The following is a 72,089-nucleotide window of genomic DNA, read 5'->3' as shown; positions in this document are numbered from 1 at the left end:
CACATTAATAGACTGTAGAAGAAAAACCATATGATTCTCTCAATAGACGCAGAGAAAGCATTTGATAAAATACAACACCCTTTCATGATGAAAACCCTAAGCAAACTGGGTATGGAAGGAACATTCCTCAATACAATCAAAGCAATTTATGAAAAACCCACGGCCAACATCCTATTGAATGGGGAAAAGTTGGAAGCATTTCCACTGAGATCTGGTACCAGACAGGGATGCCCACTCTCACCACCGCTATTCAATATATTTCTGGAATGTTTAGCCAGAGCTATTAGGCAAGAAAAAGAAATTAAAGGGATACAAATTGGGAAGGAAGAACTCAAAGTATCCCTCTTTGCAGATGATATGATTTTTATTTAGGGGATCCAAAGAACTCTACTAAGAGACTATTGGAACTCATTGAAGAGTTCGGCAAAGTAGCAGGATATAAAATCAATGCACAAAAATCAACAGCCTTTGTATACACAGGCAATGCCACGGCGGAGGAAGAACTTTTAAGATCAATCCCATTCACAATAGCTACAAAATCAATCAAATACCTTGGAATAAACTTAACCAAGGACGTTAAAGATCTCTATGATGAAAATTACAAAACCTTAAAGAAAGAAATAGAAGAGGATGCCAAAAAAATGGAAAAATCTTCCATGCTCATGGATTGGAAGAATCAATATTATCAAAATATCCATTCTCTCAAAAGCAGTTTATGCACTCAATGCAATACCAATCAACATACCAAAGACATTCTTCTCTGATCTGGAAAAAATGATGCTGAAATTCATATGGAGACACAGGAGACCTTGAATAGCTAAAGCAATCTTGTACAACAAAAACAAAGCCAGAGGCATCACAATACCAGATTTCAGGACATACTACAGGGCAGTTTTACCAAAACAGCATGGTACTGGTACAGAAACAGATGGGTAGACCAATGGAACAGAATAGAAACACCAGAAATCAATCCAAACATCTATAGCCAACTTATATTTGATCAAGGATCTAAAACCAATCCCTGGAGTAAGGACAGTCTATTTAACAATTGGTGCTGGGAAAATTGGATTTCCATGTGCAGAATCATGAAGCAAGACCCCTACCTTTCACCTTACACAAAAATTCACTCAACATGGATTAAAGACTTAAATCTACGACCCGACACCATCAAATTATTAGAGATCATTGGAGAAACCCTGCAAGATATAGGTACTGGCAAAGACTTCTTGGAAAAGACCCCACAATCATAGGCAGTCAAAGCCAAAATTAACATTTGGGATTGCGTCAGATTTAGAAGTTTCTGTACTTCAAAAGAAACAGTCAGGAAAGTGAATAGACAACCAACAGAATGGGAAAAAAATATTTGCAAACTACACAACAGATAAAGGGTTGATAACCAGAATCTACAAAGAAATCAAGAAACTCCACAACATTAAAACAAACAACCCACTTAACAGATGGGCCAAGGACCTCAATAGACATTTTTCGAAAGAGGAAATCCAAATGGCCAACAGACACATGAAAAAATGTTCAAGATCACTAGCAATCAGAGAAATACAAATCAAAACCACAATCAGGTTTCACCTCACCCCGGTTAGAATGGCTCACATTCAGAAATCTACCAACAACAGATGCTGGAGAGGATTTGGGGAGAAAGGGACACTAACCCACTGTTGGTGGGAATGCAAACTGGTTAAGCCACTATGGAAGTCAGTCTGGAGATTCCTCAGAAACCTGAATATAACCCTACCATACAACCCAGCCATCCCACCACTTGGAATTTACCCAAAGGAAATTAATTTGGCAAACAAAAAAGCCATCTGCACATTAATGTTTATTGCAGCTCAATTCACAATAGCTAAGACCTGGAACCAACCCAAATGCGCATCAACAGTAGACTGGATAAAGAAATTATGGGACTTGTACTCTATAGAATACTATACAGCAGTCAAAAACAATGAAACCCGGTCATTTGCAACAAGATGGAGGAATCTGGAATCTTTATTTAAATCAGTGTATTTTTCACATCTTCACATCTAATATCTCCAACTGGTTCTTCTTTAAAAACAGCCATCCTTTTATCATGTTTGCAATATATTCCCCTAAGGGTATATATTTTGTTCAAAATTTCACTTGTCTGCAACATTAGCTCTGTTTTCTCTATTTTTTTTTCCTGATACTATCATCATACTCATTAAATATTCTGTAATTCCTTCTTTATTTCACTGTTATGTACTTGCTATTTCTTTACAGGTTCTTGTCCCTTAAATTTTAAGCTCTAATCTGGAAAGGGTGAAGTGCAACCCTGTGATTTTGTGGAAAGACAGCTCCATCTCTCGGTGGGTTGCCTACTGACACCCTCTGCCATTCCAGTTCTACTGTTTTCTTGACATAGTGACCCCATGACATCAGTTGCCCTGTCATTGTAGGCTTTTTTTCCAAACACACTCACCCTCTATGGCAATGTTGAAGAATACAGGGAGGAGTGCTCATGGATGGCTGGCACTGTGAATCATTTGGCTAATCCTCTGCCTGCAGTGCTGGCAACCTGGGTTCTAGTCCTGGTTGAGGCGCCGGGTACTAGTCCTGGTTGCTCCTCTTCCAGTCCAGCTCTCTGCTGTGGCCCAGGAGGGCAGTAGTGGATGGTCCAAGTGCTTGGATCCCTGCATCCGCATGGGAGACTGGGAGGAAGTACCCGGCTCCTGGCTTTGGATCAGTGCAGCGCCGGCCATAGCGGCCATTAGGGAAGGAAGACCTTTCTCTCTGTCTCTCTCTCACTGTCTATAACTCTCTGTCTCTTTCTTTCTCTCACTGTCTAACTCTGCCTGGCAAAAAGAAAAAAAAAAAAAAGAGCGCTCATGGTAAGACATTCAATTAGCACATACCTATTATCTACATTCCCTTTATTATACAAATGTCTGCAAGTGGTAACTATTATCTTTAGCACTTAGAACAGTGTCTGCCATAGAGTAGCCATTCCATAAACATCTTTTGGGTTGAAAAACACTGGAGTCAGCTACCTGTCCTGGCAGGGCCATTCCTGACGTGATGTAACTCATTCAATAGGTTTGATCACACAAATCTAATAGATGAGAGTAGGGATCTAACAGCATGTAGTTGTTTATTCCAGTCCTCTTCTTTTTAGGGATCTGGGAATTTCAAGTTCTCATTAGTGCCTGCTAGAGCTGCCCAGAACAACTTGAGAGAGGGAAGTAATAACCAGAACCGACCATCCCTACCCTCACGCTTTCACTTGTGTCAGCTACTCCTAAAAAGGACCCAGAGATTTTAGGCCTTCTAAAGTATTTTCACAGTTGTGTACTACTTAAGAGACACACTCTGTATTCACATAAACTATACATCTACTATCACTCCTATGTTTAATATGCAAGAATGAATTGTCAGCCAGTGATAAATTTTCCTTCTGAATGAAAAGCACAAACTTTAAAATCTACTCTTGATGTGAATTTAAGTAAAATTTGAATTAATTTCAAGGGAATACTAAGCAAGTTACTTCTAAGGTTATGGAGGTTGTATAAGGGAGAATGAGGCTATTTTAGAAAATATGAAGTTTTAGGCAAATTACTAATGCCTAATCATAGTACACAGTCAGCAAATATTTACTTGTGTGAGTGGAATGCATGAATGTTATTCTATCTACTATTATAATATTGGGCCTCATTGAAGTCTTTCTTCCTGCAGGATTGTGACAGGAACAAGTCAAGCAAGGAAGAGGAGCACAGAGAGGGGAAATGTAGGTGAGGACCAAATTTTCCAACCACCCAGTCTCATTAAAACCAACCTTGCCCACAGTAATTTAGAAAAAGCTAAGTGCTACCAGCTTGGACAGGCTGAATCAAAGTCGAGGGGAACTGGAATATTGGATCAATTTTTTTTAATTGACCACAAGCAGCACAAAACAAATATAAAGATCCCAGTCCTGACAACAGCAAACTACACAGCAGCCTGAGTAGCCTACAAGGGAGGAGCCATGATCACACACTCATAAACCCAGTTCTATGCCTGGAGGGTCCAACATCCATGATATTGTGATCCCTCCTGGTGAGAAACATGGATCAGGATGGGAAAATACTAAAACTAGATGTTGGAGGCCACTTAACCTCTACAGATTTCCCATGCATAGAATATGACAAATGAGCCGGCTCCACAGCTCAATAGGATAATCCTCCGCCTGCAGCGTCAGCACCCCGGGTTCTAGTCCTGGTCGGGGCACCAGATTCTGTCCCGGTTGCTCCTCTTCCAGTCCAGCTCTCTGCTGTGGCCCGGGAGTGCAGTGGAGGATGGCCCAGCTATTTGGGCCCTGCACCCGCATGGGAGACCAGGAGAAGCACCTGGCTCCTGGCTTCAGAGCAGAGCGGTGCGCCAGCCACAGTGCACCAGCCACAGTGGCAATTGGGGGGTGAACCAATGGAAAAGGAAGACCTTTCTCTCACTGTCCACTCTGCCTGTCCAAAAAAAAAAAAAAAAAAGAACATGACGAATGAATGACAAGGGAGAGTTGGAAGAAAACACCTTGGTGTTGTCAGTGTATGTAGAAATCATTCATCCTGAGGATATATAGAGCCAGATCTCTGATCTACCATACTAGTGTTCCCATTTCTAGGTGCCACATAATCCTTCCAAATGAAAATTATCTTAGACAATCTTAATACCTTCTAAACACATAAATATAAGCATTTCACCTTCAGGATATCATTTCATCCTGCAAAATCTTCTGTTTTTGTCCTGTGTGGATGAATGCATGCCTCCGATTGCCTGAATGCAATTTCTTCTTCTGTGACTTTGAGAGGTATAGGGTATCATACTAGCATGCTGAACAATGACAGATAAAGAACACCACATACAAGCAAGCTTTCACTGGCTAGAGTAGTAGGCTGAATGTCAGTAACATGGTTTCCTGACTACCTCTAGGACCTTGGGCAAGTTACCTTTTTGAATCTTAGCAAAATCATCAATAAAGGGAGGCAGGTGGATTAGGTAATTTATAAGGCCTCTTTCAATTCTGACACATATTTTGGTCTTTGGCAGTGACCCCACCATATAAACATTATCATTAAAAGACTAATTTAGAGAAGATGCAAAGGATTTCATGGCTGTTTGACACACTGGCAAGACTGGAACGTTGTACAGCTTCTGACGCTCCCTTTCAATTATTTTCCCTTTCTTAGGGACCGTGTGTTGCTCAGATACAAGTAGACATCTTCATATACTGGGCTAAAGCCAAATAAGTAACAGACATGTACACACATACACACACACACACACGGAGGGAGAGGGAGAGGGGGAAGGGGGTGGGGGAGGGAAGAAGGGAGGGAGAGAGATGAGAGAGAGATTCTCAGGAGTCTATTGCCTGAAGGAAACACTGAATCTGATCATTAACTTTTGCTACATAGCACCCAACCCTAGGCCATCTGTTAGGCACTAGGAAGTAATTCCATCTTAGACGGAAAACGGCTTGATCTGGAATAAGAGATATGGCTGGATAAAATCTTGGAAATGTATGTCCTTTAGCAGTTAAGATCATGCTTTGTTAAATGGATTCAGGGAAAAAGATCACTAACATCAACAACAAAGAAAAAAAATATTGAGACTAACCTAGGAAAGCTCCCCAGAAGTTATTCCAAACCCCCAGCGTGTCATGGAACATTCTGACTACATTAGGAGTACTTCATACTTCAGAGGAATTGTATTCCCAGTGTACTGTAGTCAGGGAAGCACTCTCCTCCCTCCTTTACACAGACGGCTAATTAATTTGTCAGTACTAAATTTAGTCAGAGTTAAAATAAGCTTAAATAGAATTAAAGAGACTTGGTTCTTGAGTAACATTTCCACCCCGTAGTTTGTGTTTGGAAGGCACATAATTTCATCACCACGCTGGTGTTTTGTTAAGTGAGGTGGAAAGCTGAGTCAGGTAGGAGCAGGCAGCTTTACTGATGGCTCCATGTAGCTCCCAAAGCTCAAGGAGAGAGCCAGAAGTAGCAAGGTAGTTCTGGCAAAAACACACTGGAACTTGAATGTCTCTTCTGATTTGTTGAGCTATAGTTTTCTTAGTGGAGAGGTTATTAAAATAAATACATAATAATTCCAGCCAGAGACTGTTTCAACTTGTGTGTTTCACAGTTGTGCCATGTGGGGAAGAATCTGGACACTGGAACCCAGTCTTTAATGAAGGTTCCTTTCTACACTAGTTTGTAAACTAAGGCAACTGACTAAACTTGTCCAAATGTCAATTTCTTCAATTGTAAAACATGGATAAGATGTATAATATACATCTTTCAGATGCTATAAGAATTAGAAATAATATTATTCAGTTGCTCTGCACCACATAGATGACTAATTCAAATTCCATCATTAATATCTCTCCAGTGCAATGGAAAGTATAAATCAAGATATTGTCAATTAACAGTCAAGAAGAGTTTGTTATTTAAACAAAAAATAATCCTGCTATAATTCATTTTGTAAAGGGAGTAGTTCTGTTGAAATGTGGCCAGTGGCTTATGTTCAAGTTCAGATTTTAAAAAATGAGGTTCTCTCAAAATGAGAGTATACATGAACTTTTAGCGTATGTTCCCAGCAAATAATATCCTGAGTCTTACTACACTGGAGACAACCTAACCTGCTTACAGGTCCTATAGCTTAGGATCATCTTTCAACACCGTTGTATTAAATGGCTTCTCCAAAGACAGAATTGCGCTAATGTTGGAGTACTGAAAAAAGTCTGGCATTATCTCCATTCCTGAAAATGACTTAGGAAAATGCCAGATCATCTGTGGTATCTTTTCTTAACACTTCTCTACTCAAATAAATGACTCTTCTGTCTGTTCTCAAAGCACTTTGCTCACACGACAATGTTCATCTATGTATGACAAATACCAAGAAGAGCCACTGTTTATTTAATACTTGTTCATGCTAGATGCTGTTCAAGTGCTTAACATACAATAGACCTTTCAATTACCTGTAGAAACCTAAGAGGTATGCACTGTTATTGTCCCCACTTTATAGATGATGAAAGTAAGTCACAGAGCAACTAAGCTACTTGTGCCAGGTTTTACAACTGCAAAGTAGTATAACCAAGTTATGAACACAGACACTTGGCTCTGCAGTTTGCATTGTTTGCCACCTAAAGCTGGGCTACTTATTTGTGAATCAATCCACTGCAACTCCCGGAGTTATTAGAGTGGACTCTGATGTTGGTTGAAACAAGATTTGGAAGAAAAGATGATCCTGATAAGACAGAAACAATCTTCAAAAGAAACAGAGTGGCCAGAGAGTCTTTTTTCCCCTTCAAGTTTTTTTAAGGGCTACACTGCAATTAAGAACATAATTCTAGAATGCCAATATGTTGATAAATTGCTTACCAGTGCTAAACAAACTTGCCAACAATTACATCTCCATATGTAATATATAAAAGAAAGCAGAACCAGCTAACATTGCTCTTATTCCAAAGGGAGGACCCACTGACTTGGAGGTAATTTAAGGCCTCTTGGAGGTTGGTTCCTGTTTAATTCTCCAGCCTTGCATGATCCTCTTTCCTTTCAAAGTCTATACTGCAAATATACTGAAACAGACTTAATTACTGAAAATGCTTTTGTCTTCTTCCATGCATGTCACGGTGCTGCCCCATCAAAGAAGTTCTCTGTATTTGCCTGGATAGTTAGTTGGTTTATTAATCTTTGTTGCATGTCAATGAGGTCCTTGAGGACAGAGATTATAGCTGATCAGTTCCCTCAAACTTTTGTGCGTGGAGGATTTAGGTTAACAGCATAAACCTGGAAATTGGAACCTCAGTTACATTCCATACAGGCCATGAAGTTTTGGCAAGCTATTTAAGCTCTTGAAACTTCACTATTTTTGTTTAGATAATGGAAATAATACCAGCACCTAACTCCTAAATAGTAAGCATCACTAACTCCTTTATAATGATCATCAGATAAGATAATACAATTAAAGCTCTGGAGTACTGAGCCAACTGTACAGGTTAGATTTAGTAATAGGTTCTGTTAGTATTGACTTTCTAAGAAAGTCTATAAACTCATTCCAAATAGTTGGAAACGATGAGCAAAAGTGATGGTCACCTTGGACTTAGAGAGCCCTGGACATTATTATTCTTAGATGTCAGTTCTAATCACCAACTTCAACACAATGATCATACAGCCCTTGATGGGGGACATTCAGAGGGACCCACATTTAAACTCTGCTGCTCTTATTCATTATTTTTCTGGCCCAAGTGCTTTCTCCCCTGAACTCTGGGTTTCAAATATCACATCAGCATTTTCTCTGCTGACAGCACTGCAAGTTCAGGAATACTGCTCCTTGGGGTATCGTTGGCAGCTTCTGGTAAACAGTGCTCAGTGTGTTTGCTTTAGTTCTGCAAAGGCAGCAGGGAGGAGTTGGGTTTGAGGCCCTGGAGGGCTTCATGGAGAGAAGCACTAAATGAGGGCACAGGTGGGCCTCATGCTTTCTCTGACAAGTTGTTTGCCACCCTATATGAGAGTTGTACAAAGTTTTTTTTTTCTTCCTCTTTGATTGATGACTCTTTCCTACCTTACTCTTCTATATCATCACAGTCACTGATAAGCAGAGCCCTTTGGATTCCCTCCCAACTGCTAAGGGAATTTGCAGGGAAAGGGCAGGTCTACCTCAGGTATATGTTTGCATATTCCATGTCTCACTCCTCCAAACTGACCTTAAATAAGCCATCACTTTATGACTCCAATTCTGGCTTCACTGAGCCTTGGTAGCTTGTGTGTTCACTGGGTATTTTCCTCCTAGGTACTATAATTACTTACTTGAGACAGACTTTCAAATAAAGAAGAAACGAAATAGCGCTGGGCCAGAGGCTAAGAAACTAAAGCTCACTTGAGTTCTAATTTTATGCTTCTATAGTGACCTTGAACAAATCACTCTACTTCTAAGGCTCTCAGCTTATTCATCTAAAATCAGCAAATTGGAATAATTTCTGTCTGGAAATTTGCTTTGAAAATTTACAATGGTAAAAATCTAAAGCCCTTAATGGGCCTGATAGGTGGAAACCCATAAGATCCTTTCATCAGCCATTTAGCATTTCTGAAGAACTGAATTAATGTCAAGGTTCCTTGTAAGGCTGAATGAGTCAGATGATGTCTGTTGCTACTTAGCTTTGCCACTACTTAACCAGGCTAAGAGGGCAGAACACCTCCAGTGGAGTTTTTCTAATTTTTCTATTGAAGTAACTCCAACAGATCGTATACTTCAGAGTCAGGGATGTGGATCAAATTAGCATGCTGCAAGACGGGAAGTCTGTTCATGTCACACATTTTATATGTAGGTTCAGAAAATTCTATATTTCACTTGAAGTTTTTAAGGAAAAATAATACTTTAAATAATTTAATGTGAACAGAAATTGATGGTCTAACAATGTGGGTGCCCAGGGTACCTTTCTAGGATATGTGTCCTTCAGTTTGGAAGCATAGATTTACCAGTAATACTAACTTATGGGGTAGACTATGCACTGGGCTCTGTTCCAACTGCTCTGCAAGCAGCAACTTCCTTTCAATGACCAGAAATTTTACAATTGATATCCTAGGAAATCAGAGGATAGTATTACCTCAATGTCTATCTTCTTATTCATAATGTAGGAAAGATAATAACAATACCATAACCCTTGAGTACAATGTAAGGACTAGATGATATATAGGTAATTAATTTAAAAACTTGTAACTCTGCAAACAAGGTAGTTACCTAATGGGAACCTAAACCAGGAAACTTCCTAGAACATCCAAAGACAGAAGCTATCATTACATTCAGCCAGTTTGCCAAGAGATCTGAGCTTGGATAAATTCTGACAAACACAAAAGTCCCTTGGGGTTGTAAAGGGGCTTATGGGTGTGCTAAATCCTGGGAAATAATGTGTTTTAAGAAACAAAGACCAAAACATAACTGTCCCAGAAAATACATTTTTTCCAAATTATACTTGGAAAAGGTCAGTGAGTAGGACTATCAGGAAATTCACTAATTTTCAAGTGTGTTCTTCATGTCCATTATCAGAGATTTCATAGTGAATACTTTCCACTGTCCAAGAAGGGAACTGCACCCACAAGTGCCAGCTTAGTAAAGCTTTTTATTCTTCTCCTTTCTGAACAATGACTTTCCTTCCTTTTGTACAAAAATTGTCACTGCTTTTCACTTTTTCATATCAATTGATTTGATCTTTTTTGCTGTGATGCCCATCGTGAATTCAGACAAGAATCTTACATATCCATTGTGAAAATGCAATAGAAAAATGGCAATTTAATGGACATTAAGCATCACAATGGAGAAAATTTGGAAGCTTACCCACTATGATCCAGAGGCAGACAAGGATGCCTACTCTCATCATTGCTATTCAATATAGTTCTGGAAGTTTTAGCCAGAGGAATGAATGAATGAATCAATGACTGAATAAATAGAATACAAATTGGAAAAGTGGAGCTCAAATTATCCTTGTTTGCAAATTACATGATTTACATGACGCTACGTACAGGGGAACCAGAAGTCTCCACTAAATGACTGTGGAACTCGTAAGTTACATAAAGTTTCAGGACATAAAACCAAAACACAAAAACCAATAGCCTTTGTATATATTGACAATGACATGTTTGAGAAGAAACATACAAGATGAGTCTCATTCACAAGAGCCAAAAACTATTGAATACCTTGGAATAAATTTAACCAAGAAGGCAAAAGATTTCTATGATAAAAATTATAAAACGTTAAGGAAAGAAATACAATAGCACACAACCAAATGGAAAAATCTTCACTGCTCATAGATTGCAAGAATTAATATAATCAAAATAGCCATACTAGCCAAAGCAATTTACAGTTTCAATGTGATTCCAATCAAAATATGAGAGCCATCCATCTAAGATCTAGAAAAAAAAAATGCCAAAATTCATATGGAAACACAAGAGATCACAAATGGCTAAAACAATCTTAAACAACAAAAACAAAGTCAGAGGCATCACAAGACACACTACAGGGCAGTTATAATCAAACCAGCCTGATACTGGAGCAAAAATAGGCATACAGACCAATGGAACATAATGGAAACCTCAGAAATCAATCCACACATCTACAACCAACTAATCTTTGGCAAAAGAGTCAAAATCAATCCCTGGAGCAAGGAGTTTCTTCAACAAAATGTGCTGGGAAAATTGGATCTATGCATGTAGAAGTATGAAGGAAGAGCCCTAACTTACATTTTAGACAAAAAAAAAATCAACTCAAAATGGGTCAAGAATCTAAATATATGCCCTGATACCATCGAATTATTAAAGGAGAAAACTGGGGAAACTGCAAGGCATTGGCATAGGCAAAGACTTCTTGGAAAAGGCTCCAGAAGTACAGGCAATAAAAGCAAAAATAGACAAATGAGATAACATCAAGCTAAGAAGCATCTGCACTCCAAAGGAAGCACTCAACAAAGTGAATCAGCAATGGATAGAATGGCAGAAAATGTATGCAAATTATGCAACTGATAAAGGATTAATATTTAGAATCTAGGGGCTGGCACTTTGGCAAAGTAGGCTAAGCCTCCACCTGTGGTGCCAGCATCCCATATGGATGTCAGTTCACATCCCAGCTGCAGTTCTCCTGATCCAGCTTTCTGCTTATGGCCTGGGAAGGCAGTGGAAGATGGCCCAAGTAATTGGGCACCCATACCCACTTAGGGGACTCAGAAGAAACTCCTGGTTACAGGCTTTGGTTTGGTTCAGCACCAGCCATTGCAGTCATCTAGGGAGTGAACCAGTAGATGGAAGACCTTTCTCTCTCTCTCTCCCCCTCTCTCTCTGTCTATAACTCTACATCTCAAGTAAATATACCTTAAAAAAATCCAGAATCAATAAAGAGCTCAAGAAACACAATGACAACAAAACAATCCAGTTAAGAAATGAGCAAAGGATTTGAACAGCATTTTTCAAAAGATAAAATTCTAATGGCCAACAGACACATGAAAAATTGCTCAGGATCACTAGCCATCAGGCAAATGCAAATTAAAACCAAAACTCTGGCTTCACCTCAACCCAGTTAAAATGGCTCTCATATAGAAATAAAAAATAAATAAATGCTGGCAAGGATATATAGAAAATGTACCCTACTACACAGTTGGTAGGAATGTAAACTAGTACTGCCCTTGTGGAAGACAGTAAGAGATACCTCAGAAAGCTAAAAACAGATCTACCATATGAACCAGCAATCCTACTCTTGGAAATTTACATAAAGGAAATGAAATCAGCATATGAAAGTGTGGGTGATACTGTACCTAGTGGGGAGTCCACATGCCCTGCCCATGCAGGAGGTTGAGAGGATGTGACACACCATACCTCCCAGTAAGGACCTCACAACCTGACTATTGGCTGGTGGTGGAAGCCTCAGGCACCTTTCCCCACCCTCACTCCCTGTTAAAAGTCCCTGTAATTGCCATCAGGTAATTAACTCCCATATGCAGCCCAGGTCCATATGGACCACCTGGGGAGCCATCCTGGCTACTTGAACTTCAAGCTGATTGGAGGGACATACTGGCACCAATGTTGGTTCTGTGCTATAGTCAATGTCCCCCGTGAATTAGTTACATCCCTTTTACCTGCCCTTTAAAGATGTACATGGCCATGAATAAATCCAGACGTGTTCATTGAAGCCTGTCCCTGGTTTTTCTTTGTGGGAATGGGAACCACCAGCTTTCTCTTCCTTGATGATGTGGCTTTGTAGGACAAGCCACATGAAAGAATTATCTGTACCCCATATTTATTGCAGCTCAATTACAATAGCTAAGATATGGAATCAACCCAGATTTCCATCACATGATGACTGGATATAGAAAATGTGAGATTTTTATACATATATATATATATATGTGTGTGTGTGTGTGTGTGTGTGTGTGTGTGCATGTATATACTATGTACTACTACTCAGCCAAAGAAAAGCATGGAATCCTGTCTTTCACAACAAAGTGGTTGCAACTGGAACCCATTATACTTAGTGAAATAAGCCAGTCCCCAAATGACAAATGCCATATATTTTCTCTGATTTGTGATAACTAATAGAGTAGAAAAAAGTAATGTATGTAAGTTCTATTAACATTTTGAGATTTGATTCTTGTTTATAGCCATTGTCTCTACTGTTGAAGAACAGTGTTGCTTTTTTTTCTTCTTACTGATTATTGAATTGCTTACTTAGTGTAAGGTTAATCTTTTGAGTATAAAATAAACTGGAAGCATGTTATTGTAAACATTAAAATAACAACAAATGAAGGAGAAAGGAGGATATGGGCAACAGGTAACATAGGGTGGGAAGTATCACTATGCTCCTATATCTGTATATATGAAATAAGAGATTCATTTACCTTAAACATATAATCAGACAAAAAGGCTTAGCATTATAAGTTCTCAATAAATATTAACTTAAAAGAGGACAGCAACACAGAAAGAGGGTCCTACTGGTAAATATATATTAAAAGAACAATTACTTACAAAGACTTAATTTGATATCTGAAGGATATTTCTGAAACATTGAGAGACCAGGAAGCAGTCAGCTGGGCTTCACTCTTTAGACTGCAGTAAAGATATAGCTCAAAGACCTAGCATAGCAACAGAGACCACCTGGATGGTATTTTGACTCTTGATCTTCTGCATTTTGGAACTTATTTTGTTACTTTTAATAAACATGACACATTGATAGGGTTGATATAAAGAAATAAATGAAGGGTAGATGATCTCATACCATCATTCTGATAGTAATCAATTTTCAACATTTTAAAATTAGTCTTTATCAGTGTATAATGTGACTAATGAATATCTTGGAATGTTTTTAAATTACTGTTATCTGTGTATACATATGGATATGTCATATGTATATATGTACATTGTATATATACATATGTATAACTTTATTTATAATATGTAATTTCCAAAATAGTCATCCTACTGGCTCTTGCATTTATTCAAACAATGTAAATGTTGCTCATAAGCTTTTGTTATTTTTGCTTAAGAAGAATCATACAATTAATTAGCCTTGTAAATATACTTGAGCCTTTCAAATATGCTTTTAGTCAAACAAATAGAGAAGGCATTGGAGACTAATGAATCGCTGGCTGATTCTCCCACTCTCATTTCATTAGAAACTTCTGCAGGACTCGGAGGTCAAAGAGGACAATATGAAAACGCTGCATACAGACAGAATGTGTGTTTGGAAATGTAGTAGGGAAATTTTACTCTCTCCTTGACTGTCTGCTTTTTTCCCTAAACTATGCTTTGTTTTCATTTGTATTATCTAATTTACTATGTTAGAAATCTTCTCATGTTTGTATACACTCCATTTACATTCAATGAGGATTAAATATTTTGTTCTGTTAAATAGCTTAACAATAATACTTCTCACTAGATCAGCTATAATAAAGGTATTAAAATATAATGTCATTATCAGAAATAAGACAAAAATTCCATAATATAACTTAATATTCAGTTTATATGCATATATCCCCAATTATTTTAGAAGGTCTATCATGACCCCTTTCTCTCTTTCTCTTCTATTTAACCAAGATACTAGTAAGGCTAAGTTCACTTGTTTTTATGGCTCTTTAAACTTTTAATAAAACAATATTTTTTCCAGTATTCACTGTTTTGAAAAATTGACGTGAGTGTTGTTATAGGTGTCTAACATGAAATATTTATTTGATTATTTTTCCTTGATTTGTTTTAATTGGTTCTTATTCTGCATATATTTTCTGTTAAGCAGACATTAGCATTAAAGCCTTAGTTGAATATAGGTTAATCATTGGAAGCAAAGATATGTAACAAGAGCTATTGGCTACCAAAATGAAATCATAACAGCAGGCTTAAAAGGTTGTATAACAGGGTGTCCCACCATTGCTGCCACCAAATTCAATCACTTGTTAAAATATGACCATTAGGCCTCTGAATGTCGAGGTGTATTTCCCTTTTTCCAATTGCAACTTGTCTCTAGGGTTATTCTTTGGCAAACTGTGAAAAAGTCTGTTTCCAACAAATATTCATCTAATGGTTTCAGCATTGACATATGACCTTTGTTTGAATTCTCAGCCTTTCCACTGGAATTTCCAAAGTATAGCCAAATTTTATTATTTTTGTGTTAATATGTATCTTTTTGTTTTATTTTTATTTGCATTACTATAAAGGGAACAGATTTCATAGGTACAGTTCCAAGAAGACAAGCATACATCCTTCTCTCCCATCTTCCTCCTTCCAACCTTTCCCCTTTTCTCCTTTTCTTCAACTCTAGCAAAGACAATTCTAATCCACTCTATAATCACAAGGTTAATTCACCACTAATCATAATATTTAAGAGGTAAAAAGCGGGAAAACCACAGTTTCACAAGGGCTACAAACAAGTCATATTACAAGATGTCCATTCCATCCTTTATATTTTCTTTGAATTCTATAATAACTGCCACATTTAAGAGAAAAAATGATATTTTTCTTTTGGGGACTGGCTTATTTCTCTAAGCACAATGGTTCCCGGTTGCACCCATTTTGTTGCAAAAGACAGAATTTCATTCTTTTAGATGACTGAATAGTATTCCATGGTGTATATTCATATGTATATTAGTGAGCAGTCATCTAAAAGAAGATCCACCTTTGATTCCTCTCCATTGCATGTTGAATCACTACAATTACATAGATTTTACTCATTCAAATGTTACAATAATTACACTTTATCCTTCACTGTGATGCTCTCTATTTTCCCAGTTTGATCTGTGTAAGGGTGCTGCACCTAGTTCTAATGTCTTTTTGATATAACTACTTAAGCACTTCTTTGATTTCTGGTATATTTATTGGTCTCAGTTAGCATTGTGTTTTCTTCTAGACTAGTGGCTTTTAAAGCATGTTCACAAGTTTGGTGGCATTAGTCCCATCAAATGGAACAGTTCTAGCCCTCTTCCTGTTGGCTATGAGTTGACCTTGGCGATTCTTTTTTTTTTTTTTAAACAAATAGAGAACAGAATGATGCTGTGTGATTTCCAGGAGCTGATCATTAAAAGAGGTCCCTGGCTTTTTCTTCCTTGAGATGTATGCCTTCATAGTCCTGAGTCAACAAATGAGAAGTCTGATTATCCTGAAGCCACCAAGGTGTGAGAACCACATGGAAAGGAAAGAGAACCCTTGCTCTCCTGGAGCCTGATACTTAGATCTTTATAGCATTGCTTGCAGGCATGTGAGTGAGCATTTACCTGACCCTAGCTTCCAGGCTGTGAGTTGTCCCAGCTGATATTGAGTGAAACACCAATGAGTTGCTCCTGCAAAGTTCGGGAAAACTGCAGATTTGTGAGCATTATCAGTGTTTTTGTTTTGTAAACCAATACTAACTTTTGCATAGTTTATTATACAGCATAAACTAGAACAATCTGCAGTCAACTTTCTAAGGAACTCTGTTTTCTTTTAGTTGAAATGGTATTAGAAATAAGATTTGGGTGTGATTCTCCCACTGCCTCCGGGTACTTATGCTTCCAAACCTTTTCAGAGAGCGGAGTGCAGAAATCTACTTAGAAAATGAGTTTTCTTTTATATTTCTAGTTACATTTACTTATGAAAGGGTTAAAACTACTTACGTTTCATTTCCACACGTTTTTAACACCAAAAATGTTTGTTCATAATAATATACTTATTTGCTTCATCCAAGAATGACACAACTTAGTATACAATGTAGTAACACTGACACTGAAAACACATTACTACTGTTGTTATTAATAATACATTTATTGAGTTCATTAAAGATTTCTATGTAATTTATCTGCTTTTAGAACACCCTGTTAATGATGGACAATCACAGTACAAAGTTGATTTTTTTTTCTGAAACAAGAGTGGGAAACCTCTTTTCTCCCAAGAGTCATTTGGATATTTATCACAAGGTTAAATTCATAAAGAGTTATCAAACATCAGCATTCAAAATACCGATAACCATTGGGAAGGTGTTGCAACCCAGAGAGTTAAGCCACTGCTAAGGACACCCATGTCCAACATCAGAATGCCAGTTGGTGTCCCAGTTACTCCACTTCCAATCCAACTTCCTGCTAATGTTTGTTGGCAGGCAGAAGATAACATCTACGTGCTTGGGTCCCTAATATTCATGTGCTGGGTTCAGCCTGGCCTAGCCTTGCCTGTTGTGTGCTTTTAGGAAATGAACCAGCAGATGCAAGATCAATCCTTCTCTCTTTTTCTCTCTCTCTGTCTCTCTGCCTTCCTCCCCTTCTCCATCTGTCACCCTACCTTTCAAGTAGATGAATGTAAGTAAATATACATTTTTCAAAATACCAAAAACCCAACAGAAAAATGAGCAAAATACATCAATAGACTATTCACATGTGAAGAAGCACAAAGTGTATGAGCATTTAAGGTAGCAATTATAACAATATGAAACATAAAAAACAGCCATTAATTTCCAAGTGCTCATGTTGTGTCAAGTACATACTATCCTAAGTGCTTTATATGTTAATTTACTTAAATCTCACAGAAAGCCCTTGAGTTTGATATTATCATCATCCCCACTTTACCAATAAAGGATGTAACAGACGAAATGAGATTATTATAAATGAACATAGATGTGTAAACTGATTAGTCATTTCTGAGGTTAACATTTTTCATCAACCATACATTTGTCTAATAACAGAGTGTGTTCCCAAATCGTGAGGCCTCTAATATCATAAAATGGGGAGAAAGTATGAATTGTTTCCACCTCCTAATAGAAACCTGTTAAATCCACTTACTACTTTTAAATATTAGGAATTTTTAAGAATTTCTCAGAAATACAGAATATCACATATGCTCAAATATGTAGGTACAAAAGTTTTCATGATAGCATTTCCTAACAGTAAAATCCTATAACAATTTAAATGTATACCAGTAGTGGCCTAGTTAAATAAACCTACATATAATGAAAAATGATATCCATATTAAATATGAGGCCCATATCTATGTAATGACCATGGAAAGATTGTAAAGATTTTTAAGGAACAAAGGCAATGTTCATATTCATGAGAATAGTCTTCGCTCACTTGGATTGTTAGAATAAGGCACCGTGTTGCATATGTACACGAAGTTTCTGGAAGGTTATAAGAAATTTAACATTTGTCTCTGGAGAAGGAAGGAAAGTCTGAGGTGAAAGAGGCATTTGTTCTTCCTTATGCAGGGAATTTTTGCCGTATGCAAACAATACTTTTGAGATTTAAAAAGAAAATACTGGAAGAAAATGGAGATGGAGAGACTGATCTGAAACAAAGCCAACCTCAGGACAGATAATTAGTCACCCACGGGGCTGCATTGAAGGGAATCACTTTTTTTTTTTTTAACAGGCAGAGTGGACAGTGAGAGAGAGAGAGAGAAGGGAATCACACATTTAACAATGTTGTTGTGTTGTGTCTTAAAGCTTGACGCACCTTAAATTCTGAGGCTCTCTATTAACCTTTCATTTGCCAGTTCTCATGAGAACTTTCCCTAAAGGAAAGGTAACAGTGTATCTTACATTTGGCTTTACTTGATAGAGAAATCTGGAATTGTGAGGCAAGTCACAGAATGAATCTCAGTAATTGGAGCTATGGGGGTACTGTTTATAAGTTTGAGAAATGCTTGGGAACCTCACAGATGTTTTTGCAGACAAAGAAGCCTTCTCAGTAGGCAGGAGTCCACTACAGTGGGTTCACTTGCTAAAGCTTCCTCTCAGATATAAATGAACATAAAAAGGAGTTTTTACACAATTTCCCTGGAGACCAAGCTTGTTAAAATTGTTGTTCCCTAACCAAATGTATTTTAGAAGAACTGAAAGACTCATTCCACAGTTATCTCTCAGCCCTTGGGAGAACTCAGTCTCCCACTGAGTTTTGAGCAACTTGTGGGATATATTAGCAGATGCTATCATGGGTCAGTCCTAGACCCATTGCTGCTTAATGTCCTCCATAAGAGGACAGGCTCATCTACAGCACAGATGGTACCAAGTTGTTAGATACAACACAGCAGATTGGAGACAAGAACAGAATTCAGATTGTTAGTAAACTGGAAAGGTGAGGAAAAAAATAAGCAGAGGAAGGAAGGTAAATACTAGAGCTACTGAAGACATGGGCAAAGTAATGGTCAAACTCTGGATGAAGCACAATTTATTATGGTCAAGATTTCACCAGAAACCACATTCTGTGACATGGAAGAAAACTATTCTACCAAGAGCTTGTCAGGTATCACAGTGAGGTCTGTTTTTATGTCTGGGTTGTAATATGTGCTTGGCAGGGTTTAAAAAACTCAGAAATGATGACTTGACATGGCTGAAAACTATGACCTTGGTAGCCATGCATTCCCTAACAACAGGGGAACGTCCTGAGCAAGACATCATTTGCAGATGTCATTATTATGTGAACACTACAGAGTGCACTTACAGAAATCTAGATGGTATAGGTTGATCACTCTATGTGATCTCTTGACGCAATCAAGAAAAGAAGGCAGGGTAAACATGAGATGTATGAGGATGTTGCTGTAAATATCACATGCACTTTGAAACACAATTAAATGTTTCTAAAAATAAGAGTATACTTTAAAATTATGACAAAAAGTATAATGCACATAAGAAAATAACATTTATTGTTATTATCAAATATTACATGTTGTACATATATATGAGAATATTTCAGAAGTTCATGAAAAATGGCATTAAAAGCTAAGTTTATTTTGGTGTGAAAAATTTTGAAGCCAATGCACAATTTTTTTTTTATAATACACATTTCCCATGAACTTTTTAAAGACTCCTCTTATATAAAGCATATGAAAATGCATTTCTGAAATTGCCTAGTAAGTTTGGGTGAATTAGTACATCACAAAGACAGAACTTAACATATTGGGAGAGAAAAATCTTCTAAAGGATGGAGCCAGTTAAGAAAAATGAAATCAGTGAGAGACTCTCGAGGAATGCAATTTCTTGCCATAGCCAAATCCCCAAATGATCTTATTCTTGTTTAGCTTTGCAGCCACACCTTACGTATTTCTTTTACTGAATGATTACTATGCAGTAAGTACAATCAAATTTCTTTTCCAAAATGAACTTGATGGTCTGTGGCATATCAAGAATTGTTTTGTTTGTTTGTTTGTTTTAAAAATCACTGTTTGGCTTGACATGCCATGTTTTATGTTTGCTTGTTCAGTAACTTTATCTATCCCTGTTACTTGGTCTAAGAGCAAGTACATTTTACATTCTGAAGAGGAGAATGAAGTTGGAGTTTAGCATATCAAACCCAGTTGGTAAAAGGATAGGCAGGTTGGTAATGACAATTAGAAAAAAGACACTGAGTATGTGTGAAGTGTGTATTATACATTGTTTAATTCTTACTTTACCCATGGGATTTGGTATTAACCCCATTTTACAAAATAGGAAAGAGAAAGTAAGCAATTTTTCCTAGATCAAACAGCTAGCACTCAATTGGAATACTCACAAACAATGAGGTAGCATGAATTGGAACTCACCCATGGAAATACCGGGGCTAAAGCTCAGGAGATTCAGCTATTGGAAATGACCATTCAAAGCAAGAATTAGCTGCTAAAAGCATATGCCCAATCCTTCGAGTGTTGGAGAACAAGTGAGAATCACAAGTAACTGGGAAAAAAATATGCCAGGCACTATAAATTTGTGCAAATGAATTCACAGCTGATACTTGCAATAGAATTATAGTACCTGCATGGGTCCTTTTAAATAACATCTCCAGATAGCATTTTCATTCTATGTTTGTGATAATTAGCCATTTTGAAAGGTAGTGTTGGTGGAGATAATTACACAACCACACATATATTTATAGTTCCCTATACAATCACAGGTGAGCAGAACACTTCACTTTTCAATTAATGACTGTTTAAATGGTAGCCTGAACCACTGGATCAACTCTCTTGTTGAGATAATATACCTTTGCAAAATAACTGCAGGAGTGCAGAGAAATGCCCCTGGAAAGTGTGCAATAATGCCTAATAGCAGGAAACTTGGTTCACAATAATGTGACCTAGGGTTGATACGCATAAGCACAGGAGGTCTTCTTTCTTGTTGCAATAGAGGGCTCTATAATCAACAAATATTTTTTGAGAATTGTGCTACATATTGAATGTTAGTGGGGATACAATGATGAAAAAACACACATTATCCACACATTATATATATCTGGAAATCTCAAACTCTAGGGTAAGAAAAGTATAATACAAAGTGATAAATACACACCCAGCATCCTCCCAGAGCAATCACTATGAATTGAGGCTAACATGGGAAGGAGCCCACAGACTGGGAAGAAAGAGATAAACAAAGTTAATCGAGGATGGAAAGTATGGAGAATATTTAGGTCATGGTGACCAGGCAAGTCTGATTCAAAGGAAGGACTCACAGTAGACAACAAAAGAACTTGCAGCTTGAGTGTTAACGTGGGTCTATGTTGAAAGTCTGGCCTCAATTCATTGAATACATTTATACAAAGATGTGACATAATAAAGCATTTTAGGAAGATGGTGGGGTTCTGAGCACACAAAATAGTTTATTCCTTTAGTTTTTTTTTTCCTCTTCCAATCTGGAAAAACAATGTACCTGAAATCTACGTCCCAATGAAATGATCCATTTTTGTTTTCTATATTTTCAGATTCCTTCCATACCTCAAATGATTATTCATAATCCAAGGAAAAATGAATTTATTAAGTAAGCTGTAATTATCACATTATTCTCCACTTCATATCCAGTGGTTTTTTTTGTTTGTTTGTTTTTGTTTTTTTGTTTTTTGTTTTTTGTTTTTTTGACAGGCAGAGTTAGACAGTGAGAGAGAAAGAGAGAGAAAGAGAGAAAGGTCTTCCTTTTCTGTTGGTTCACCCCCCAAATGGCCGCTACGGCCGGTGTGCTGTGCTGATCTGAAGCCAGGAGCCAGGTGTTCCTGGTCTCCCATGCGGGTGCAGGGCCCAAGCACTTGGGCCATCCTCCACTGTACTCCTGGGCCACAGCAGAGAGCTGGGCTGGAAGAGGAGCAACCGGGACAGAATCCGGCGCCCCAACCAGGACTAGAACCTGGCACCCGTATGGGATGCCGGCACTGCAGGCAGAGGATTAGCCTAGTGAGTCATGGCACCGGCCCACATTTAGTTTTAATTTCAAATCAAATCCATTTTTGCAACAAAAACTGGCCCATCTACTAGTTTTATATTTTTTTCATCTAAAACAACAAGTGAAGATATTAATTCTCTTGGTAAATTCTCTTGTTTAATTTTTTAAACAACTGTAGGCCATGTAACTCATAACAGCTTTGTTAGACCTCCAGGAATGAATTCCAACCACCCATTTATTCAGGTTGAATACCTATGAAAAATGATTTTCTTCTACAACAATTATTGTTGAAATTGGATAGGAGGGGCCGGCGCCGTGGCTCAATAGGCTAATCCTCCGCCTTGCGGTGCCAGCACACAGGGTTCTAGTCCCGGTCGGGGCATCGGGTTCTGTCCCAGTTGCTCCTCTTCCAGGCCAGCTCTCTGCTGTGGCCAGGGAGTGCAGTGGAGGATGGCCCAGGTCCTTGGGCCCTGCACCCCATGGGAGACCAGGATAAGCACCTGGCTCCTGCCATCGGATCAGCGTGGTGCGCTGGCCTCAGCACGCCAGCCACAGCGGCCATTGGAGGGTGAACCAACGGCAAAAGGAAGACCTTTCTCTCTGTCTCACTGTCCACTCTGCCTGTCAATAAGTAAATAAATAAAATTAAAAAAAGAAATTGGATAGGAGGGAACTGATTTTAAGTAACAAGTTGATTAGTGTGAAGATGTATCTAAAACATATAGCCAGTGTTGGCTCAGAATAAGAGACTATGGACACAACCCTGACCATCTGTCTCATTCGTAGGCTGTATCTCACAGATTCCTTGGATGATAGATATACCTCTGATCCAGTTTGGAAGCCGGATAATCTGAAAAGCTAAATCACCAGCATCCACTGGAAGTGTAGTACTAGCCTCCTGATCCAGAGACAGAAATTCCCAAAAGGACTCTGAGTGACCCCATGTGGATGGTCTTACAGGATGTGAAACCCAATGTCTTGCTGGACCGCTTTAGATCACCAATAAAAACGTAAGGATATAATCAAAAGAGAGAATCTCACATTGAAATTTTTTTTAGGAATAAGAAAATCTTAAACAGCTCTGAACTTTGTAATCAGTATTTTTTTTTGTTTCTATTATTGTTTTGGAAAAAGGAATATACTAATAAACAGGGAGAATCAGGAGCTAGGACAAGCAGTCCAGCCACACAGTGTGGGTGATTCTCCCACACCAAGAAACATCTTACAGGTGGCACCTCGAGGCTGAGTGCTAAGTCCAAAAGGCGCTGTCTCTGTGTGACAGAAGTCCCTGAGAGTAACTCTGGGCCAAGGTTTACAAAGACCATCAACAAGGCAGAAATATTGAGGACCCAAAGGCAAAAACCCAGAAAAAAATGTTAGGAAGCAATTTACTTAGAAGCATGGATAGAGAAACCAGAAGACTGCAGAGAGAACTGATAGCGGTAGGCTATAGACAGCAATAGAACCAGCTGAATCATAAGGATGGCAAGAGAGGGCTCAAAAGAAAAATTCTCTGAGAGCATCATGTTACATCTTATTCACCCAACAACCTCCAATCCTTTATCTTTCATTGTCTCTCTTCAACATGCCTTTTAACATTCCTAAGCCCGTTCTGTTGTGAATTTTCACAATCAAGTTCCAATTTTAAGTCTTAAAAACAAATGGTGATTTTACAAAAAAAGAACTTGTCTTCCTATAGTCAATTGAGAATAGAAATACACTGTGTACATAGCAAGCTATTCTCCAAATGCTATATAAAATCAGGCACCTAAAAATACATTCTATCATTTTCAAGCATGTCAAGTGGTTATAACATGTCAGATTGTTACTTTGAAAATGATTGTGATATCAAAAATGAAAGATTAGGATTCCAGGTGGAAAAGAGGCAGTGATGGCCAGGGGAGATTTTGATCTATAAAAGATAGTATCTCCATATTAATAGCCTCAAGAGAGAAAAGCCAGAGAGAAAAGCCATGGGCAAAAAAAACCCACTTGATATGGAACAGATTTTGATCTGAACTAAAAGGCTTTTCAGCGTTTTAGATGTCAAATCAACATATCTTTAACCCTGAAAATGTAGGAACAGACTGTAATTGATTAATTCAACCATTTCAAATGGCAAACATCCCTAGGAGAACTTTTCTCATAGGGCAAAGAGAAACAGGCAGCCATAAAGTCTTATTTCTAGAAGTACATAATGAAGAAAAGAGAATCGAAAATTAAGACAGAACATGCCAGCAATCCAACTCACCAAATGCTGTCAGCATCCCTCATCCCAGCAAGAAAAAAAAATAAAGGGATCCTGGTAAGCAAAAAGAGGAAAATGCTTGTGAGTCAGAATGCACTGTCTTTGAGATTTAAGGGGAACATTCTCCCTGGGGCATGGTCATTGCTCCTCTTAATGTGGACTAAAGATAGTCAAGGGGAATAACCCACCTGCTTTATATATTTCTGTGCCAAAGTCTGGCTTATTTAAGACACAATGGTTTTTGTTGATTGCTTTGTTGTTATTTTTGTTTCTGGTTTTTAGGGTTTTTTTTAGTTTTTTTTTTTTAATATTTATTCATTTATTTGGAAGGTAGGACTATACAGAAAAAGCCAGAGACAGAGAGCAAGATCTTCCATCCAATGGTTCACTCCACAGATGGGAGCAACAGCCATGGCTGAGCCAGGCCAAAGCCAGGAGCTTCATCCTCATGGGTGGCAGGGACCCCAAACACTTGGGCCATCTTTCAATACTTTTCTCAGGCCATCATCAGGGAGCTGGAATGGAAGTGGAGTAGCTGGGGCATGAACTGACACCTATATGGGATGTGCAGGGGGTGGTTTTACCCTGTATGCTGCAATGTCAGCCTGATTTTTACTTTTAATTCTAGGAAATCAAGTGTAAACATAGTTATAGGACTTCCAGGTATGGTACTTTGTATTCATTTAAACATGTCAGCCAACAGCTTATGGATAAGTCAAGATGAGCTACAAAGGGGAAATTTATTAGTTCAAGAAGGGACAACTTTAGATGATAGTGTAGTTTCTGCTGTTAATTTCTGATTCTGGGTGGCTGAGACAATTTACACAACTCTCTATTCTTATCTATCTCCTAGACTGCAAAGGAGGAATAATTTTCCTAGCCCCAACCTTATAACCATACAATATGACTTAATAAGATAATGGTTCTTAAGGGATTTCAATAACCTGAAAGAGAGAAGCAATAAAACATATCTTATTATCATCAACATATGCATTTTAGAATAATTATTTTAATGGCTCAATTTTCTCCCATAATAATGAGGATTACAGTCTTGGCTAATTTAACTGGGGAGTGTCTTTCATGCTTCAGTTACTATACATAAGAATCAAATAAAAGACATTTTTCCTTTCTTCCTTTTTCTCTCTCCTTAGCTTCTTCTCCTTCCTTCCTTTAATTGTTAAGGCTATTTTTGTCATTTGTTCCCTCTCTTGAGGAAAGGGCATTTTTGCCTCCTGTAACCATGTACCTGCTGAAGTAACTTCATACAAAATTTTGCGTCTTAAGCTCCTGTGTTTCGCCCCTATGCAGACCTCCACTGCTTGCTCTCAGTGGCTCCAAGACGCTGCTGTGATGCGGCCTCTTCCCTCACCCTGCTCTCATGTGCTGTCTGTGCTGGTGAACATACATTCAGAACAGCATCTGTGGAGCTTATTTTTATCCAGCTTGGCTTTGAAGGAAGGAAAAAGAACACAGCCGTGGAAAACAGAGGGTCTAGCTGTGCCATTGAAAGAGCCAGAACTTTGAAGTACTGAAAATAATAATATGTTTTTATGTGTGATTTTCAGAAAGTGGTGAAAAACTCTCCCAAGAATTTTGGAATATTCGAAGGCAAAATGATTGCTGACATGATAAGGAGTCCAGTACAAATTGTGGCATCCACACAGTTCTTTATCATGGTGGAGTTGATACCGATGTTCTGGAAATAATCCAGCCTAAAAGAAATGGGTTTATTGGAGTCAAGATGTTCTGTGGTTGATGAATTCTTGGCCTACGACAGGAAGGCACTAAAGGATTAGTAGCAGTGAGCTCCAGTTATTCCTTGCTGCTGACTTTGTCTATTCTTGGACATTTTGTTCAGCAAACACTTAGTGAGCACATCTTATGTGCCAGACAAAATCCTAGGAACCCAAAGAACAGCAGAAGATTTCCTTTCCCTGTTCCAGTCACTGGATAAAATTCTTATTCATATACTTTTTTAAAGATATCTTATTAATTTAGTAAATATTATGTGAGGCTTATATAAAAGAACTCTGATGGACAGTCTTAGTGGACAAATATAATGTTTCTTCAAAACATGGCAAAGAAGTAAAGTATGCATTCATAAAACTACAGTGTAGAATTAATGTAAGTGGTACATGGGAAATACCAAATAGTAATTCAATGGTAGTTCCAGAGAATGAAGAGATAGTTTGCAGCTAAGAAAGAATGCCCCATGAAATAGGTATGTTTTGTCTCTCCATTGAAATACAGACATATGATTTAATCTAAGAGAGAGAAAGGCAGTGTAGAGAAAAGACCCACAAAGAGAAATTCATGACAAATACATAGACAAGAATGTATAATACAGAATTCAGCAATAATATATGGGCAGCTTGTATTGTCTTATGTGTTTCATAATGGGAACAATGGAGAAGTCTGAAAATAATGCATTGTTTTAAATAATGAATCTCAACACAGTTTAACGGAAACAAATGGGGCCACATATGCTAGATTGACTCTTCTCAATTCTTGAGTGTCTCCTCGGATACCTTGTTTGGTTCTAGTTGTTCTGTTATTCTCCTTTTTGTTCCATAATATTTTGTAAATGAAAAATGACTAGTGATACATTTACTTTTTTATTTTCTATTGTCTTCCTCTTCCTTATACGTTAAAATCCATAGGGACAGAAATATAATCTTTTGTTGATCATTATGTAACAAGCACATAACATGTAGGGAACACTTAACAAATGTGCCTTGATATTTACTAAAAAAATTCTTCCAAGTGATATTTTCAGAACTTTTTCATGATGATCAGGTAGCCTAAGTCTCTGCAGGGGCAGAAATTTTGGTCGTATACAGATGAATATACACATGATCAAGGAGGAGAGCCGAGATAGGAACAGATCAGCGGGTTTTGGAAAAGGAGAATCAATCAAAATTATATTTGGAGAGCAAATAAATGAGAATAAGGATATCTCAGACTTCATATTTGAGGGTTTAGGAAGATAGAGATCTCACTGGGGAAGAATGGAGAAAGTCAGAACAGGAGATTATTTGGGGAGTAACACAGTAAGTGTGTAAGACATACTGAGTGTTAGATGCCAAGAGAATACACAGGGGACATACTCAGCAGGAGCAGGAAACTCCAGACTGAGGCTGTGACGTTGGGCAGGTCTGGAGATACAGATCAGAGGTCATCTGATCTGAGACTGTGTAGCCTAATGAATGATATCACCAAGAGTGAGAAAAAGAGAACTGAGCAGAGAGTAGCAGCCAAGACAATGAGGAATGTCTACACTGAAAAACTGGGAAGAAGGATAAGAGCAACAAAAGGGACAGAGCTCACAAACTCCAAGAATTATAATAATCTGGGCCCATTTTAGTCATCTACACTTTATAATAACTTACATGATAATAGTATCTAAAACCCCACCTGTCGGGCCCTGATGGCTACTCTTTACTTTTATTCACATTTTAGAGATACCAACTGCAAAGCCCAAACATCTGCATCATGGTAGCTGAACCAACAGTTGGTTTGGGGACTTTTGGATTCTCCATAACCATTGTTGGCCTTCCAAAGTCATTCTGTGAGAAATACATAATCTCAATAAAACTCTAAGTTTGTTGTGTAACTGCAACTCCCAAGAGGAACAAAAATAAAATTGCCTTGAGTATCAGTCTCACAACTTGATTACCCTTTCTGTTGAGCCTGTTGGTGGACAGTCTGCAGTCACACTGGAGTACAGTGAGGTGTAGTCTTAGCTAAAGAGGCCCAGTGGGCTATGAGAAGAAGGAGCAATCCCTGTGTAATGATCTGTGCACTTTGCAGTTGACAGGGTAAGTTGGCCTTATTGACCATCTTCCCTCAGAGATTGACTAAAATCAACTTGATGAGCATGCACATGTCTTTTAATTGAGCTCTTACTAGTAAGATAGCGTCTTGTGGACAAGAGGTTAGAGCAAAGGTCGCCTGTGGCCCATTCTCACTAACTTCTCAGATGAGTCAGTTATTTTGGTTACTCCTTACTTCCTCTACCTATAATAATGAACTCCCAGGATAGGGGCACTTATAAGTCACTTAAGTTTGATCATTTAGGAATCTGGAAAGGATTTTCATGGGGGGACTGACAGTGGTAAATGAAATTTATCAGGTTGTGGTCTTTCTTGAAGGCAGCCCTAGAAACTATGGAGACTCCTCCCAGTTCCTTCTAGTATGTTCATTTTTTTTACAGACTGATAAATCTTTAGAAATCCTTCTTAGTAATTAGGAAGTTAATAAATCAAATTGACAGTGTTAATCAATACATGAAGCTACAGTAGTGACCTCATATTTGAAACAAGGGGAATTTCAGCAGTAAATCTTCTGCAGTATTTTGGAGCTCTGTTCCAAACTACAATGATAGTTCGCAGTCTTGTCAAAGACTACAATCAATTATTTCATAGATTTAACTGGTATAATTCCTGGGATAGTACAATGTTAGCCTGTAATCAGAGAGTTTCAATAGCTAATCAGAGATTATAATTGAAGAAAATCAAAGTAAGGCTTGCTTTTGACAAGGAATGATATTTTGCTTTTGAGTTTAAAGAGGTGATGCAAATACTTTAGAAAAGTTTATAGCACCACTTTTGAAAGAAACTTAGAAAACATCAACTTATTATTCTTGAGACAACTTCCAGTGGAAGCACAGGAGAAAGCAGTTACTGGGTGGTATAGTGTATAGATTCAGCACAGCAAATGCTCTACAGCTACTTTTCTTTCTTAAAAGAGGTCCTTTATTTCACTTTCATGCATGCATTTTGGAAATAATATTAAGCTACCGATCCCACACTGGAATAAAACCACTGGGCTTGAGGTCAAGCTATGCCAGCAATGGTTCTGGCTGGCAGTGGTAGCTTAGATAAATTACTTTCCCTTTCTGTAAACTGAGGTGGTGGTTCCAGCACAGGTCTCTCAACTATGGCACTACTCACATTTTAGCCTGGGAAATTCTTAGTTATGGTTGGCTATCTTGTGACTTGGAGAATGTTTAGCAAATCTGAATTCTGCCCGCTAGATGTAAGTGGTAAACCCTTGCAGAGTTACAACAACCATAAATATCCCTAGGTCTCCAACTTTTCCAAATATCCCTTAAGAAGATGGAGGGCAGGAATAAACTTGGAGAGAAGAACCAGTGCTTTATAAAACATCAACAAACTTGCCCTATCATCTCATTTTTTTTTCTCTTGTATTAACACTGCACACTGGGGGATGTGATCCTTCATGAAGTCATCAACTGAAGTCTCCAGAACTCAGGACTACGTTTGGTTTGAGCCAAAAACTACCTACATGGTACCTGTCACAAGTTGATTTTATACTTTTGCTCTTCCTTATGGTTGTATTTGCTCAAAACTTTGTTGCTACAAAATCTGGTTTTCTCTATTGTTGGCTTTATTGTTGTGGTCTGTTAAAGTGGAACCTTGCAACTGATTTGATGTCCTGGAGTGTTGATCTCTGGGAGGCAGCTTCCATTCATTGTTTTGCTCTTCATTTTGAGTCACTCGGAAGACTCATCTTCCAAAAGAGCTTAAGGTTCAAGGCAACTTTTACCATGTCCTGACTAGAAATGATAAATCTCTGGGAAACTTCACTGGAAAAAATATATTAAAAGTCCATGTCAATTTTTAACAATTTGTGTCTTTTCTGTTGATGGTTTGAAGTAAGAAAAAGAAATGTGGGAAGCAATGGAATGTGGATAATCATGTAGTGTTTTAAAGTGGTAGTTTTATCATTTATCCAATAAATGTTTCTTTCACTTGTTTGATAATCACTGAACTATACACGGTGCTAAGTCCTAGTTTCAAAACAGTGTGTTTCCCAAAATAATTAAAATCGGGGGTTCAAACAGGTATTTATGCACCTGTGTTCATAGTATTCACAATAGCTTGTAGGTGGAAACAACTTGTATGTCCATTGACAGGTGAGTAGACGAACAGAATGTTTTATACACACACACACACACACTAATGGAACATTGTTCAGCCTTCAAAAGAAATGAAATGTAGGGCTGGTACTGTGGCACAACAGGTTAAGCCTCTGCCTGCAGCACCGGCATCCTATATGGGCACTGGTTCTAGTCCCAGCTGCTCCTTTTATGATCCAGCTCTTTGCTATGCCCTGGGAAAGCAGAAGATGGCCCAAGTTCTTGGGCCCCTGTACCCACTTGGGAGACTGGGAAGAAACTCCTGTCTCCTGTCTTCAGATCTGCACAGCTCTGGCTGTTGCAGCCATTTGTAGAGTGAACCAGTGGATAGAAACCTTTCTCTCTGTCTCTCCCTCTCAGTGTCTCTAACTCTACCTCTGAAATAAATAAAATCTTAAAAAAAGGAGGGATATGTACATATGTACTACACCATGGATAAATTTTGAAACCATTATACTATGGGAAATAAGCTAGAAACAGAAGAACGAAGGTTGTATTGTTGCACATCAAGTAGCTCCCATAAACAAACTTATAGAGACAGAAAGTGGAATAGAAGTTATCAAAGGCTGTGAGTAGGAGGGGATGGGGAGCTGTTCAATGGGTATAGGATTTCAGCTTGGAATGATGAAAACGTTCTAGACAGGGTTGTGATGGTTATAAAACATTGTGAATATACTCAGTGCCACTGAACTGTAGACTTAAAAGGGGTTTAAATGGTGAATTAAATGATTTAGATATTTTACAATAAACAAATACAAAATCAAACTGTAAAACGAAATCTAAGATAATTTTTTTCTCTGAAAGTGTATAAAATAAAAAGAGGTTGAATATAAATCTGAGATAAGCACAATAAGCTGTTCCAGGAGCAACAAAGAAGGGGATTAACAGTCTCTGCTATAATTCAGTGCAAACACAGATCAAAGTTAGGAGATTCTAAGATTTTTAAAATTGATTAATACTTTGCATGTAACCATTTTCTTAATGACAGCCTGGTGCATGGTGACCAAGGCTGTTCTTAGACACTGACACAGAGAACCTGAAAGCCCAGAAAGGCAGTACCTACGACTGAAGCCCAGAGCCAGGTACAGAAAACTCTAGAAATGTGGGCAAGTGGAACAAGGAACAAATTCAAGTCACCTTGGATACCAGCATGTAGATTCCATTTATGGACACATTGTGCTGTCGTGTTCATAGCTGTCACAGAAGATGCCAGTTCATACAGTCTGAATAAACTAATTATTCCAGATTTGAGCTTTATTAACCAGCTATGCCATACAACGTTACCAGAGACACAGTGGTTAATTTGGTTGTGTTTCTGGAGAAGAAACTACTGAATATTAAGGATAAATTGAAGTTTTCAAAGAGGCAAAACGATATTTCAGGCCTAGGAGATTATGTGAGAGAAGTGATTGAACTATGAAAGCATGCAGGAAAGACCACAGTCACTGTACCCTAGCCCCTGTGCATGGGGAGGGAAGAGGGGGGAGGAGAGGGAGGAAATGAGTGTGTGATGCTGGGGTGGTGACAAAACTTGAAGCTAAGCTAATTATAAGTTGTGAGATGTCACCCTTTGCTTTTTATCTTTTTTAATTTATTTATTTGAAAGGCAGAGTTAGAGAGAGAAAGAGAGAGAGAGAGAGAGAGAGAGAGGGAGGGAGGGAGGGAGGGAGGGAGGGAGGGAGGGAGGGAGGGAGGGAGGGAGGGGTCTTTCATCTGTTGTTTAACTCCCAAAATGCCTCAATGGCCAGGGCTGGGCCAGGCCAAGCCAGTAGCTTCATCTGGGTCTCCCACATGGGTTCAGGGGCACATGGACTTGGGCCATCTTCCACTGTTTTCCCCAGGTTTGTTAGCAGAGACCTGGGTTAGAAGTGGAGCACAAACCGGCATCCATATGAGATGCCCATATGGAATTCCAGATTGCAGGTAGTGGATTAACCCATTATGCTACAATGCCAACCCTGCCTCTTACCTTTTGTAACTACCCAATCACCTTATTAGTTTAAAACAAAACTATGAATTATCTATATATTGATTTGCTCCCATACCAACTAATAGCTATGTACTTATTTAATATGCATTGAATATTTCTAAATTTTGTTTAGAAATTTACTAGACTATGGCGAGTGTTGGATTTCTTAATCTGTGCTCAAGGTTGAGACACCAGCAGAATAAAAACACAAGGAAACATTCGAGATCCTTCAGCTTTCTTTTTGGTTTTTGAGGGTGGTGGCATTATTTATTTGAAAAGAAGACAGACATAAAGAGAGAGAAAGAGAGCAATCTTTCATCTGTTAGCTCACGTCCCAAATGCCAAATAGCTGGGCTGGGCTAGTCCAAAACCAGGAGCTGGAAACTCAGTGTGTGTCCCTCAAGTGGCTAGCAGGGACTCAAGTACTTGGCCATAAATTGAAGCCTCCCAGGGTACACATTATGATGAAATTGGAATCAGGTATGGGATTTGAACCTTGACACTCCAATATGGGATAGGGGATTTCAAAGTGACACTATAACTGCTGTACCAAATACCAACAGACTTTCTTCAGCTTTAAAATGATAATGTTAATGCTATTTCCTGGGAATCTTGTGACAATTGCTTAAAACAAATGCTAAACACATTTCATAGTGTAGATGTGCAGCTAATGTGCCATTCAAGGTAACTATTAGCCATGTTCCTCTAAAACAAAATTGAAATTGAACCTGTCACAATCAAGACCAGTAGGGAAAAAAGTCCATTTAAGCAAGCCATCACTAAAATCATGCATACCGGAATCAAATACTTTAACTGAAACTGGTAAATAGAGATCTATTTAAAGAACCTTTACAGGATCAGAAATCTTTCTTTCAGAATGGATCCTTTGATTATAAATTAGAATCACCTACATTGCATAAACCACACCATTGTTATTTCAAGATTCAGATTCTTTAAACTGAACAAGGAGGTAAAATCACTGACAAAGCATTCTGAGTACAGAATCTCTAGACTTTATGATACTTATTTATGCCCACAGTTAACTGGTCAGGCCATTTTTTCTTTATAACATTCTGCCTTTATTGAGGCTTTAACGTCCTAAACTTATTTTTCAGAGTAACAGAAGGAAGGAGAAGAACCTTCTTTTTACAGTAATGTTTTATCTGCTTTCAAAATATTTAACTACATTACAATGACATCCGTTGTAAGCAGGTTGGACACTCTGGGAGCTAACACAGTAAACTCTAAGGTTTATGACCCAACTGATTCAATAGGTACAAGTGTCAGCAGAGGGCTTCTACCAACCATGAGCACCCATGTGGGGTGGCCAACAGTTAATGTCTATGGGCATGGGATTCAAACTGCGATCCCCATGGCAGCAGGATCAGCACCCTAGAGAGCTTGTTAGCAATGGAGGATCTGGGGTTGCATAGCCCTGCCAAATCGTATCTGCATTACAGAATCCCCAGGTGAATTTCTTGCATGGTACATTTTGAGAAACTTCTCAAACTTTTTACAGTAAGATGTTAGACTGGCTCTGTTCTCTGATGTACCTTAGAATCCCTTAGGGAGCTTTATAAATCTCTGGAGACTGCACTCCTGAACAATGACTTCAGAATCTTCGGGAATAGAAATTCTGTGTATTTAGAAACAAACAAAAAAAAATCACCAGGTGATGACGATGTGCAGCTAAGGTTAATTTGCTCTTAGACCTGATGTACATCCCGATTCACTGGAGGATTTGAGAGAGGCAGCCTGCTGGGCCCACCCTCTGAGTTTCTGAGTCTGTAGGTAAAGAATGGAGCCCAGGGGCTGCTCATGCTGTTGGTCCAGAAATCTCCCTGTGAAAACATAGGTTCTGCAGGGCAAGCTGTCTTTGATCTCAGGGGCATTGATTAATGTCAGTGGCTTGATTCAGGGGGGTGACTGAAACAGCTTCTGTAGGTGTATTCTTTTGAAGTCGGGGTCCTCCCTGTAGTCAGACACGTTTAGATAGCTCTTTATTTTTTAAGGTATACAATGGGAGAGAAAAATAGAAAACACATATTAAACACAAACATTTTGCTCTTTTTGTGTGTGTGCAAAACATAATTGTCTAGCTGATCTCACGTTCTGAGATGTGATTCCTAACAACTTTCTTCCTTACAAGCTTAATTCTTTTCAATTTTTTGGAAAGAGTTCAGGTTAGTCCAAATTAAGCCCCTTCATTTTTAGGTGGTTGGCATATTTCTGAATACAGACCCATGGAACTCGTGTATAATTCTGAAGGGGGCTAGAAGTAGCTGAAACGCTAAGTTGCGTTGTTCAAAGGATTTGCATCCATTTTGCCATCAGGCTGCATGTGTTCATCTGCCTCTAAAATATTTTTCAATCATGCTTCTTATTTTCTAATCCTGTAGAACTTTGCCTCTAACAAGTCTTGTAAATATTTCTTTAAATCTTGACTCCAGTAAATTTGCAGTAGCATGAATTTTCTGGGAAGTAACTGTTCTCTGATTTTATAATAGACTTTCAGAGAAAGGTATCAAAGCATAAAGGATTCCTGTTTAGCATAAATTCATCCCATTTTACAGAAGATAACACCAAGTCACTACAGGGGTTTATCTGTTCTTCCTGCAGATATGTAGCGTAATTACTCATCCATTTTGCTAACCAGGTTACTATAACTGGAAATGAAATCATGTTGGCTCTGTTTCCAGCACAGCAATGAGGTAAAACCCAAGCAAAATGAGAGTCAATCATCCAGGGATTGAGAACAAGTGCTTTCTTTTCTGATGGATGGAGAGTGGATTGTTGGTAGCTATCTGTCACATGCTTCAGTCCACACTGTGGCTGTGCCCATGAGTTATGTAGCGTGTCTGAACACCATGTGTGTCACAACTAAAGGAATCCAGTGGAAAGAAATGTGCTCTGATGCCTATTGATAGCAGCTGCTGTGAGCTGAGCAAGGCCAAGACTGAGAGGTGTCAATAATATCAGGGAAGAGCAGCCTCGCTTTTCAGCTCTTTCTATACCTCACTGTTCTGGAGGAAGCCGGAGGAGCCCGGAGGTAAGGATCAAAGTTAAGGATGTGGTGGGCTTGGCAGAACCAGAATCAGAAAGTCTGTGTTAGGCACAGGAGTGTTAAGAACACGTGGGTAGGCAGGAATCCCTAAAGATCTGTCTGCCACACTGCTTGGCTTTCTTGAGGCAGTAGAAAACCTTGACAAATTGAACAGAATCATCTGTGAACAATGAGAGGCAGGCCATAGGATCACAGCATCATCACATCCAAGGCCTTTCATCTGGCAAAGGGCCTTGGTACATCTATAATCTGTCTATGCAGTGACTTGCCCTAAATGGAGATAGTGAGTGAGAGCAAGAGATTGATTGGAAATACCCATTGGGAAAGTCACAAAGAAGTAACAAGGGTTCTGTCATCATCCTGGGATTTCTAAATTGTCAGGATATTACAATCCCTCTACTTCTTCCCACCAAGCATCCAATTATCTAGTCTATGCTTCAGGATCTGAACTGCCTGGTCCTGTGATTTCATTATATGTCAGCAGGAAGGACCAAAGACTTTCCTGAGGTTATTTGTTCTTAGAATAAAAATATCTCTGCAGTAGGGTAGCCAAGTCTGCTGTCCAGACTCCCAGCAACCCCAGGCCCATTTGCATGGACACCTGGTCTTCCCAACTGCTTCTACATGAACTCTCTTTGGTTTGAGTGTCTGCATTTGAGTTCCTGAGACTGCCTATCCAATGCTAAGCCCACTGCCTCTCAACACCTCAAGGTATAGTTCCTCATCTCTCTGTTCCAACCTTTGCAGCCTGACTTATCCAGTATTTTGTACTATCCTCTAATCAGGTCACCAAATACCCTTTCCTCCAACTTTGCCTCTAGTTCTGGCTTTGTACCTTGGCTCCCTGAGACTAAGGAGTAGCACTTAGTGATGGATAGACTTTGTAGCCGACCAGCCTTGGGTCAAACTCATCTCTGCCGTTTTACCTATTGAGGAACCCTAGGCAGGCCAAGAATCTCTCTGGTCTCAATTTCTCCATCTGTAAAATGAAACTAATGTGGCAATCTACCTTATAGTGTAAGATAAAATTTAGATAGTATCTGTACAGTTTACAGTGACTGCATACAGTAAGCTCTATGTAATAAATGCATCCCTGTCCCTTTTCAGACATTGATCTCCTACCCTGTCTTTCTCTGATTCTAGACTTTGCTTCTTTTTGAATTCTTCTCATTACAGTATTCTACCTAAGGCAAGTACAGTTCAAGCCTATTTTCTTACATTTTCCATTCAGGTACATCTTCAACATGTTTAGTCAAGCGTGTTTCCCCTGGAATCCTTACTAAGAGAACATTCTTTCATTGCACTCAAAGCATATTACACCACGATCTTGAAAATACTACTTTCAGGAAGCTATTCAAAGGAAGATCCATATATACCATCCATAGATGAAATCTTTAACCAATGTCATGTAAGATTTTAAAAGAAGAAATATTGAGCTGATTAGAAATTCTCAAAGAACCAAAGTGTAGTTCATTCAGGGGATGGAGGCAGGTCAGTTAAATGACCTTCTATATCCCATAAATAATATAATTTGTATCTATTAAAAAGGATCAGATATTGGATAGCTCGTGGGTTTGAGTTAGAGACCTTCCTTTCATTAGCTGACTCTGAGGGGAAGCTTGTAAATTCAGTTTTCCTTGTAAGCCAAAAATGTATTTTCAATAGTTAACACCTATGTGACTCTAAAAGATCTTGAAAAATACCATCATTTATTTACCATTGAACCCAAGGCTAATGCAAAGTACCCTGAGTGTCCATGTTCATCGCTCCACAAATAGAAGAGTTTCCATGAGAAGAGAGAAGGAAAAGGAAGAGAACAATAGGGAAAAAAGAAAGGAAAAAAGTCAGAACAAAATAAAAGACAGGGAGTACACTTGGTTTACATTAAGGTTTACCCAGAATACATGCATCAGCCACTCTGTAATAGAGTTCAATGGGCTTGAGGAGATGGTAGTATAGAACACAGAGTAGACACCAAGAGTCACATATGGGTGAGCTTAGTCTCTGATTTCTGATCTCTGATCCCTGCTCTAGGATGCAGACCAACGGATCACCTCCATGGCTGAACAATGGAAGGACTGTATCAGAGAATCAGCGCCAGCTTTGAAAGACTATGAGGCTCTACAGTGACTTAAATAAAGCTACAATGAGAAAAATGTTATCGGTTTTGCAATAAATAAATAACAATAAATAAAATGGGAATCTGCCATTAATTATTGAATCAACTTTGTCATATTAGAATGTATATTTTTTGTGCAACAAACATGAATTTGACACTTAAGTATTTTGAGCATTACTTGAACTCAATACTGTGTTCATAAGTCATCAGGATTCCTTGAAAATGCCTCTATATCCACATGATGGTATAGTATATTAATCTGTATCTATTTGTACATAGTTTCCTTGTCTCTCTCCCAAGACTGTAAGAGACTGATAGATTTAGTTAAGCAGAATAAGCAAACTTTAAATTCTGTGACTGTCACTTCTTGCCTGAGAAAACCACTAAAGCAAAGTTTTCAAATTTAGATTCCCTCATGAATATATTCCAATAGGTTATGTCTTTTGTCTGCCTAGGGAAACATACAGGTAAATTTTACTTTTGTACTATGAATATCACCTTTCAAAAGTTATTTAGAATGGTCCTAAAAGAACTCTCCACCTTGGCCATTGACTTATTATTCCTTCACACTCTCTAATGATTAGGCTTCTACAATATTTAGCATGCAAATAAAGTGGTAGATCAGCCATGCAATTGAACAGTCAAATGATGTGAGATAGAAGCAGCAATCAGATGCTCTTTTCCCCTACTTGCTTGGAAGGCCCCCATCAATTCTCTTTGCTATCAGAGGGGAAGGAATTAAGTTAGACTCATGAATGGTAGCAGTCAATAACAATAGGAATGAAATAAAGCAAAGCTTATAGATGAAACTATGAGTAGGCTTGTGAAAACTCAGGTAAATCGCCAGATACATATGCCCAGCTGCAAAGATTAAGCGTTGAGCACACTCATATTACTGCAGTAAGAAATCATAGTTTGACAGCACAAACTCAGTGGGCTAACAATGAAAAAAACCAAACACCAGATGTTACTGCCTAACTCAAAGCCTTTAATAAAAATATCAGGTAATCCAAACCCAATTAATTCAGAGCTCATTTTTCTGGTCCCTTGCACTTCAAATTAGCAAAGTTTTTACTATACCTCACCAGTAAATGTTTCCTATCACATTCTATTTGCATCTAATTACTTCTTGAGGCACCAGATTTAAGCACTATAAGGAGCATAGGATATTACAGGCTTTCTCTACAGGTGAAAATACCAATATTGTCAGACCTCACCTGTGTTAGTAGTCCATAGTTATCATGTTTCACTACAAAAGACAGATAATTGCCTTCTAATAAGAGATAATAAGCTTGCGCCATGTGGATATACCAGAATATGTGTGTTGAACATCAACTAATCCCATTTGCAGTGAGTATTTGCTAGGTCTACAGGCTTAGTAGCTATCAGTGTTCTTAGAAATTTCACGAAGATTCCTGGCCTCAAGAGCTCAGGATCACCTGTGTGTGTACTTAAAGTGATTAAAAAAAAAAAAAAAAACACAAACACATGCCACACAAACACACACACTACCAGGGATTATATGATGAAAATTCTATCACACAGTTATTAAAGACAGGAGTTTTCTTATTCTTCACTATCTGCCATGATATCTGTAACAGTTCCCAAACTTAATAGCACAACAAACATTTGTTAGGGAAATAAAAACACAAATGAAATTTTAAAATGCTAATTAAAGTCTAAACATCAAAATAGCTATAAGGATTTAGAGAATATATAACTTTTGCAGGTGAGAATATGTAATAAAAGCTTTGTGAAGGAAGCACACAAACTGGTTTTTGAGACAGAAATAGATCTTGAGGATTTCAAAGAAAATCCACATAATTAAGCATTAAATTCTCACTACCTATTAGTCACTGTGTTAAACGCTTTTAAAATGCAAATATGAATTATGCCAGCCTCTTGTTCTTTATAACCTTATAATTTAGTAAAGGGAACTAACATAAATAGTAAGATGTGTTAGAAAGTGCTGTAACAGAGAAAAAATACCACATAGGGATTCAGAGGAATGTTTCTTGGAGACTGTGTTGGAGGAAGTCATTCAGTTGAGTTTTTATGAATTTATGGATTTAACAGCATGCAAAAATTTAATGACAGGGAAGATGCATGGCTAAGAATGCCACTTTTGGGTAAAAAAGAAGAACTGCTTCTTTCTACAAGCAAAAACGTTCAAATTCTTAAAGAGTTTAAAGTTGTGTGTCAAGCAGAATGGATTTTAATGTAGTTATCAGAACAATCTTTTCATTAGTCACTTATTCATTTCATGGATATTAAATATTTATATACAGAAAATGTTTTACGCTTTAGTGGTTTTCTTAGGCAAGAAGTGACATATGGTATTTGGAAAAATTGTACAAGATGGAATGGGAGGAAACATCTGGAGGAGAAGAAACCACTTTAAAAGGCAGTGGTGCTGTAGGGAAACAGGATAAATACTTAAATTGGGAGGAAGATGGCTTATGGAGAATGTTCCAAGGTAGAACCTGCAGGATTTGCTAATGGGGTGGATGTGGGAATTGAGGAGAGAAGAGTCAGTGATGATCTCAGTGTTGGGAGCTGCAAGACCAGAAAGAGGGGACTTGGAGGAGGGCAAGCAAGAGAAGTCTGTGGAATGCCTACAGCCAGTGGGAAGTAAAAGAACAGTGCACTGAGCTAAATGGCATGAAGTACTCCTGAAATGGTGCAAACGTTTACCTAGCAGTTCAGTAATGTGGAATGAAGGGGACAATTAGGGAGATACTCCTGACACTGCCCTTTACAAAACAGAACATGTCACCAATCAGCCTTATTAAAAAAGAGGTATGGGTGAATAGAAATTAGAATAATGGGGCCAAACCATCTCAATTCAGCACTTAACTCTACTACATGGAACCGGTTCATCTCTCCAGATGGGCTACTTTGTATTGTTACTGATATATACTGACATCCATAAGCTTTTGTTTTTAAATGAATAAATCATTTTTCCCAAAGCTCATGGTTTCTCTCAAAGTATTAGTACTTGCTAGAATATTCTTAGCTTTTCTTAGGTAAGAATACTCCAGGGGGAGGGGGTTGAAAGGACAAGAGTGAATGATTTCCCAGTATACAGTGTCTATGTCAAAGATATATTTTATCTATAAAATGAACATTTAATTATGTCATGGCCTATAAAAGGACTCTATAGGGCTTATCCAGCTTTCTACTCTGTTGTACCTGTAATTAGGATGACTTCTGTATTTTTTGAAATTAATCTATTATCCCACTTCATAGTATTTAACCTGCTGATCTTTTTATTCATTTAAAGTCTCTTTAAATTTAGCAGAATCTCATTTTCCTTCACAGGACAGTTGACGTGGCTCTTTTCATCTTTACTCAATCATAAATCTTGGCAAGGACACTCAATGAAAAGGCACAGCCCATGGAGGAACCCTGGCTCGGAGACCCTAGGGAAGATGAAACAAGCTGACAGATAACTGGCCCTTGTCTCCAGGGAAATTTAGTACAACCATCTAAGGTATTCTGCAGCTAAGAAAAATGCTTGCACTTCCTAAGTAAATAGAACCTTTCATTCGCAGGGTGAATTTCCTCTGTGAGGGTAAGACACGTTCAAAAGTAGGAATTGTTGGCTTAAGAAAACTAGAGCAGCCCCTATATCCAGAGTGGCACTAAGTATCTTTCTCAATAGATAGTGTGTTAGGGCTGGGACAAGAGGGCACCAGCAAAGAATTTCCCACAGGTCAGACCCTGCCAGGAGCAATATTAAATTACTGCCACTGCTTGTTGTCCAATGGGAATCAGGATTCTAGATTCTGGATCTTCGGTTGTTATGTGCTGAATGTTTATGGGCACCCAGATTTATATGAATTCTAATCCCAGGGGAATGGAATAAGAAGGCAGTGCTTGGGGTTAGGTCAGGTCATGAGGAGGGGGCCCCGTTATGGGATTAACAATTTCCTGAGAAGAGGAAGAGATCTTTCTCTCCTCCCTTTATACCTGGAACAAAGAAGGGCAAGAACCTAATCTGGAAAAAAATAAAAATGAAAAAAAAAATGAAAAAATAACTTAATCTGCCTGTGCCTTGTTCTTGAAATTCCCATATTGCAAGTCTGTAAAAAATGCAAGTTTGTTTTTAACTCTATGGTGTTTGTTATAGCGGCACAAGATAAGCAATCTGTTAACTTTTTTTGTGAGCTTCAGAGGCTCATTTCACCCTTGACTTCTCCAAGTTGGTAAGTCAAGAGGTTCTAGGATGCCTCTCATTTGTACCATTCATTAATCAATCACCCTCAACTCTCTCTACCAGACCACACTGCTGGGTCGTGTTTTCAGGGAGGGTGTTGGAGGAAAGGGGACAAGCAACAGTCAGGTGAGGAAGTGCAAGAAATGCAAAGACAAAGAATGACCTCATCCCATACCCTGGAATTCTCAATTGTTGCTTTTTTACCATTAACATTTCAGGGCCAATCAGAACCTCATCATGTTTTCAGAAGCCAAATAATGGGTATTATATTTAAACAAGAAAAAGGTAGGAAAACAAGAGAAAGCCTGAGGGTGAGCTTTCTTTAGCATTTAAAAACAAAATAATAAATGAAATTGTAAAATAGGGAAAAAATCCATTTGAAATTCACATGAGAGAACGATCTGTGGAAGGCAACTACAAACATATAGTTTTCTCTAAACACTTACCAAACACACACACTTACTCAATCATTCAACATACACTTATTAAACACCTATAATGTGTCAGGTACAATTCTAGCTTTTACATTTATCCTCATGGGTCCCACTTGATGAAACATTTCTAACATCTGATTCTCTACTATTCATTTGCAAAATCATTTTCTTACAGCCCATGTTTGGAGATGGATCTCTTTAGTATGGGCATCTAATAAATTTAAGATAGATATGGTATTAGGTGGGATTTTGATATAAAAGTAAACTTAAAAAACTTTGTGTCAGATACATTCTTTAGAAGTCATCCAATACGTTTAGCTGAACCAAGAGTGCAACATCAGTGAGGGGAGTCATTCTTGGTGTCTGTCAGTCATGGTTTCTTCAGGTTACAGGAATCAAGTTGCAGGGAAAATTATCAAAAGGAATAATTTTATGGCATTTGATTAAAAAAATCTTTAAGTACCTTTTCTGCTTTAAAGGCTTGGGAGAAATGCAAAGATTACAGAAGATAGCAAGAACATTGTAGATTAGCAGAAAAAGGTAAGTATATAAATAATTCCTTGCAGAATATTATAATTATATTACAGATGAATGCATAAGTTATTGTGGGGGAAAAACAAGGAAAATCATATCTGGTTAGGGGAGAGCAAAGCTTCATGGAGTAGTATTTGTACTGAGCTTTGCAGGATGTTTAGAAAATGAAGAAGTAAACTAAAAAGTGGTGATGTTAGGAAGCAAAAAAAAATCTATGTGCCTTTAGTGACCATATATTCTAGTAAGGAATTGTGTAGGATTTTATTTAAATCTCTCAATACCCTCTTAAAACAGCTGTGTCGTCAACTCTAGATCAATCAGGATCTGGTTCAGGAAATAAACTGCTTCCAATGTTTCCAACTAAGGACATGTAGAGAGGAAACCAAGGCAGCATAAATATTTGGTAAAACAGGAACTCAACTAGGGACAAAGGGGAAAGGTGAGATTATAGGATTCAGGATTCAGTATCACAACTTCTGGGACAGTTAGGGCACTCGGCTACCACAGAAATAGCACCCAAGGAACAGAGATGTAGAGGAGGCTCCTAGCTTCATCTTCCCACTTGCCCTTCCCTCCCTTCTCCCACCAAGGCTTTCCTGTAGCTAACACCAATCAGAAAGCCAGCTGGCTTTATGGCTGTCTGCCCCCTGCCCCAGCACAGGTGAACCCTTACGAAAAGGGAAGTCAGAAGTACGCCTGAGGGGGCCCTCATGGCACAGTCAGCTAAGATGCTGCCTGCAACACTAGCATCCCATATGGGAGTGCTAGTTAGAGTCCCGATAGCTCCACTTCTGATCCAGCTCCCTGTTAATACACCTAGGAAAGCAGCTAGGGATTGTCCATGTACATGAGTTCCTGTGGAAGACCCGGATGGAGCTCTGGGCTCCTAGCTTCAACCTGGACCAGCCACAGCTGTCAGAGACATTTGAGGAATAAACCAACAGATAGAAGATAGATCTCTGCCCACCCCCTACCCTCATAAACTCATTTCCTCTCCTCTTCAAATAAATAAATGAATCTTTAAAAAAAAAAAGGAAGGACAGACAGATGGAAGGAAGGAAGAAACAGAAAGAAAAAGAGGGCAGACGCCACAGCTCAATAGGTTAATCCTTTGCCTGCGGTGCCAGCACATCGGGTTCTAGTCCTGGTTGGGGCACCAGATTCTGTCCTGGTTGCCCCTCTTCCAGGCCAGCTCTCTGCTGTGGCCCGGGAGTGCAGTGGAGGATGGCCCAGGTCCTTGGGTCCTGCACCCCATGGGAGACCAGGAGAAGCACCTGGCTCCTGCCTTCAGATCAGCATGGTGCACCAGCCGCAGCGCGCCGGCCGTGGCAGCCATTGGAGGGCGAACCAACGGCAAAGGAAGACCTTTCTCTCTCTCTCTCTCTCTCACTGTCCACTCTGCCTGTCAAAAAAAAAAAAAAGAGAGGGAAAGAGAAAGAAGGAGAGGAGAAGAGAAGCGAAGTGAAGAGAAGTGAAGCAAAGAGAAATATGCCTGAGGACAAAGGGCTCAGGCTAGGCTGACATAAGCTCCCTTTACTGATGAGAAATTCAAGCACAGACAGAGGGAGATGACCTGACCCAAACCACTTGGTTGATGGCCGAGCTAATATTTGAACCTGACACTTACTCCACCTCTGATCTTTACTGAAGGTCACAGTTGCCAGTTTTATGAATGCCCAAAGTACTCATCAGTAGTAGCTGAGTTGCTTTGGGGAAGAAATCAAAGGCCATCTGAGGAATCACAATTCTTTCATGTTGTCTGGAAACTTCACGGAGAAAGTTATGAGTTGTGAAATAAGAAATTACTCTTGGAAACTCCAAGTGAACGTGAGTGAAGAGGGAGGGCTGCTTCCCTCTCCATCAGTCCCCACATCCCTCTCACATGCTTCCTTGCTTTTGCTTTCTGATGAGAGAGAGAGATAAGCAAAAAGTTTAAAAAAAGGAGGTGGGGGGTGGCAAGCAAGGCCTCTGGCAGGAGCTAGTAGGAAATTTCAATGGAACTGAAAAAGCAGTCACCATCGCTATCCAGATGTGTTGAGCCTTGGCTACCTGACGCTGATGCACACGTTGGCTCAATCTCCAGCCTGCCTTCCCCTCTTGGGCTAATAGTGGCGCTAGTGTTTTATATTCTAACAGTTCTTTCCTTCCTGGGATCTACACACAGCCTGAGCTTGACCTGCAGGTTCTCTAAGCATTACCCCTGCAGGGGCCAGAGGAGTAGAGACAGAGAATAATTTGCAGGTGAAGACCGCCAGACACTGAGAGGTTAAGTGACTTGCCCTGAGGTCCCACAGAGACCCTGGAGGGAGGAGAGATGAGGAGGGGTCCCAAATTTCTCCAGCTCTGGGCTCTATCCAACTTTCAGAAGACCTCATAGCAGAATTACAACACTCCTGTGGAGAAGCTCCTCAGGCAGCAGCTCATTACAGCCTGCAGACTGGTGCTTATTAGCGTGGCCTCTGAGCACCTGCCAAACACCAAGCAGACAGCCTGGAGAAGCACCCAGACCCTTAAGTAACCCTTTCTTCATTGGGTTTTAGGACCTCATTTTCACCTCTCCCTCCTATAAATATTAGGAAGTTAGAGTTAGAAAAAGTGTGATTACAAAGTAACTTGAAATTGTATTTTTGCAAAAATTAAAGGAAGGAAGGAGAGGGATCAAAGGAGGGAAAGAGAGGGAGGGAAGCATGGTTATCTTACAATTGCATCTATGAAATACATGAGATCTATTCTCTTTATATTAATAAAAGAAAGAAAGAAAAATTGTAAGCATCAAAATTCCTACACATGAAAAAGACAATGGACCAGCTAGGTGATGGCTGGAAATCCCATGACAAGTTAGAGAACTAACTCCCTCTGCCTGGAACACATCCAGGCCAGCAGTAGCCTAACAAGTGGCTTTGAGCAGAGCTGGAGGGAAGACGCCAACTTGTGATTTCACAAAATCATGATTTCAACCAAGGAAAGATTAACCTACTTACAAAACTTCTGAACATTAAGCAAGTGGTTCTCACGAACAAATACGAACAACTGCCACACACTACAAACGGCCGTACTCCCAGTTCCCAATCCCACTTACTGCACATCTCCACCCAGTCTTCCTCCAGCCCCAAAATAAAAACATAATGCCCAAAAGGCAGTCACCAAGTATATACACTCAAGAAACAAAATATGGGGCCAGTTTTGAGATGCAGCTACTTGCACCGCCACTTGCAAATATCAGAGCGCTGGTACAAGCTCATGCTGCTCTGCTTCTAGTACAACCTCCTGCTAATGCGTCTTGGAAAGCAGTGAAGATGGCCCAGGTACTTAGGCCCATGTCACCCACATGGGAGACCCAGATTGAGTTCCTGTCACCTGGCTCTTGCCTGACCCAGCTCCAGCTGTTGAGGCCATTTTGGAAGTGGAAAAGTGGATGGAGGATACCTTTCTGTTTCTCTCCCTTTCTTTTCCATACTGCCATTCATATAAAGTATATCTTAAGAAAAAAATAGAGTATCTGAATGCCACAGTTTCAAAGGAGGCTTCTCATTTCCACTGTTCTCCCTGATGGCTAGAATTGCCTTCCGGATTTTTTGATACTTCTGTGTTATTCAACATTTATGCAACACTTACATATCTTGTACATATTTCATCTCCCATTCTAGATGCTAAACTCCTTGTGGGTAGGAATCATGCCTTATTCATCCTTATATTCCTGAAGGATCCTTGCCTGTGTCTTGCACAAAATCAGCCCTCAATAAAAGTTGAATGAATGAATTCTGATGAATCATGATCTGCCTGGGGCTGCTTATGGATTGGAAATAATTCAGTGATGCTGTGCCCCAAATGGGAAACTTTGAAATGTTAATGAACTTAAGCTATGATGTGTCTATCAGAAAAATGAATGCAAGTTGCTTGTCTGGCTATGAAAGTGCAGCCTTTACAAGAAAAGTCAGCAGCTGGAGCTTTTCTCTCTTTATCATGTAAGAGGCCCAGAGAGGTTGCTAAGTGAGAAAAAGGAACCATGTGGCTGCTCCACACTCGGCGCATTGTCTGTCATTAGATGTTTCTGTTCTTGTGTTTTATGAGAACCCTTCTCTTGGCTATCAGCTATTTCTTAGTCTGCAGATCCGTTGGAGTAAGATCAGATAATGGCCCGGCACAGACATTGGCTGAACACTCATTCTAATGTAGGGGTGGCAGACCAGCTTCTGAGTGGCAAGACTTTTGAAATTTTGGAGTTGTCTAAGCTTCTAAGTACAGCCAGAGGGCATTGGTTCCAGGGCCACCCTCAAATAGCAAAAGTCTGCACATGCCCAAGTACCTTCTATAAAATGGTGTACTGTTTACATGTTACTTACCCACATCCTTCCATATACTTTTTTTATTTATTTATTTGACAGTGAGAGACAGAGAGAAAGGTATTCCCTCCGTTGGTTCACTCCCCAAATGGCCGCCATGGCCAGCGCTGCACTGATCCAAAGCCAGGAGCCAGGTGCTTCTTCCTGGTCTCCTATGCAGGTGCAGGGCCCAAGCACTTGGGCCATCCTCCACTGCCCCCCTGGGCCACAGCAGAGAGCTGGAGTGGAAAAGGAGCAACCAGAACTAGAACCTGGTGCCCATATGGGATGCCGGCATCGCAGGTGGAGGATTAACCAAATGAGCCATGAAGCTGGCCCCCATATACTTTTAATCATCTCTAGATTACTGGAATACCTAATACAATATAAATGTTATGGAAATATGTATGCTATTTATGGAATAATGAAAAGGGAGAAGAACCTGTACATGTTCAGTACAGATGCAGCTTTTTAAATCAAGATATTTAATCCATGGTTGATTGAACACATACACATGGGACCTAAGGATATGCAGGGCTGATTGTACAATGTAAGAATACTTGTGGGCTGGCGCTGTGGCACAGCAGGTAAGACTGTGGCCTGCAGTGCTGGCATCCCATATGGGCGCTGGTTCAAGTCCTGGCTGCTCCACTTGTGATCCAGCTCTCTGCTGTGGCCTATGAGGGCTGTGGAAGATGGCCCAAGTCCTTAGGCCCCTGTACACACATAGGAGGACTGGAGAAGGCTCCTGGCTCCTGGCTCCACATCAGCCCAGCTCTGGCTGTTATGGCCATTTGGGGAGTGAACCAGTGGATGGAAGACCTCTCTCTCTCTCTCTCTCTAGTTCTGCCTTTCTGTAACTCTTTTAACTATATAAATAAAAAAATGATGACTTGCACTCTAACATTTTCAAAATTAGCATGCCTAATGTGTAGTGTAATCATTAGCATTTTGGACATGATTTTTAGATAAACAGAAGGAACAATCTATTCTATTCTCCTTGTTTTAAAAAATCTCTTTTATAAAATCCTCTTTGTAAATGATGGCATGCAGTTTTTATTTCTGCTTATTTTTGGCATTTTACTCTTCATATCACAAAGCATAATATAAAGCCTCTATTGAAACTATAGTCCATATTATTTGAAAGTCTATGGAAGCGGCACTTCATGGTGTTGTAAATAACTGACCATGGAATTCCTTCTGTCTACAAACTTTCTCATTTAAGAAAATGTTAAGAAAATGCATTTGCTGCATCTTTGACAGCGGATATCCTCTTTTTAATCCACCATTCTTCATTCTATGGAACCACATCAACACTGAATACAATGTTGTAAGACAGAAAGAAACAAACTGAAGATGTTTGGATTTGGTAAAATTTTGGTGAAACCTATGGAGATGCTGACATAAAGGCTATACAGGTGAGAAAAAATTAGACAGCAACATGCAGACACTTGGTGATACAAAATATGATTTTTAAAAACTTATTTTATAATTTATTTATTTGACAGAGAGACAGAGACCCTCCAACTGCTTACTCCATCCTCAAATGTCCACAGCATCCAGGGCTGGACCAGGCTAAATTCAGGAGCCAGAAACTCAATCAAGGTTTCCCACATAAATGATTTGGAAATTAAGAACTAAAGAAATGCTAGAAGATATGTAAACACATGGAGACTGAACAACAAGCTCCTGAATGAACAGTATGTCATAGAAGAAAAAGGGGGAAAATTTCTGTAAATGAATATGACAGTATAACATATCAATACTCATGGGATACAGAAAAAGTAATGATCAGAGGAAAGTTTATAATAATTAGTGCCTAAATAAAGAAATTGGAGGGCTGGCGCCGTGGCTTACTTGGCTAATCCTCTGCCTGAGGCACTGGAATCCCATATGGACCACAGGTTCTAGTCCCGGTTGCCCCTCTTCCAATCCAGCTCTCTGCTCTGGCCCGGGAGTGCAGTGGAGGATGGCCCTAGTGCTTGGGCCCTGCACCCCATGGGAGACCAGGAGAAGCACCTGGCTCCTGCCATCGGATCGGCGTAGCTCTAGGCGTAGCGGCCATTTGGGGAGTGAACCAATGGAAGGAATACCTTTCTCTCTGTCTCTCCCTCTCACTGTAACTCTACCTGTCAAATAAAAAAATAAATAAATCTTTAAAAAAATAAAGAAATTGGCCGGCGCCGCGGCTCACTAGGCTAATCCTCCGCCTTGCGGTGCCGGCACACCGGGTTCTAGTCCCGGTCGGGGCACCGGATTCTGTCCCGGTTGCCCCTCTTCCAGGCCAGCTCTCTGCTGTGGCCAGGGAGTGCAGTGGAGGATGGCCCAAGTTCTTGGGCCCTGCACCCCATGGGAGACCAGGATAAGCACCTGGCTCCGGCCATTGGAGGGTGAACCAACGGCAAAGGAAGACCTTTCTCTCTGTCTCCTTCTCACTGTCCACTCTGCCTGTCAAAAATTAAAAAAAAAATAATAAAAAAATAAAGAAATTGGAAAGAAATCAAATAAATGAGTTATCAATTCATCTCAAGGACCTAGAAAAAAGAACAAACCAAACCCCAAATCAGTGGTAGTCAGAAAAGAATTAAAATTAAATAAACAAAATTGAAGAAAAATACAAAAGATCAGTGAAGAGTTGGTTTTTTTGAAAAAAATAAACATAATTGATAAACCATAGGCCCAATTAATCATAAAAAGAGGGAGAAGACTCAATTCAAAAAATCTGAGATGAAAAAGGAGATACAACAGATAATGAAGAAATAAAAATATTCAACACAAATTACTACAAATGCAATATGCCAACAAATTGGAAAATCAAGAAGAAATAGATAGATTATTGGACACATTTGTCCTACCAAAATTGAGTCATGAAGACACGGAAAACCTAAACAGGCCAATAACCAAGATGCAGGCAGAATCAGTAATAAAGACCCTTTCAACATCATCATCAACAACAACAACAACAACAACAACAACAAAAAACCCACAGGATTAGATGGCTTCTCTGCTACCAGCCACCTTAAAAAGAACTAATTCTAACTCTTCTCAAGCCATTCAAAACAATTGAAAAGGAGGGAAGTCTCCCAAATTCCTTCTATGATACCATCATTACTTTAATTCCAAAACCAGGAAAAAATACAACAAAGAAAGGGAACTGTAGACCAATTTCACCAATGAAATTACATGTAAGAATCCCCAACAAAATACTAGCTAATCAAATCCAACAATACATCATAAAGATCATTCACCCAGACCAAGTCAAGTGGATTTATCCCAGGATGCTGGGGTGGTTCAACTAAACAAACAAAAGAAAATGTGATTTATCACATTAAAGAATTGAAAAATAAAAGCCATATGACTCTCTCAATAGATGCAGAGAAAGCATTTGATAAAATACAACATCTTTTCATGATAAAAACCTTTAAGTAAATTATGTATGGAAAGAACATTCTTTAACACAGTCAAGGCAATATATGACAAATATATAGCCAGCATCATATTAAATGGGGAAAAGTAGGAAATAGTTCCTCTAAGCTCTGCCAGACAAGGATGACACTTTTCACCATTGCTATTCAATATACTTGTGGAAGTTTTTCCAGAGCCATTAGACAAGAAAAAGAAATCAGAGGGATATAAATTGCAAAGGAGGAAGTCAGATTATCCCTGTTTGCAGATTTCATGATCCTACGTATAGAGTAACCAAAAGATTCCACTATTGGAGACTATTGGAACTCATAAGAGAGTTTGGTAAAGTAGCAGGATACAAAAGCAACACACAATGATCAATAGACTTTGTATACACAGACAATGCCATGGCAGAGAAAGAGCTTGAAAGATAGTATCATTCACAAGAGCTAAAATGAATTTAAATAAGTTGAAATAAATTGAACCAAGTACATCAAAGTTCTCTACAACAGAAATAACAAATCATTAAAGAAAGAAATTTAAGACAAAAACATTTGAAAAATCTCCCATGTTCATGGATTGGAAAAATTAATATAAAAAAGTCCATACCATACAAAGCAACTTATAGATTTAATGCAATCCCAGTCAAAATACCAATGACATTTTTCTCTGATCTAGAAAAAATGATGCTAAAATTCATATGGAAGCATAAGAGACCTTGAATAGCTAAAGCAGTCTTAGTCAACAAAAATAATGGTGGAGCCATCACAATACCAAACTTCAGGATATAATACGGGGCTGGCAGTGTGGCATATATTTGTCACAGACGTTTGTACTTCTCAAGCTACAAATGGGAGGCAGACCTTCTCAAGGAACAAATATATTTGAAGTCAAGGGGTATCTTCCAGTGGCTTCCCTTTTATATAAAGTTTTTAGGTAGAAATATATACATTTGCATACATTACAGATCAGGGTGCAAAATTCTCATTTTTGAAGTTTTTAAAATTATTTTTGTTATATTTAAAACAGATACCCAGAGACATGGAGACAGACAAAAATCTTCCATCTACGGTTCACTCTCCCAAAGCCTGCAATACTCAGGACTGGGTGGAGCTTCAGCCAGGAACTAGGAAATCAATTCACATGCCCCCTGTAAGTGACATTGAACCATCTACTTGAGACATCATGTGCAGCGTCACAGGGTACACATTATCCGGGAGATCGATTGGAATCAGAGAAGCCAGACTCAAACCATCCAATAGGAGATACAAGCAACCCAAGCAGCAACTCAACCCCTGGGCCAAATATCTACCCCCAAATTGTCTTATATTTCACAAACAAAATATAAGCATTCAGAGAAAACTTAGTTTGTTTTTTTTTTTTCAAGATATTGCCTCAGACTTTTCTGGGAAATTATGTTATTATCAATTTAGTCATCAGAAGGTTTGAGGAACACACTGCAGAAATCATCCACTGAATGGCACTACAGGCAGGCAGGCAGTTTTCTCACCAACCTAGAAGGAGGTATCTGGATTTAGGAGAAATATTTTAAAGCCAAAGGTTTAAATTTTCTCTTTTTCCCAGAGATGCTGGGGTCATTTTTACAATTTTTGAGAGCATGTGAAGTACATGTTTTGTTAAAATTTTTATACTGTACAATTTTATATTTACAAAACCTGCAGGCCGGCGCCGTGGCTCAACAGGCTAATCCTCCGCCTTGCGGCGCCGGCACACCGGGTTCTAGTCCCGGTCGGGGCACCGATCCTGTCCCGGTTGCCCCTCTTCCAGGCCAGCTCTCTGCTGTGGCTAGGGAGTGCAGTGGAGGATGGCCCAAGTGTTTGGGCTCTGCACCCCATGGGAGACCAGGATAAGCACCTGGCTCCTGCCATCGGAACAGCGCGCGGTGCGCCGGCCGCAGCACGCCTACCGCGGCGGCCATTGGAGGGTGAACCAACGGCAAAGGAAGACCTTTCTCTGTCTCTCTCTCTCTCTCACTGTCCACTCTGCCTGTCAAAAATAAAAAAAAAAAAAAACCTGCAAAAATACTATGGAGAGTTTCTATAGATTCCACATTTAGTTTTCTCTATTGTAAACATTTTTCATTACTATGGCACATTTCTCACAATTAATGAACTGAAGATATTTATACATGAAATAGGGTTAATGCTTAATTTCCTATCCCCTTAGTTTTCCCTTGATGCTCTTGTTCCTGTTCCAGGATTCTACCAACATGGTTCCTCATGGCTTTGACATTTCCTTACACTTTCCATATTTTTTTTTAGTATCCAAGACATTTTGAGCGATGTTGGTCAGTATCTTGTGGCATGTACTATTTGCTGAATGCATTTTTCTTGATTAGCCTGAGGTTCTGGGTTTTAAAGAGGAAGACCACAGAGGTGAAGTGCCATTTTCGTAATGCTACCTAACTCTATAACAGTGGCACCTGCTGTCAACATGACTTCCACAGTCGCGAACCTGAAGCACTGAGCTGAGGTGGTGATCAGTTTTCTCCACTGCAGAGTTACCTTTCCCTCACTCTCTATACTCTGATCCTTGGGAGGGGTTTACCTTGTACAGCCCATATTTAAGGAGTAAGACATTTATTCCCTTTTCATGAAGGTGGAAATTTTATATATACATTTATATATTTACATATATGGAAAATATATTTGTATATATTTATATATTATATATGGGGTTTGCAACATCTATACATTTATTTCTTCAATAATTTGTTTATATCAATATGAACTCACAGATATTTATTTTATTCTTATAGTTATAACTCATTACTATTATATTTCTTTTGCTGTTCCAATTTTTCCCATTGGCCATTGGAAACTCTTGTAGTTTCTCTCTGCGTCCCTTTAACATATCTGAAGCACTGTGGTTTATTCATTGATTTTCTTTCAGCACTTATTCTCTGGCTTTACAAGGTGCTTGATCTTATAATGACATAGACATTTACTTCTAGGTATATACTCAGCCAGAAAACAATGTACAAAAATGTTCCTAGCAACACTGCTTATAATAACCACAAACTGCAAATAACCAAATGTCACTAGAATGGATAAATTATAGTGTATCCATACAATGGAATATTATACAGCAGTGATAATTAAGAACGAATATCAGAACCATAGTTTTAAGTGAAAGAAGCCAAACATAAAGATCTACATCCTGTATGATCCTATTTAGTTACAGTTTAAGAACAAGCAAAAAATAAGCTATGTTACTTGAAGTCAGGAATGCTATTATCTATTAAGCTGAAGGTATCAGTGCTTAACTGGGCAAACAGAAGGACAAGTGGGATGCTAATCCCTGAAGCTATATACAAGAATACTTGATATTAGAAATTCATCAAAGCATATGCTTATATAAATTTCAATGAGTTATTTTCATTATCATCATCATTGGTATCTATTTAAATGCTATTTATATGCAGTTTTATCTCAGGTGTATATCGCCACCATTCCAAGTCAGGGAAGATGATACTAGCCTCTTTAAATTTATCTTATAAACAATTACAAATTTGATTCAACAAGAACTTTCTTAGTACTCAGAATCTTGGGTTTTCCCTTTTAACTGCAATATTTCATGGAACCACAGGGTAAAGCCAGCATAAAAAAATGATTATCAGAATTGAAAAACACAAGCTTCCTCATTACAGAAAACTTATTGGATAAGAAATATAATCCTTCCCTCTTCTGCAGGTGGAAATCTGCTTGTGTGGCCCACTATCATTGTAACTTGTAATTCAGAGGATTTTATCTCCATATCCTCTATAGCCTTTTTCTTTGGTCTTCTGTAAAAAAAGTTATTTAGTGGACTTTGGATTTTCACAGTAATCCTGATAAAACCTATTACTTACACATAGTTTACCTTATACTCTTACTTTCAAATATTCTCTAATTCACATATTCTTAAAATGTTCTTCAGACAGAAATCCAAGCCCTTGAAAAGAGAGAGATTGGGCTAAATCAAAGCTATGTACACCAAAAGCACTTGTTCCACACTAGGAAAAAAATTTATTGAGTATAAAAATAAATGATGGAGTTGATGATTTAATATGGTTAAAGCTACTATGACAACACCTTTCTAGGCCATTCCTGAGGGCAAATGTTTGTAAACAGAGAGAAAAACAGCCTGATAAACTGTCACAATTTAAGATAACTCACAGAATGGAAGAAAATTTTGTAAATGATGTATCTGATAGAGATTTGTATATGTAAGATATAAAGAATAATTACAACTCAATAATAATTCAATTAAAATGGCAAATATATTTGAACAGATGTTTCTGTAAGAAGAGACATAAATGGCTAGCAATCATATGAAAAGTTGCACAGAAAAGCAAATAAAAAGTTTGATGACTCTGTCTCCATCTTTTTGTCTCCTAAATAAATAAATAAAACTGTTAAAAGTTCATTAGATACCACCGCACGTCAACCAGAATTGCAGAAGCCCAGGAGATGGATAAGAAGTACTAGTGAGGAGGTGGAGAAATTGGAACTCACTCTCTCTGTTAGAGAAATGTAAAATGGTGTCATCACGCTGTTTAACAGTCTTGATGATTATCCAAAAAATTAAAGACTTAACACAAAACCCAATAATTCTACTCCTAGTTATAGACCCGAGAGAAATAAAGATATATGTTCTAGTAAAAACTTGTACACAAACACTGACAGTAGAGTTACCACAACAGTCAAAAAGTGGAAAAACCCAAAGGTCTAACAACTGAGGAATGGATAAAGAAGATGTGGCATATTCACCTACTAGTATATCATATGACAGTTTAAAAAATTAACTCCCAATACATGCTACATCATTGATGAACCTTGCAAAAATTATCCTAAGTCAAAGAGGCTGGTCACAAGAGTCACATATTATGTGATTGCACGTATATAAAATATCATGTAGAAAATAGACAAAAGTATGGGGCTAAAAATAGATTACTGGTTGACTAGAGCTTGGAGTGTTAGAGTTTAGAGGGCAATAGCTGCAATGGGCATGGGTTTCTTTCTAGAGTAATGAGATGTTTTAAAACTGATTGTCAGAGCCAATGTTGTGGCATAGTGGGTAAAGCCGCCACCTGCAATACCAGCGTCCCATATGGGCACCTGTCTGTGTCCTGGCTGATCCACTTATGATCCAGCTCCATACTAATGACATGGGAAAAGCAGCAGAAGATGCCTCAAGTGCTTGTGCCCCTGCACCCATGTGCGAGACCTGGAAGAAACTCCTGGCTTCAGTCTGGCCCAACCCTGAACATTATAGCCATCTAGGGAGTAAACCAGCAGATGGAAGACCTCTCTTTATGTCTCTTTCCCTTTCCATATCTCTTTCAAATAAAATAAATAAACAAATCTTTTAAAAAACTGATAGTTATAATAAATGTATAACTCTGAACTTACTGAAAATAACTGGTCTGTACTGATTAAATCGGTAATATAAGATATTTCAATTACAGTTTAATAAAGTCATTAAAATATATAGCACAGCAGGATAACTATGCTTGACAACAATTAGTTGAATATTTTGAAATAGCAAGTATAGAGAACTTAGAATGTCCTCAACACAAAGAAATTATATGTGTGCATAATATACATATATATATACACACATATATATACATATATATATATCAGAGGTGACATATATGCCAATTACCCTACCTGATCATTATGTATTATACATATGTATTGAAATATCACACTGCACCCTACAAATACATACAATTTCTACATGTCAGCTAAAAATACTTGAAAAGTAAATATAAAAAAACCACAATTTTCCAAGTAAGAATGCAATGCACAAATATGTATATGAAGTAACATTATGTCTAGAATTTGTTTAAAAATATCTCAGTGAGCTAAGGGCCAATGCAATTAAAGTAGAAATCATAGAAAAATGCAAGAAGTTGATGATTGTTGAACTAATAATAATGATATGGGGGTCACTGCATTAGATTTTTTACATCTAAATTACCCATAATATTAAAGAAGAAAAGAGAAACTTTCAGTTAAGAAAAATCAGAATATATATTTTATGGTTCTGAGATAATGTTCTAGTTCTCCACAGAAACTCTGATGCATCCAAGGTTAGGATCCCTGAAACCCAGAGTGGCCACAGAATTAAAAGACAAAACTAATTTAGACAGCTAAGCTCCTATGTGCCATTGAAAAAATTCCAATTTTGAAAGTTTTGAAAAAATAAGATTGGGTTGGTGTTGTAGCATAGTTGCCTGTGACAACAGCATCCCATATGGGCCCTGGTTTGTGTAATGGCTGCTCTACTTATGATCCAGCTCATGCTAAAGGCCTAGGAAAAGCATTGGAAGATGGCCCAAGCATTTGGCCCTCTGTCATTTATGTGGGAGACCCAGGAAAAACTCCAGTGTTATGGCCTTTGCAGCCATAAGGGGAGTGAGCCAGCTGATGGAAGATATTTCCCTGTACCTTTCCTTCTCTCTATCTCTGACTTTCAAATGAAGAAATAAATCTTTAAAAATACATTTTAAAAAATCCCTGATGATTGAGACTGGAAAAATATTTCAAAAAGAAAGTAATAGGGACAAAATGGTAAAAAAAAAAATAACAGGAAAATATCATGTATGTAATTTCACTGTTTTGAATATACAGGGCTCCAGATTAATCCTTGTCTCATTTTTAGGGTTCATTTTAACCTAAACTCATACGTATCCAACTGTAAATGAGAATGAAACCAGTGAATAAATAGGACAGGTAAAAATAAATTGTCACAGCAAATTCTTTTCACAGAGACTCTAATGTAATCAACATGTAAAATTAGGATCTCTTAGTAAGAGAAAAGCATTAACTTAGGGGAAAAAATCTCCTGGCAAGTCCATGACAATCACATTTCTTTTGCCAGAACATATTTTTTTTTCTCCAGGCAAGTCTATCAAATAACCCTCAAATGTTCCATTAAGAGCATTTCTCTTTATGCATTCTTTTGTATCTCAGTCATTGTTGCAGATACAATACTAACAGGAAATCTTTTCTTTAAGCAAAACTTTACACATTATTAAAGCATGAGGCAAAGAATAATATGTCCACAACTCTGACAATTTCTAGTCATTTTTATAGACTTGTCTTCCATTGTTAGTTTTGTTTTGCTCATAAATAAAATGTCTGCAGTTACCACAAAGCATAACCATTCCTATCTTTTAGTCTGAGTATAAAACTCTTAGAGTTTATTAAACAACTCCAAGAGCTCATCTGATATTTAGTGAAACCATAAAAACTTCCCACAAAGATCTATGAGATTTTAGTGATCATATACTAGAACCTTGTGTTCTTATATTGAAAACCATAAAACCTATGGAAAAAGGAGTATAATTTGGGTTAACATTCAGGAGGAGGGTCTTTGGGGCCTCTCATTTCTCAGTGTGCTCTACTGTCTGTACATAAATCTACCCTGGCTCCTGCTCCATCTATGGGCTTATGCAAATTCAGCATGGTAAGAATAAAGTTGGCAAAATAGCACATAGTGCTATTTATTGATACCATTCAAATATAGCCAAAAGGTTGAAAAAGACCTTAAACATCATGTAGTCAACCATACCTAATGATATCTGAATCCCTTGACCTACCTTAGAGTTGAATTTTTCAACCAAAGAGAAGCTGCCAATTCCAATTCTATAAATGCCACTATTCTAAAGTGCTTTGTAAATCACTGAAATTATTCTACATCCATTATTTAAAAGTTCTGTATAAAAGCAGACAATGTATTATATCGTCTGACTTAGCATTGTCTCTGTGAATCTTCAAAACAGAATCATAAATTAGATCATGGTATCCCCATTTAACAAATGCTGAAACAGTCTCAAAGCCTTAGTTTTCACAGAGATGTGCTGCAGGGGCAGCTGAGCCAAGATTCCAGATATGAGGATTTGCACAGAAGTCTGTGCTTTTTCATTTTGTTTCCTAGGACCCCTGGATCACTTTTCTTCAAAACTACTACTCTTCCAGGAATAAGTCACTGATTTTACCGCAGGAAGATAGCAGAAAAACAACTGGATGGCCGGCGCCATGGCTTAACAGGCTAATCCTCCGCCTTGCGGCGCCGGCACACCAGGTTCTAGTCCCGGTCGGGGCACCGATCCTGTCCCGGTTGCCCCTCTTCCAGGCCAGCTCTCTGCTGTGGCCCGGGAGTGCAGTGGAGGATGGCCCAAGTTCTTGGGCCCTGCACCCCATGGGAGACCAGGATAAGCACCTGGCTCCTGCCATTGGAACATCGCGGTGCGCCGGCCGCAGCGCGCCTACCGCGGCGGCCATTGGAGGGTGAACCAACGGCAAAAAGGAAGACCTTTCTCTCTGTCTCCCTCTACTGTCCACTCTGCCTGTCAAAAATTAAAAACAACTGGAGGACAGCATTTCCAGGAGAGAGAAATTTTTGGTGGAAAGCCTACAGAACACGGAGACTTCATGGAACAGTGAGGACAATGTACAAACATGTAGCAGCCAGTAGCATGCTATCACAAGTCCTGTGACTGGCAGAGAAATGCCATATTCCCAGAGCAAAGTGGGAGAAGGCTGCAGTGACCCATGTGCTCCAGGTGATTTTGCCTGAGGGAGAACTCTGGGGGCCCCTCCAGCTTTGAGTCTGGTCTGTGAAGCTGGCAGGGGACAGGACACCCTCCTAGCTCTGTGAAGGAGGCCATGTTGATTCCTTCCACTCCTACTACAAAGCAACAGACTCAGTTTGCTGAGGTTGAGCTCCAACTGACCTCTGACGGGTGGCTTACTCCAAGGATGGAGCAATTGGCAAGACAGAACAGATCCCTTACACCCTGTGAAATTGGGAGTCCCTCATCCTGAAGCTGGGGACTTCTGTATGAACTGCAGAACGGAGAAGGGTGTACGATGTAGCTGTGTTACTGGGCAGTTGCCCAGTCTGACTCCTGAAACTCAGAACTCCCTGAGTGCTGTGGTAGCACCTCATGGAGGGCTCAACACTCATACTGCAGAGTTCTGTGTAGCTCATGAGCCTGAGTGGGTGGCATGCATGTGCATAGTAAGTTCATCTAGGCAGTGAACCTTGTGGTTCATCCTGGCACAGAGAAAGGCAGAGGTATGAATGCACCACCCAGTGTCAACATCCTCTCCTCCTACTAATGATAGTCAAAGGAGATCTACCAAGCCCAACATGGGTATCACTCCGGGCTCTTGCTCCACCCATAACAATTGGCCAGAGTTCCTTGGTCCTGCTCAGTACACAAATCTGGATAACTGCTGTAAACCAAAGGCATTTGTCCTAGGCACATAGGGATGTTTCCAAGAACAAAACCTTCAGAGAAAACACCAAGAAGTGACTCCATAGATACATAAAAATCAGTGTAGCTATACAAGAAACATGAGCAAAGAGGGCAATATGACTTCCCAGAAGGAACACAATAATACATCAATTTTGGATTGTGAACATGGGAAAATGAATGAAATGCCTGAAAAAGAATTCAAAATATTAATTTTAAGATCACCCCAAAACATAAAGAAGCACTTACATGAAACAAGGAAATCTATATATGGCATGGCAGAGAAAGCCTACAAGGAGATTACAATGGTGAAGAAAAATCAAACTGAGTAAGAATCAAACTGAATAAAGACTTCATTACGTCAGATGAAAAATACAGTGGAAGTCCTAACAACAGACTCAGTGAGGCAGAAGAAAGAATATTTGAACTAGAATACAGTACTTTTTAAAATCACAGACAAAAAAAAATGAGGAAGAGGAAGAGGAGGAGAAATAATGAGGAAAACCATAAACACTTTCAGGATATATAGCATACCATCAAATGACCAAATATAAATGTCTTAGTAGTTCCTGAATATATACGAAGAAAAATAATGGCTTAGAAAACTTGCTCCACGAAGTAACAGCAGAAAATTTTCCTAATTTGGAGACACATATGGACATCCAAATACAGGAAGCTCATGGAATCCCAAATAGGCATGGTCAAAAAATTATCTTCAACATCACACATTATAATCAAACATTTAAAACTAAATATAAACAAAATATCCTAAAATGTTCAAGACAGAAGTCCAGATCACTATTAAAGGATCTCCAATTAGATTTCTTAACAGAAACTTTAAAACCTTAGGAGAGAATGGAGAGATATAGTCCGAGTCCAAAAACAAAACAAAACAAAAACCTGGCAACCCAGAACACTTTACCCATTGAAGCTCTCATTTATAAATGAAGATGAAATGAAGAACTTCCAAGACAAGGAAAACGTGAAAGGTTTGTCACCACCCAGCCAGGGTTAGAGATACTTAAGAATGTACTGGGCCTGCGTTGTGGTGCAGTGGGTTAAGACCCTGGCCTGAGGCACCAGCATCCCATGTGGGCGCCAGTTTGGGACCCAGCTGTGCCACTTCCTGTCCAGCTCTCTGCTATGGCTCAGGAAAGCAGTGGAGGATGGCCCAAGTCCTTGGGTCCCTGCACCCATGTGGGAGACCCGGAGCAGGCTCCTGGCTCCTGGCTCCTGGCTTCGGATCAGCGCAGCTCCAGCCGTTGCGGCTAACTGGGGAGCAAACCAGTGGATGGAAGACCTCTCTCTCTCTCTCTCTCTGCCTCTCCTCTCTTTGTGCAGCTCTAACTTTCAAATAAATAAATAAATATTTTTTTAAAAAAAAGAATGCACTACACACACAAACAGAAAAAGATAATCAGCATCTTGAAAGAACATGATTCCTTTTATTTATGCGGTATCGTTGTTACATTCCCTTTTTCAAGTCTGATTTTTATTTATTTGAGTCTTCTCTCTTTTTGAATAATTGAGCCAGTGGTACACCAATTTTATTTATTTTTTTAAAGAAACAGCTCTTAAATTCACTCATCTCTTGTGTGTGTTTTTTGGTTTAATTTTTTTTATTTCTTCACGAGTTTTTTTTTTAATCTTTATATATAGAAGATCGATTTACTATATATTAAGTAAACATTTCATCAGTTTGCACCCACACAGAACATAAAGTGTAAAATACAGTTTCAGTAAGTTATAGCATTACTTAACATTAGACAACACATTAAGGACAGAGATCCAAAATGAAGAGTAAGTACACAGTGACTCCTGTTGTTGACTTAACAATTTGATACTCTTGTTTACGGCATCAGTAATCTCCCTAGGCTCTTGTCATGAGTTGCCAAGGCTATGGAAGCCTTTTGAGTTCGCCAACTCCGTTCTTATTTAGAAAAGGTCATAGTCAAAGTGGAAGTTCTCTCCTCCCTTCAGAGAAAGGTACATCCTTCTTTGATGGCCCCGTTCTTTCTACTGGGATCTCAATCACAGAGATCTTTCATTTAGGGTTTTGTGGGTTTTTTTTTTTTTGTATTGTTTTGTTTTGTTTTGTTTTTGCCAGAGTGTCTTGGCTTTCCATGCCTAAAATACTCTCATGGGCTCTTCAGCCAGATCCAAATGCCTTAAGGGCTGATTCTGAGGCCAGAGTGTTTAGGACATCTGCCATTCTATGAGTCTGCTGTGTATCCCGCTTACCACATTCAGAAATCTACCAACAACAGATGCTGGAGAGGATGTGGGGAAAAGGGGACACTAAACCACTGTTGGTGGGAATGCAAACTGGTGAAGCCACTATGGAAGTCAGTCTGGAGATTCCTCAGAAACCTGAATATAACCCTACCATACAACTCAGCCATCCCACTCCTCAGAATTTACCCAAAGGAAATTAAATTGACAAACAAAAAAGCTGTCTGTACCTTAATATTTATTGCAGCTCAATTCACAATAGCTAAGACCTGGAACCAATCCAAATGCCCATCAACAGTAGACTGGATAAAGAAATTATGGGACATGTACTCTATAGAATACTATACAGCAGTCAAAAAAATGAAACCCAATCATTTGCAACAAGATAGAGGAATCTGAAAAACATTATGCTGAGTGAATTAAGCAAGTCCCAAAGGGATAAATATCATATGTTCTCCCTGATTGGTGACAACTAACCAAGCACCAGAAAGGAAACCTGTTGAAGTGAAATGGACACTATGAGAAACAGTGACTTGATCAGCCCTTGTCCTGACTGCTGATGTACAATATAATACTTTATCCATTTTAGTATTTTTTTGTTCTATTTAATACTGTTGGTTGAACTCTGTAATTAACACACAATTATTCTTAGGTGTTTAAAGTTAACTGAAAAGTGATCGCTGTTAAATATAAGAGTGGGAATAAGAGAGGGAAGAGATGTACATTTTGGGTCATGGTCAATCGGACTTGTCCCAAATGGTGGAGTTAGAAATGTGCCAGGGGATTCCAATACAATTCCAATGCCATCTCACTAGTCCAAGTGATCAATTTCAGTTCACAATTGATCACATTGATAGGTCTAAGAGTCAAAGGGATGACACAAACAAGACTAGTGTCTGCTAATACTAACTGATAGAACCAAAAAGGGAGAGAACCATCCAACATGGGAAGCAGGATACGCAGCAGACTCTTCTCTAGTTTTAATTACTCCTTGTCTTCTAATTGTGAGTTTGGTTTGTTGTTGTTTTTCTAGGTCCTTGAGATGCATCAATAGCTCATTTATTTGGTACCTTTCCAATATCTTCATGTAGGCATCAATTGCTATAAACTTCCCTCTTAACAGTGCTTTTGCTGCACCCCCTAAGTTTTGATATGATATATTACTGACTTTATTCATTTCCAAACAATTTTTGACATGGCTTTATATACAGGGAATTCAAAAGATTCCACTAAGAGACTATTGGATTCATAAAAGAGTTTTGTAAAGTGGCAGGATATAAAATAGGCACAGAAAAATAAATAGCCTTTGTAAACATAGACAATGTTACGGCTGAGAAAGAACTTCAAAGATCAAACAAATTAACATCTCCATAAAGAATTAAATACCTTGGAATACATTTAACCAAGGATGTCAAAGATCTCTATGATGAAAATTACAAAATACTAAAGAAAGAAATAGAAAAAGACATTTAAAAATGAAAAATCTTCCATTCTTGGACTGGAAGGATCAACACCATCAAAATTTCCATAGTACCAAAAGCAATTTATAGATTCAATGTGATCCCAGTGAAAATATCAATAATATCCTTCAAAGAACTAGAAAAAATGATGTTAAAATTCATATGGAAACACAAGAGACCCCGAATAATTAAAGCAACCTTACACAACAAAAACAGAGCCAGAGCATCACAACAGCAGATTTCAAGACATACTACAGGGCAGTCAGAGTCAAAACAGCTTGTTACTTGCAAAAACATATGTGTAGATGAATAGAACAGAATAGAGACCTCAGATATTAGTCTTTGCATCTACAACCAACTAATCATTGACAAAGGAGCTCAAAATCAATCCCTGGAGAAAGAACAGTCTCTGTAACAAATGGTGCTAGGAAAATTGGATCTCCACATGTAGAAGTTTGAAACAAGACCTCTACCTTACACCCTATATGAAAATCAACACACAATGGATCAGGGCTCTAAGTCCATGTCCTGATTCCATCAAATTACTAGAGGAAAACATTGTGGAAACTCTTGGGAAAGACCCCAGAAGCACAGGTAATAAAAGCAAAAATATATAAATAGGATTACATCAAGTTTAGAAGCTTCTGCACTGCAAAGGAAATAATCAACAAATGAAGAGATAACTGACAGAACAGGAAAAAATATGTTTAAATATGCAACTGATAAAAGATTAATATCCAGAATCTATTAAAAACTCGCAACAGTCAACAACAAATGAAACAACCCACTTACAAATGGAGAAAGTACTTGAACTGGCATTTTTCTTTTTTTCTTTTTTTTTGAAAGGCAGAGTGGACAGTGAGAGAGACAGAGAGAAAGGTCTTCCTTTGCCGTTAGTTCACCCTCCAATGGCTGCCGTGGTTGGCGCGCTGCGGCCAGCGCACCACGCTGATCCGATGGCAGGAGCCAGGTGCTTCTCCTGGTCTCCCATGGGGTGCAGGGCCCAAGCACTTGGGCCATCCTCCACTGCACTCCTGGGCCACAGCAGAGAGCTGGCCTGGAAGAGGGGCAACCGGGACAGAATCTGGCGCCCCGACCGGGACTAGAACCCGGTGTGCCGGCGCCGCAAGGCAGAGGATTAGCCTAGTGAGCCGCAGCGCCGGCCTTGAACTGGCATTTTTCAAAGGATGAAATACAAATGGCCCACAGACACATAAAAAAATGTTCAGGATCACTAGTCATCAGGGAAATGCAAATAAAAACCACAATGAGGTTTCACTTTACTCCAGTTAAAATGACTGTCACAAATCAAAAAGCAATAAATACTATTGAGGCTGTTTAGGAAAAGATACTGTAATACACTGTTGGTGGGAATGTAAACTAGTACTGCTACTGTGGAAGACAGTATGGAGATTCATCAGAAATCAGAAAATAGATCTACTGTATGACCCAGCCATCCCACTCCTGGGAATTTACCCAAAAGAAATAAGCATATGAAAAAAATTATCTGTATCCTGTTTATTATAGCTCAATTTACCACATCTGAGATGTATAATCAACCTACATGTCCACTAACTTATGACCTGATAAATAAAACGTGGTACATATATACAATGAAATATTACTTAGTCATGAAAAGAATGAAATCCTGTCTTTTGCAGCAACAAAATGGATGCCACTGGACACCATCATGATAGTGAAATAAGTCAGACCCAGAAAGACAAGTATCACATTTTCTTTTATTTATAGTAGCTACATATGGAATACAAAAAAACTTAAGGTATATGATTGAAATGAACATCTTCAGATTTTATTATTGTTTATAGCCCTTGCCTATATCCCTGCTTGACTGTAGTCTTTCTGTGTTTTTCTTGTGGAACTCTTCATTAAGTGGTACATTATTCCTGTGACTATAAAGTAAATTAAAAATGTTATCACACAAACTAAAGAAGGATGGAAGGAGAGATGGAGGGAAGTATTATTATGCTCTTGGAATTATGTCTATGAACTACATTAAATGTAGTCTCATAATAAAAATTAAATTATTTTAAATATTATTAGGCCATACACTGTAAAATATTTGTAAGTTATATCTTGTCAGGAAATTATTATTTTCTGATTCTTGCTCTAGACGCTTGTGTGATTTTTCTTTTTCATCTTTGGTATTCAGAAATCTAGGAGATATGCACGTTGTTAAATTTATATTTATTCTGGGCCAGTGTTATGGCATAGCCAGTAAAGCCACCACCTGAAATACTGGCATCCCATATGAGTACCGGTTCTTTTCTTAGCTTGTTCTTCTTCCAACCCAGCTACCTGCTAGTGTCCTGAGAAAAGCAGTAGAAGATGGCACAAATGATTGGGTCCTTGTCAACCATGTGGGAGACCCAGATGAAATCCCTGGCTCTGGCCTCACCTAGTGCTGGCCATTGCAATTATCTAGGCAATGAGTATTTTATAGAAGATCTCCCTTTCTTCTTTCTCTCTCTCTGTCACTCTGCCTTTCAAAATAAATTAATTAAATCCTTAAAAATGTATATTTATTCTGATTGAGATCCCCTAAACTTCTTGGAACTGAGGCTGATAAATTTAGTCAATGTTTCAAAATTTCTGACTGCTATTTTTTTTCTGTGTCTATCTTCTCCCCTTCCTTGGACTTCAATTTCTCATATGTCACATCATTTAAAGTTGCCATGCCGATGTTGAATGCTCTTCTCAGTAATTCTATTGTTTTTCACTCTTTTATTTCAATTTGATTACTTTCTATTGGGCCATCCAAATGTTAATTGACTTTGTCCAGTCTGCTAAGTCAAATAAATGTTCTGTGTCTTACATTGTGTTTTTAGGCTCTTATAATACTATTTGGTTCTATTATCCAGTTTCTATTTTTCCACTTGAATTTGCCATTGCTTTACGCCTATTGGTCAATAATTCTATCAAGTATTTATATATATTAACTAATTTATTATAGTTATTTTAAAGCACCTGACTTCTGATACCAACACTGGTGTCTTTTGTGATTCTGCTTCTATTGATTATTTTATAGTCTAGATTGTAGGTCATATTTTGCTGCTTCTTTGTTTCTTGGCTATTTATGATTTTTGAGTCAGATGTTATATATTAAAAGTGGTAGAGACCAAAACAAATAATGTTCACCCCAAGATAAGACCATCAACTTCTCTCAGCCTATCAGTACGATGAGGCTGAGCCAATCTAGTGTGTGATTGAGCTGCATTTGGGCTTTGTCATAGCTTTCAAAAGATTCAGTGTAGTACTAGCTTCAAATGTGTCATGACAAGAGCAGAACTTTCCCTCAGCAGAGCTTAGGACCCGAATGCCTCCAAGACTACAGATGTATTTTTGTGCTTTATAGTCACCAACCTTCTGAACTCTAAGAGATCTCTTTCAGCTCTATAACTAAGCAACCACTTTTCAGAGTCACTACGGAGTTCACACTCTGCAGCCCTGCACCTGACTTTCAATGCATTGGGAAACCTCTGCCTAGCTGCCCTGCCCCTTTCAGTAATGAGACAGTAAACCTCAGGAGGTCCTCTCTTAACTCCTCTGCCTTCACCACAGTATTGCTGTTCTTTTGGAAAGGCCCATGTCCCTGGGAGGGGAGGAGTCAACTTCTTCCAGCTTTCCTGCCTTGTCCACAACTTTTGGTTACAGCACTACCTTACAAGTAAAAAAAATCCCCATGCATCCAGAGCTAAGTAAGAGGGATCTCGCTCTGTTCGGCTGCTTTGCCCAATTGCTGGCTTGCATTCTAGGGGTCTCAGCTGAGCACAGTGATATCCTCTCTCACCCATCCTTCTCTGCCAGCAGCAGTGCTGGTCCCATGTGCTCAGTTAAAGCATCATGAGAAATATTTGGAGCTTTATAACTGTGGTTTCTTGAGATTTCTAGTCATCTTGCCTCTCCACATGAGGACATTCAGTTTGTCAGAAGTTAGGCTTGTTTCTCCCTAGCCACACACATGAGGGTTTTCATTCTCGTGTTATACCCCTAAGGATGCAGATAGTCCTAAGACATTTATTTCCAGAATGGGATTAGTCCTCGCTAAAGCATAGTTGATTTGTATCCTCAGATATGTGCTGGATTTTTCAAAGTATATAATTAAACATTTATCTAGTTCTGATTGTGAATATATAAGTTATTGTCTCCGTAAACTTTCTACTTTCTAATTTGGTTAAAACTCTATTCAATTATTATTCATTTGTATAACTTCGGGCAAGTTGAATTCTATTACTTCAGTTTCCTTATCTATAAAATGATGATAATGGGCCAGCGCCACGGCTTAATAGGCTAATCCTCCACCTGTGTTGCCGGCACATCAGGTTCTAGTCCCAGTCGGGGTGCCGGATTCTGTCCCAGTCGTTCCTCTTCCTGTTCAGCTCTCTGCTGTGGCCCGGGAAGGCAGTGGAGGATGGCCCAAGTCCTTGGGCCCTGCACCCTCATGGGAGACCAGGAAAAGCACCTGGCTCCTGGCTTCAAATCGGCGCGGTGCGCCGGCCGCAGCAGCCATTGGAGGGTGATCCAACGGAAAAAAAAAGGAAGACCTTTCTCTCTGTCTCTCTCACTGTCCACTCTGCCTGTCCAAAAAAAAAATTGAAAAAAAAAATGATGATAATGGCATCAATCCCATTTTTTAATGTGGATGACATGAATCCATATACATAAAAGCATATATTGGTGTCTACTAGATAGCAAGCATCCAATCATTAGATATTATATTGTCTTGTCCTGGACATAATTAATTAATTTTCATGTTGTTTCTTCAACCTCATAGGAAAAACAGAGAAGTATGAAGGTACTTCACAAAGTTTGCAGAAAAAAAGATAATTTTTTGGATAATTATTTTGTATAGTTAGTTATGTTGCCATTTGGGATGCCTACATCCCCCATCAGAGTGCCCAAAGTCTTTTCTGCTACTCCACTTCCAAACCAAATTCCTGCTAATTCTCACCCTGGGAGGCAGATGATGATCCAATTGCTTGACTCTCTGCCACCCAGATGGGAGACCTGGATGAAGTTCCAGGCTCCTGATTTTGGTCTGGCCCACCCCTGATTGTTGCTGTCATTTGGGGAGCAAACCAGTGGATGAAAGGTATCTCTTATTCTCTGTCTTTTAAGTAAAGTTAAAAATAAATTATCTTAAAAGATATTCTTGCTTTAGTATAAAAAGCTTAAGTCTCTGCATAGCTTTTTAAAATAATGCACATTTTCTGTAACTTTTTGAAGACCCTTTTGTGCATGAATTTCAAATTTTTGTGCCAAACTATAATTATCTTTTAATTCCATCTTTCCACAAGCATTTTTAAAGCTTCATTCTATTATCTCTACCTTATAGATGAAAAATGAAATCTCAATGAGATAAATACCTTTCTGTGAATGCATACATAGCAGGTGACCTGTTGGGGATTTTAAGCTGGATATTTCTAAGTCTTCCACACTTTTTACTACCTATTCTGTCTTGTCAATGAGTGAGACACTAGGGATCAACTAGTTTAGCTAGATCACCTCAAACAAATGTGTCAAAGGCATAGCAAACTTGGAAATACAGAGAAACAAGTTTTGGTGTCAAAAACTGTAATTGAAAACTGAATATTGGTATAACAGTTAAGACATGCTGGCATACTCACACTCCATGGCAGAACACCTTAGTTTGAATGTCGGCTCTACTTAAAATCCAGCTTCCTGCCAATATGTACTCTCAGAAGCAGCAGGTGATACCTTGTGTACTAGGGTTCCTACGCCTATGGAGAAGATACAAATTGAAGTTCTGCATTTCTGGTTCTGGCTGTTCCCAGCTCCAACTGTTGCAGGCATTTGAGGAGTGAACCAGTGCATGAAAAACACCTCATTTCTTCCTCTTCTTCTCTGTCTTCTCTCCCTCCTTCCCTTTTTCTTTTTCTCCCCTCCACATATTTCTCCCCCACACATTTTTCTCTTCTTTCCCATTTCAAATATATAAAAATTATTTTAAAAATTGTAATAAAAATCCAGGAACTTTTGGAAATTGTTACGCTTCTAGTAATCTTGTGTGAATTTTTATACAATCACTGTTTATGAGTTATATAAAAATGTTATAAAAAGGTTATAAAAATGGGAAATGTAAGCAAGTAGAATAACAGCACAATTAAATCACAGTTCAATTTCAGAATAAACTACACATTGTGAAAATTGATATATATGATATATTGTTAATATACATCATACGCAATCTTTTCCCTATTTTCACTTATTCCAGACTCCTAGCAAGACATGAAAAATCAGCCACTAACTATTTTAAGGAAATTCTCTCTAACTAGCAAACTTTCAAGACAGTGTCTATACAGTGTCAGCTATTGCCATAAAAATGCTGCCTAAGAAACAAGCCCAAATTTTAGTGTCTTTAAATAAGTGGCATTCAAGTTTCCAGCTCTACAAGCTGAAGGAATAACAGAAGCTACCTAGGAAATATTCTTTTCATGACTGAGGTCATCAGCCTCCAGTGGGTTGATGGGAAGCATCAAGTCTCTTAGAGCAGTAACTCAAAGCTGTCACTTTCATCCATATTCCATTGACCAAAGCAAATCACATATCCAGACTCCATGTCAGTGAAGAGGGTACACATATCCCACTGATTTGGGGCTAATGGCACAAATTCTTGTCAGAAGTAATTTGCTGGTATTATCCTTTAGAATCACATTTCAACATCAAAAATGATACAGTTATTCATGTTTACCAAAGATTTAGGGGAAGAGAGTTGGGATAATGTGAAAAATGGCTCACTAGAGAGCATAACCCAAAAGGAAAAAAAAATAATCATCACCAGTCAGTTCTTCTATAGACATCTCAAACAACAGATATTTCAGTGTCGGGGTATTTTGGTTAGGAGTATTTAAGGAGTGTCTCCTCCTGCATCATGTGATAAGAGTTTGTTTGGCTTCTGTAATCCAAAGGAACTAAAACCTTTTGAGTCAGAGGCCTTGGCTTGCAACAATAGTGGTACAGGTGTCCTGACCTGGGGTTTATGCAAAGAATAAGCTGCGGGATCCCACATTCTCCTACTTGCATATTTAGGAGATTATATTTAATTGACATAAAATTCTACTCCTTTTCTAGGATGAAGGCTGGGAAGGTTATATTTTGTCACTATGTGCAACACACATCTCTTCACAGAGAAAAAAGGAGAATTCTGAAGAACCCTAAACTAAATCACCACCCTATGACTTAAAATAATTGACTTTTTAAAAGGAGCAGACTGTAGGAGAGAATTCTGAAACTTCAGCAGTACAAATTATGTCTTTTCATCTTTGACTCTTTGCTCAGTGAGAAGCAGCATTCGAATTTGATTTTCCCTGTGAACTTTAGAAAACACCATCTCTAAAAATTTAATATGTAAAGCCATGGAACATAAGGGCATATGTAGGAAATCTTTAAAGTCATATATCATGAAAATGTTTATTTTCTCCCTCTAGGAGATTGCTAAAAAGGTAGTTTAACTCATTAGTGACTGCCCAGATATCTCTAGGGTATTTTAGCTGAGTATTATAACACAAATGGTCCCTATGATTTTAAGTGAATTATTTTGAATATGTAAAGTTAACTCCTTGCTGCAGATGCTTTATGGTATGAGACCTTAAATTCACCTGATTAAATGCACTGGTAAATCAATGTTATTGAAACATACTGGTATGACAGATGATGGGTCAGCAGGATTTCCCATGAGACTGCATGATCTTGGGGGATATTGAGAAATCCACAAGATGGCAAGATAGAAGTCACTGGGATGGAACACTATCATTCATAAATGCAGAAAACAGTGACTTGCAATATTTTTGTTATCTTTGACTTTTAGAGGTGGAAGAAATAGTGCTGAGAAGCGCATGACACAGAAAAACAAAGACCTTGGTCATGATTTGTGCCTTGTTGTCATTTTCTTTTTTCTCTGCCTATTTGAGTTCACAAGAAAATTTTAAGCACAATTAAGGCCATGCCATAGTAATGTAACATTTATATTAGTAGTCACCCCATGTCATGTGTGACCCTACACACTTAATGTCAATTAACACAGTATTCACCATAGTATTATGAAATGGGTTCTCTCATTTTCCATTCTACCAGATAAGAAACTGAGAAACAAAAAGTAGATTTCCCTGTGGCCATGCACAGTAAGTAACAGAGCTGGAATTTTGAGCTAGACTCTCGGACGCCATTGTCCACAATCCCAAGTGAGGCTAGACTGTTTTCTACGCTCCTACATCTCCACAATTTCTGGTTATGTGCAGTGACAGAGACGATCTCTTGGGTGTATTCCTCTTGATGAGTCTATTTTAAATTAAATAAAAATGTGTTCTCTCTCTCATCTTCTTATAATGTCTTCCATCTCTACCTCAAAGACTTCTATGAACCCAGATGCTTAAATATTCCCCTTACCCTTGCTTGTCAGAAATTCCAACTATGTTTCATACATTTTGCCCACAGGGTTGAGTTCATAAGAATTCTGTGGCTGTGTCCTGACCCATCCAAAAAAAAAAAAATCGTCTTTTGATCAATTAGCAACATCTGCCATGGGTGCAGGATCCAGGCACTGGAGTGTATACACCAGATTTTCATGGTAAAATATTGTCTGACCCTCTCTCAGAATGCTCTGACCCGGCATGACTACCCCTGACCTCATCTCTGTCCTTAATGTTTGTATTTGCTCTACATGTAACATCCCACTCAAAGTTCTAGAGAAAACTGCTGTACAGTTTAGCAGAATGAACCA

Source organism: Lepus europaeus, chromosome 9 (genome assembly GCF_033115175.1).
Source record: "Lepus europaeus isolate LE1 chromosome 9, mLepTim1.pri, whole genome shotgun sequence".
Lineage (NCBI taxonomy): Eukaryota > Metazoa > Chordata > Mammalia > Lagomorpha > Leporidae > Lepus > Lepus europaeus.
Note: the sequence above shows the minus strand (reverse complement) of the source record.